The sequence below is a fragment of the Muscardinus avellanarius genome (assembly GCF_963383645.1).
Source record: "Muscardinus avellanarius genome assembly, chromosome: 1".
NCBI lineage: Eukaryota > Metazoa > Chordata > Mammalia > Rodentia > Gliridae > Muscardinus > Muscardinus avellanarius.
In genome coordinates, this window is record NC_137786.1 from 143,644,392 (window position 1) to 143,716,480 (window position 72,089).

The following is a 72,089-nucleotide window of genomic DNA, read 5'->3' on the forward strand; positions in this document are numbered from 1 at the left end:
AAAGAGAAGAAAAATGCCGAAACCAGTAAGTATATTTTATTACTTTTGATACTTCTAATAATATTTTATTAAGTAAGTAGTTTTTTTATTAAAACAAGGCAAAATATGGGAGAGATGTTGGAAGAAAACTACTCTTACTGCTATTTATATTAGTGTGGCAACAAACAAGAAGTGGTATGGGACATTGCAGTTAATATTAAAATTTATGGATTTTAGGGACAGATTATCTTAGTTTTCTGCCTTTTAATCTGGGTGGCCTTTGTTAATTTAGTTCAGGATATATCGTTCTTAATTTTCTCTTATAAAATGAGGAAATAGTTCATTTACTCAGGATTGTGATGAGATTAGAAGAATATGGCACATAGTCAATGCTCAATAAAATGATAATTGTTGAGAGAAAATACTCAGAGGTCAAGAGGAACCATGCATAATAATTTTCTCATAATTCTAGCTTTGGTGCTAGTGATACTGATGTTAAATAGTTTTAGATTTATATACCTGTTGTAAGATCATTGTAGGATATATGGTTCTTCTTGACCAAGGCTTATTCTTTTTGTCTTAGGGTAATTACTCTTTAATAGATCGCCTCCCCAAGTAATGTTTCTTTTGATCAATTATCTTTTCTTTTTTTTGGGGGGGGGTCTGGGGATGGAACCCAGGGGCATTTGACCTCCGAGCTACACCCCCCTGCCCTTTTTTTTTTTAATTCTTTATGTTAAAACAGGGTCTCACTAAGTAGCTGAGGCTGTCTGCTAACCGCGATCCTCTGGTCTCAGCCTCCCAAATACTGGGATTACAAACATGCACCACCACGCCCAGCCAGATCAATTATCTTTTCAAAGGAAATTGTTAGCTATAGTTATTAGACTTTTCTGGCATAATTATGACACATTGTAATGACTTTAAGGACTCAGTAGGTAACAAAGTACATTAAATCCTCAGTACCGCATACACACATGATAAAAAGTAAAATTTTCCATTTTCAAATGACATAATTGTTTCTGTAGATAGTCCCATAGAAGCTATAAAACAGCTGCTAGAACTAATAACTGAATTCAGCAAGATTGTCAGATACAAGGTTATATAGTTTAAAAAATCAAATTATTATTTAAAAAATATACTAGTAGTGAACCCAGGCACTGTAACGCATGTCTGTAATCCTAGTATATGAGAGGCTGAAACAGGAGGATCACAGGTTTGAGGACAGCACATGCTAAGTGAGATCCTGTTTCAAAGTAAAAATAAAAAGGGCTAAGTTAGTTCAGAGGTAGAATGTCCCGGGGTGGGGTGGGAGATTAGAAAAATGAAGTGTAGCATGAAACATTAAATACTTAGGAATAAATAGATTTTACAGAATATCTCTACTGAAAACTTGCTCAAAGAAATGAAAGATTTAGACATCGAGAAATAGACAATGTTTATAGACTTGTTTATTAAATATTAAGATGTCAGTTCTTTTGAGATGTGTTAAGATTTAACACAAATCTAATCAGTTGCATCCCAGTGGACTTTGGGTAAAACTGACTAATTGTTAAAGCTTGCTTTTTTATCCCACTTTCCTTCATCCTTTTTCCTTCCCCTTCCTCTACTTGCCTACCTGCCCTACAGACTGAATCCAGGGGCAGTAAACGCAGAAAGTAAACACAAAAAGACCCTAAATATTTTTAGTTATCAGAGAAATAAAGATTAAAACTACAGTTAAAAGTGGTAGTGGTACTACCACTACCACTTTATACTCACTAGAAAGTCAGTAACTAGGAGGAGTGTGAAAGTTGACAACTAATTTGTAAAACTCTGCTAGAATAATGGAGAATAGCCGGGCGTGGTGGCGCATGCTTGTAATCCCTGCGCTTGGGAGGCTGAGGATCAAGCCGAGGAGCGCGCAGGTTCGAAGCCAGCCGTGCTGGCTTAAGAGATCCTGTTTCAGAAAATAAAATAGGTCTGAGAGTGTAGCCCGGAGATAGAAGGGCTTCCAGGAACCCCAGTACCACCAAAAAAAAAAAAAAAAAAAATAACAAAAAAACAACTAAGATTGCTTATATTGGGGTTGCAAGTTCTGGCCCACAAGCCAATTCCTATGAGCCAACACCTATTTTTGTACTACCCATGAAGTAAAAATGATTTTTGAATTTTCAGTGGTTAAAAGAACATTTCATACATATAAAAATTATCTTAAATTCAGGCTTCAGTGTCTGCAGTTTGGTTTTATTCAAATACAGAGTGCTCATTTGTTATCTGGTTGCTTTGTTTCTATGGGTAGTGATGAGTGAATGCAACAGTGACTATGATGTGCAAAGTCAAAATATTACCGCTTGGCCCTTTACAAAAAAAGCTTGCTTATTCCTGGTTTATATAAACACGGAGATTTACAGACTCAGCTGGGCATGGTGGTGCACACCTGTAATCCCCGTACATGGGAAACTGATACAGGAGGGATCCCAGAGGCTGCCCCTCAGCAATTTAGTGAGACCTTGTTTCAAAATAAAAAATAAAATAGGACTGAGAGTGTATCTCAGAGATAGAATGCCCCTGGATTCAATCCACAAAGCTACACACACACACACCAAAAAAAATTTAAGACACATGACAATTGACTAGAGAACTAATAGCTATAATCAATATAAAATCAGTTGCATTCCAACAGAAGCAAGAACAAAGCAATTTGGGAAAATATTTAATCTGATATACAATCCTGTATTTGAAACCATTGAAGTGAAACCTCTAATGCTAGATGAGTTTCAGAATTTAGGATTTTTAGGATTTTAGAGAGGTGAATATTATTTTAGAGAGGTGAATATATATTAATGCATGTCATCATATCAGGAAACTTTTATGTTTTATATCATCACCTTAAAAAGTTAAAATCATGTGAAATGAGAAATTAATTCATCATGAGTGAGAGTCTTATTGCTTCATGTTATATTTTTGCTAAAAACTAAAATATAAGGATATTAGAAAACACTAAAGAAGTCCTAAGTCAGTGCACACACTGTGGGTAGAAAGAATCAATATTGAAAAGATGTCAATTCTCACCCACAAGAGGATGGTGAGCGTAGTTAGTTCCAGTTTTAAATCATAATGAGGTTTTTGGAAAGTTAATAATTTTGTGTAGAGCCAGGAACAAAGTAAGAGCCAAGAAGTAGCCAAAGCAATTCTAAAGGATAATTAGGGGAAACTTGTCCTACCAGATAATCAAGACTTACTTGAATTTATAATAATGTAAACAGTCTGAAATGAACAGAATAGTTAAATTGACCAATGAAACAAAGTTAGATCCATAGATAGCAGCAAAACCACTATGTAAAGTTAATGAATGAATTCTGTTGGGATTTTAAAAAAATCTCCATATTATTATCAATAATGGAGATTGAAAATGAAATTGTTTCTCTCCTTATAAACAAAAACCACTAAAGGCAAATTATGAAAAACAATTTTTTTTTGTGGATTGAACCAGGGACATTTTACTTTGGCTACACCCCCAGCCTTATTTTATTTTTAGTTTGAAATAAGGTCTTGCTAGGTTGATGAGAGTCTCACTACTTGCTGAGGCTTTCCTTGGAGCTGCGATCCTCCTGTTTCAGCTTCCCAGAGTACTGGGATTATAAGCCTGCACTATCGTGCTGAGCTGAAAAACAAGTTTTAAGATGTATCATAGAAAATGTAATAATATCTTTGCAATTCCAAAGTAAGAAAGAATGTCTTAAATATAGCAAAAAAAAGTTGATATCTGCATTTAAAAGATTGATTAATTCAGCATATAAAATTAAGAATATGAGCCGGGCATAGTGGCACATGCTTGTAATCCCAGTACTTGGGAGGCTGAGACAAGAAGATTCCAGTTCTCAGATAGCCTGAGCTACTTAGTGAGGCCCTTTGCAACTCAGTGAGACCCTGTTTCAAAATAAATAATAAAAAATTGGGCTGGGGATATAGCTCAGCTGTAGAATGCCCCTGGGTATTGTTTGCAAACAAACAAACAAATTGGATTCACTAAAGAAAGTAGAACAAAGCTGGGTGTGGTGGCACATGCTTGTAATTCCAGTACTGGGGAAGCTCAGACAGGATTCAGGTTCAAACCAGAGGCCCTCTGCAATTTAGTGAGACCTTGTTTCCAAATAAGAAATAAAATTGGGCTGAGGGTTTAGCTCAGATAGAATGCTTCTGGGTTCAATTCCCAGTGCCCCCACACACACAAAAAAAAAAAAAAAAAAAAAAAAAAGAAAAGAAAGAAGGAAAGAGAAAGTAGAACAGTAAACCACAGAATGGGAGACTTTTTGTGACACAAATAACAAAGGATTAGTATCTAGAATATATAAAGACATAAGAGTAAGAGAGAAAAAAGTAACCCAATGAGGAAAGATAGAGATGTAAATGGACTTTTTTTTTGTGTGTGTGTGTGTGTGTGGTACTGGGGGTGGAACCCAGAGGCTATCTACCTCTGGGCTATACTCCCAGACCTAATTTATATTTTATTTGGAAGCAGGGTTTCACTAAGTTGCTGAGAGCCTCATTAAGTAGCTGAGGCTGGCTTAAACATGTGTGATCCTCCTGTCTCAGCCTCCCAAACTCAGGGATTACAAACCTGTGCCACCACACCTGGCGTAAATGTACATTTTAAAAATGAGATTGAAGCCGGGTGTGGTGGTGCATGTTTGTAATTCCAGCATTTGGGAGGCTGAAACAGAAGGATTGCTGTATGCGGATAGCTTCAGCTACTTACTGAAGTTCCTTGCAATTCAGTGAGACCTTGTTTCAAAATAAAGAATAAAAATTAGGGATAGGGGTATAGCTCGGAAGTAGAATTCCCCTGGGTTCCACCCCCAGTACCACCAAAACAAAAAACAAAAAAAAAAGAAAAGAAAAGAAAGAAGTTGAGTGATTAGTAAACATATTGTATTAGCTTTCTATTATTTTGTAACAAATCACAGATTTAGTAGCTTAAAACAATAGTCATTTGTTATTTTTCAGATCTCTACCTTAGAAATCAGGATGATGTAGCTGGATTCTCTGCTCAAAATCTTAGAAGGCTGAAATCAATATGTTGTCAGCTATGTTCTTATCATAATTAGGGTTCTTTTTTCAAGCTCATTTCTGTTGGCAAAATTCATTGCCTTGTAAAATGATCCAGACTTGTTTTTGTTCTTTGTAGTACTTGGGATTGTACCCAGGGATGCTCTACCAATGAGCTGTATCACCAGCCCCTTTTAATTTTTATTTGAGACAGAAAACCTCTGGTGCTAAATTTCTCTCATATTCTGAATCTCTTACTCTGCAGCCAGTCAGAGAAAACTCCTTTTAAAAGAACTCATATGACTAGGCTCACCTAGATAATTTCTTTTCTTTTTTTTTTTTTTTTTTTTTAAGGGAGTAGGAGGGTTACTGGGGATTGAACCCAGTGCTAGGCCAGCACCCTACTACAGAGCCATATCCTCGGCCCTTTTTTCATTTTGAGACAAGCTTGCTCTAAGATACCAAGACTGGCTTCCAATTTATGATGTTCCTGCCTCAGTTTTCTGAATAGCTGGGATTACAGTTTAGCCCCACTGCAGCTAGGCAGATGATTTTTATTTTATTTTTATTTTTGGACACTGAGGATTGAGCCCAGGGCCATTCTACATTTGAGTTACAAGCCCAGCCCTATTTTATTTTTTATTTTGAAACAGGTTCTTGCGAAGTTGCTGAGGCTGGCATTGAACCTGGAATCCTCTCATCTCAACCTCTCAAGCAATAGGATTATAGATGTGTACCACTGTGCCCCTCTCAGATGATCTCTCTTAAGGTCATCTGATGAGTAACCTTAAGAATATCTGCAGAATTCTTGTTATCATGTAATGTGATATAATCGTAGGGGAAACACTAGGGAACAAAGACCATGGATATCATCTTAGAATTTTGTATACTACATTAGACAAAATATCCTCAATTTCATCAGCAATAAGAGATCCATACTTTAAGACCATTATGATAAATTATTTTGTACCTACTAGGTTGTCAGACATTAAGAAATGTGATCATGTCCACTGTTTAGTGAAAATACAGATCAACAAGAATTCTTATGCACTACTAATGGGAGTATAAGTTGATACAATCTTACTGTAAGACAGGTTCACATGGTTAAAGTAAGAGGTATGCATATTATAAAATCTGACACATGCACTCGGAGCCATGTACAAGAATATTCATGGTACATGATAAATTATTGCTTATCATGTACCATATAGAATATGGTATAGCTATGAAGATGACTTGTAACTACTTACAGAAATATCAGTGAATCTTAGATATAATTGTGAAGAATCAAAGTCAGGGCAATTTTAAAAACCTTTTTTTTTTTCCAGTACTGGGGATTGAACCTAGGGGCATTCTACTTCTGAGATACACCCCTAGCCCTATTTTTGAAACAGGGTCTCCCTTGTGGAGGGCCTCACTAAATAGCTGAGGCAGGTCGTGAACCTGTAGTCCTCCTGTCTCAGCCTCCCAAGTACTGGGATTACAAGTGTGCGCCACCATGCTCAGCTAAAAATAACTTTTTATTAAAATAGAATATGCAGATCAAAAGATAGTATTCCATTAATTTATACAACTAATATGTATTAATAATTATAACTAACAAAATATGTAGTTGATTAATTTTCATAAAGTTAATATATCCATGTAATCAATGCCCACATCAGAAAAACTTTATTAGCAAGTACTTGGAATTATATTATAGCTAAAAAGCTGATAGTTCATGCAGATTAATATTACAAATAACTGACATATTTACATTCTTTATATTACATACATTTGTGATAGAAGTATGTTTTCAAAGATGAGTACAGCAAACACAAAGTACAGGCTTGGGCTTACCTGAGGGGGAGGGGGAGGATGGGGAAGTTCACAGAGAAGAAACTGGTGACACATGCGCAGCTTGTCAGCTTAGTCATTGTGCTGGAAGGCTGACTGCGACTCTTTCCATTATGTTTCACTGTTCAGATATGTTACCTGTGATTCCTTGTATGTATCTTTTTTCTTTCTTTCTTTCTTTCTTTCTTTCTTTCTTTCTTTCTTTCTTTCTTTCTTTTTTTTTTTTTTTTTTGTGGGTCTGGGGATGGAACCCAGGGGCATTTGACCTCTGAGCTACACCCCCTACCCTATTTTTTATTCTTTATTTTGAAACAGGGTCTCACTCTAAGTTGTCGAGGGCCTCACTGAGTAGCTGAGGCTGACCGCAAACTGCGATCCTGGTTTGGTCTCAGCCTCCCAAATGCTGGGATTACAAGCGTTGGTCACCAAGCCCGGCTCAAGCAAGAGGCTATTCTGAAGAAAAGGCACTGGTAAAGCCACCAGATGTGGCAGATATAGTTGGTAGAGTGCTTAAGAAAAAGGGAAATAGTCTAATTGAGAATTCTTGGTAATGTAAATTAAAGTTATAAAAATAGATTTGGAAGCCGGGCATGGTGGCACATGGTTGTAATCCCAGCATTGGAGATTGGGATCGCGGTTTGCCAATAGCCTCAGCTACTTAGTGATCACATCATGGAGAATTTTAGGTGAAGTGTATTCTAGGGTAAACATTACTGTGGGAAGGCATGTTAAGTTTTTGAGACATCCAATTAGAATGATATTTACACAAAACTTATTTAAAATAGAGTCTAGCAAATGTAGGACTCTAGAAAAATGCCTTTACAAAGTAAAGAATACATTTGTGGTACAAATAAATCAAAATATCTGATTTTTATGTTGAAAGAAATATGGGATAGTGAATGACATTCAGAAATTTAGGAATTTGACCTCAGTTTAGATATCTGCTCTTTTGTTTGTTATTTATGTGTCCCTTGGGCAAAGCTTGAGTTTCCATAGATGTAAACATAGTACTGTTGCAAGGGCTAAGTAAGAATATAGACAGCCCATGGCCTAGTGTGCCTCAGTATATATTACATACTCAATAGATACTTTTACATGAGGACTTTAGAAGCTTTTGTTTTTCAAACTGATTTAACATTTCCTGTGATTTAAATCAGTTGGTATCACTTTAGTAAAAGTTTATAAATCACCAAGCATGGTGGTGCACACCCACACATAATCCCAGTACTCAGGAGGCTGAGACACAGATCCCAAGTATACTCAGGAGAATAGTGAAGAGGATTGCAGGTTTGAAGCCAGCTTCAGCAACTTAATGAGACCCTGTTTCCAAATAAAAAATAAAATAGGGTTGGGGTTGTTAGAGGTAGCATGCTTCTGGGTTCAATCCTTCATACAACATACACACACAGAAGTTATAAATCAGGTAAAAGGATTTTCTCATGCTTACTACTTAATAAGTATATCCTCTTTTCTAATGATTATCTGGTTTTCTTTCTTTTTTTTTTTAAACAGATCAACGTAAGAGTAACTACGATGGATGCTGAACTGGAATTTGCCATCCAGCCCAATACAACTGGCAAACAACTTTTTGACCAGGTTCATTTAACAACATGAATCATGGAACTTTCGACACCATAATGTGGATGCTATTGCATATGTCTTTTTTTTTTATGCCTTTATTGATAATACAACAATAGAGCACTTGGAATTTTTCACAGTACCTATTCTGATACTTTGAATTGCTGCAGGAATATTCTTGATTCTTGCTTTTCTTTCCCCCTCTCCCTCTTTCCCTTTCTCCCTTCTTTTTTGTAGTACTGGAGATTAAACCCAGAGGGGGGCACTCTGGCATTGCTCTATATCCCTTGGCTCCCTCCCCCTTGTTTTGAATTTTGAGACAGGGTCTCACTATGTTGCCCAAGCTGGCCTTGAATTTGCCATGCTCTGCTTTAACTTCGTGGTTTGTTGGCATTAAAGGCATGAGCCACTGTACCTGGTTCTTTATTTTCTTACATTTCTACATTTGTGGGATAGTATTTTTTAAAAATTTAAATTAAGTTTTTAAGTTCGTATATAATAAACAAAAATTCTTCATAATGGGATGTGTTAATACATATATACATTGTGTAATGTTTAAGTCAGGCTAAATATGTACCTGTTTACTCAAACGTTTATCATTTCTTCATGGTAAAAACATTTAAAATTATTTTTTTCTAGCTTTTAAAAAATGTTACAGTATAATTTGTAGCCACCTTTCTGTGCAATAGCACACCAAAAGGCCTTACTTTTATATAATTATAACTTAGTACTCGTCAGTGTTTCCTCATTCATTTCTACCCTCCCTACTCTCCCAGCTTTTAGTAACCACCATTCTCCTCTTCTATAAGTTCAGCATTTTTAGATACTATATATGTGTGAGATCATGCAGTGTCTTTCTGTGTCTAATTTCACTTAACATAATGATCTCCAGTTCTATCCATGTTGTCACAGGATGAGACTCTTCAAATTTAATTAGCAGATATTTATTGACCATTTCCTATGAAAACCATTGTAATGACGACTGAAAGGGATTCAAAGGCATTTTACATACTCCTTGAGTAGAAGAGGTGGGGATCATAGACAGTGGACAGTCGGAGCAAAGGATAGGGAATTTTATGCTGTAAGGTGACTTCTAATACAGTTTGGTGTCATAGGCTCATGATGTACTAGGCATATTAATAGGCATATCATGATGTATTAGGACATATTAAGGATTTTTGATAAGTTATCTGTAGTCATCTTTCTGTACAATAGCACAAAAGAAGCTCTTACTTCTAATTATAACTTAGCATCCATTGATCAATCTCTTTTCCTCTCTCTGATCCCCACACCTCAGTCTTTATATGTGGAGCTTTTTTTTTTAGGTGGGGGGAAAGACAATTCTTGGAAACCACTTCCAGAGATTCTGATTTAATAGCTTGGGCTTACTCTTAACTATTAGTATTCTAAAATATAAGTTCCCTAGATAATGCTATATTGTAATGTAAGTCATCAAGTTTTGCTGAGAAAACAAACAGATTGGTGCCCAAGAGGTTAAGTAAGGTGACATATCTTATGTGACGTGATACTTAGAAGAGGGTACCTTTTTTTTTTTTTAATGTGGATCATATTAAAAATGGCATACATTCAGACAGTGCTTGGTGCCTCTCCCACCCGGCTTACCCTTTGCCCACTCCCAACAATGAGTTGACCATGTTACATTCATACTTCTACACATATTTGAATGTAGCTCCGAGAAGGCTACTTTTACATGAACTTTTACACAAGAACAGGAATGCAATAGTCTGTGGGCAAATGGACTTGATCTTATAGAACGAGAGAGTATTAGCATTACAATAATTAAAAAATTGTGATTTTTATTAGATGTCATTGTTTCACATATCACACTTAAAATCTGATGACATAAAATTTAAAATCCTTGAAAGAATGTTTGATCAGCCATTAATGATCTTTAAATGACTTTTTTTGTATGCTTGTTTATGTATGAATTTATTTTTAAAGCAAAATTAAACTGGATGTGGTAGCACACACCTGTAATCCCAGTACTTGGTAGGCCGAGACAGGAGGGGTTGCAGGTTTGAGGCCAGCAGAGCACAGTGGCTTAGTGAGAGCCTGTTTCAAATTGGACTGGGAGTATAGCTCAGAGGTAAAACAATCCTGAGTTCTACCCCCAGTACCACACATAAATCATAAGCAGCTCTGTACCTTGTGAATTACTATCTGCTGTGATTTTTCTAGGCTTCTTGTTTGCAAATCAGTCTATAATTTGAATAAAAGTATTACTGGATTAGCATTTGTTGCACTTAATGGCAAATTGAAATGTTATGTATAGCAAGCAGAATATTTATGACAGTCAAAAACTAATCAACAAGTGAGTCTTTTGGTATTAGATATTTAGAACTAAAATATTTGTTAAGTAGAATTAACTTTCATTTACAAGTGGGAATAAAACCTCATTTATAATAGTACAGTAATTTGAAGACTTTAAAAATATGGCCTCTGGAGCTACACTGCCTGTAGTAGTCCCTGCTCTAGTTGGTTTACTTTGGGCAAATTAATCTCTTTGTCTTATTTTTCTAATTTGTACAATTAGGATAGATGATTACACTTTTAGAGGGTTGTGAGAATTAAATGAGATTCCAGGTATAATGTGAAGCACACTATTTTGTAGTTTTATGCACACACACACACACGCGCGCGCGTGCGCACACACACACACACACACACACACACACACAGTAAATAATGGTGTCGATGAATCTTGTTATCTATAATGGGGTCCTCTCAGCAATTCTCTAGTCAGTATTCTGTTTCTTGATAAGTTCCCTTGAGCCCAAATTCAAGAATCTAAAAGTAGGCTTTACTTTGGGTATAGGAAGTGTGTGCAATGAACTGGCAGGTAGATAGGTGCAGGGAAGACCATGAACATAGCTGCATGGGTCCACACGTAGCCAAGTCCCATTTTTTATTGTGATGCTATGTGTTGTGGTGCTTATTGAGTGTAAAAACCTTCGGTTTGCTCCTTGATGACTATTCATTTACTAGCTTCCTCATCAGGCTTCTGTTTGAGGAATTAATATTCACATGCCTTGAGGAGTACCCAAGAAAATCCATTATAGTGTGCAAGAAATGTTTGTATTTTATCTTTCCTTTTCTAAGTGCCCTTATATTTGCTTTATTCATTAATATGATAGCATATGCTTCATACCTATATGTGTATTGCAGTTATATGCCAGTGGTTTTGTTTTTGTTTTTTTTTGGTACTGGAGATTGAGCCCAGGGAAATTCTATCATTGAGCTATATACCCAGCTCTTTTTCTTTTAAATTTTGAGATAGTATTTTGCCAAATTGCCCAGGCTGGCCTTGAACTTGTGATTCTCCTGATTCAGCCTCCAGAGTCATGGGGATTACAGCTGTATACCACTGTACCCAGATGTACCCAGCATTTTTTACTTTTAAGGTGTGTGATCAAAAATTTTCCAAATAAAGTTAAAAATAGGTCTGGGAGTATAGCCCGGAGGTAGAAAAGCCTCTGGGTTCCACCCCCAGTACCACCAAAAAAAAAAAGAAAAAAAATTTCTGATTGCAACTGGGTGTGGTGGCGCACACTTGTAATCCCAGCATTTGGGAGGCTGAGACTGACCGCAGTTCATGGACAGCCTCAGTTACTTAGTGAGGCTCTTTCCAACTCAGTGAGACCCTGTTTCAAAATAAAGAATAAAAAATAGTGCTAGGCGTGCCTCTCGAAGATAGAATGCCCCTGGGTTCCATCCCCACCCCACCCCCAATTTTTTTCTTCTTCTGATTGTACCTCTAGAAGAAGTTGAGAAAGAGCCACTGAGGGAATGGGACCTATTGGGAAATTTCACCCCTAAGCTCTTTGGATCCTCCTGATGTTTGTTGTGGTAGACTTAAAGTCAAAGTACTGTGCCTTATGCCCCCGTGACATACACCTCTTTTATTTAGCCAGCATTGTGGACCTCACAAAGCATGGGGGTGAAAGCTGAGGACAGCTCTGTGGCTCTACTGAGCTTTGCTGCTTTTGGCCTGTACATTTCTGTTTCTATAGCTCTGCCGGGACGATCTCTCTTTTGCTCAAGTTAAATTATGTGAGGTCTCCTTTTGTCTGTATTGAATTTTTTATTGTTGAGCATGGGGCAGCTTTTGCATCATTAATATGAGTCTTATTCCATTTTCTCTAAAAATGTATTTCTTTATATGTAACATTTCAGTGAAATTTTTCAGGTGAGGGAAAGTAACTTGAACGATTCAATTTGTTTCTTGAAGCCAAAAGCCTGGCTTCAAGATGATTTATTTGTAATCCCTGCACTTGGGAGGCTCACACAGGTTCAAAGCCAGCCTTGCTGGCTTAAGAGAGATCCTGTTTCCAAATAAAAATATAAAATAGGTCTGGGAGTGTAGCCCAGAGGTGGTAGGGTTTCCAGGAACCCCAGTAGCACCAAAACAAAACAATAAAAAGATTATTTAACAAAAACAGGAATACTTATCATAAGAGCTGATGTTAAATTTTTTGTAAAGCTTTTAAACTGCGAATCAGCTCTCACTGCCCTTGACTCATTTTATTTGCTCCAGTATTTTTGAGTGTCTACTGCAGGCTAATTATTTGAGAAGGCATTGATGTTAGATGAAAAAGAGCTGGGTATGGCTCCACCTATAATCCCATCCTTGGGAGACTGAGACAGAAGGATCTCAGGTTTGAGGCCAGCTTCAGCGACTTAGTGAGGCTCTCAGTAACCTAGCAAAGACTGTTTCAAACAAGCAATAAAATAAAAAGAACTGTGAGGGTATATCTCAGAGGTAGAATGCCCCTTGGTTCAATCCTCAGTACCAAAAAAAAAAAAAAAAAAAAAAAAAAACTGGAAAAAATAGTAATCTCCATTGTCAGCAACAATATTCACTGTTATATACAGTAAAGGCAAGTAAATAGACCCAACTACCGGTAACATAGTTAATGATGATAGCATAGAATGAGTGTTCTAAAAGCAGAATAAAGCACGAGACCATCAAGGAACAAGTGATTAATTGAGTAAAGGAGAGCTTTATTTCCAGAAGGCATATTAGTTGAATTGGGCGTTGAAGAATAAATTCAACAGGTGATAAAAGTACAGAGGGGGAAAACATGAGCAAAGGTATAAGAAGGGTGACATTATGGTATGGTTTTCTGTGCAGTAAGGTGGGACATAGAATATATCATACTCTTTTTAACGCTCCAAATGATACTATGTGCTCTAAATACTGGGAGGATGCTTATAAGCATAAAGAAAGATAGAAATGCAGGATTATGACAACTGTATGTTTCTTCTCCAGACTTGTCATTTGTCAAGGTTGTAATGAGAGATAAGGAAAAGATATAAAAAAGTGAATTAAGATTGAAATGACACTACAAAACTGAGTATAGAAAACATGAATTAAGCCGGGTGTGGTGGCGCACACTTGTAATCCCCGTGCTTGGGAGGCTGAGACAGGAGTATTGCACAGGTTCAAAGCCAGCCTCAGCTACTTAGTGAGGCTTTCAGCAACTTAGTGAGGCTTTCAGCAACTTAGTGAGACTGTTTCCAAATAAAACATATAAAATAGGTCTGGGAGTATAGCCCAGAGGTAGAAAGCCCCTGGGTTCCACTCCTAGTACCCCCCCCCACACACACACAGAGAAAAATTAAAATTGTCAGACATGTTTCTTGAATATGTTAAGTTTTTCCTTAGGAAACAATTTTTCTGTAGCAAAGTAATATATCTGTATTTGTTCTGTATTTTAGTGTTACCTAGTTACAATACTAAGCTACATTGATTTTTTTTTTTTTTTTTTTTTTTTTTAGGTGGTGAAAACAGTTGGTTTGCGTGAGGTCTGGTTTTTTGGGCTACAGTACGTAGACAGCAAAGGTTATTCTACATGGCTTAAACTAAATAAAAAGGTAAAATATAAAATATGTATGATAAAGTCAAGATAGTAATTAAGTTAATTTGAAGTTGTCATGAATTGTGCTAGAAAAGTAAAGGATCTGATTCTGAATACCCTTTTACAGTTTTCTCTATTAATCATTACAGAGTATCATGCCTTCTAATTCAGTTAGGCATCATGAAATTTTTGTCCTATTTGAAAATTTGGTAAAGAAATATTTTAAAGCAGGTATTACATACTGTTTTACTCCTTGGATTTTGATTTGAACATCTGCAGGATAAGCTTTTCAAGAATATGAAGAAGCTCTCATGGTGGTGTATGCCTATAATCTCAGTACTTGGGAGGCTGAGACGGGAGGATCGCGGGTTTGAGGCCAGCTTCAGCAACCTAGTGAGACTCTGTTTCAAAATAAAAAAATGACTGGGGGTGTAGCTGGGAGGTAGAATGCCCCTGGGTCAATTCATATCACCATTCTTCCCCCCCAAAAAAATACATATGAAGTTTCCAATTTAGTTTTTAAATAGGATCTCTAAGTTATAAGCAGCTTTTAGAAGTGAACATAAAATCGCTTTTCTCACATACACTTGTTTTCACATTTGGAATCTTACATAGTATTACTTGTAGACTTAGGTTCTTTTATTTCACCTCCCACTTTCTTCCAAAAAGAACAAGAACTTGATGTGATTGGATTCTGTTATTGTGAACTTAAGATTTTATTGATTATACTTGAAATTACTGTTCCAGGTGACTCAGCAAGATGTTAAAAAAGAGAATCCTTTACAGTTCAAGTTTAGAGCCAAATTTTTTCCTGAAGATGTTTCTGAGGAATTAATTCAAGAAATAACCCAGAGACTTTTCTTCTTGCAAGTTAAAGAAGCCATCTTGAATGATGAGATATATTGCCCACCAGAAACTGCAGTTCTTTTGGCTTCCTATGCTGTCCAAGCCAAGTATGGAGACTATAATAAAGAGAGTCACAAACCAGGCTATCTGGCTAATGATAGACTCTTACCCCAGCGGTAAGTGAAACTTGCCTTCATGTTACATATTCTGAAATTTTTGCAGAAGTTTGTAAGTAATTTTTTTTTTGGAGATTTTTAAGTTGTTAGCTGTATTAGAGAATATACGCTTAAAAGTCATATAAGCTGAGTGTGGCAGCACATGTTTCTAATCCCAGTATTAAGACAGGAGGGTCTTAGATTCAAAATCAGCTTCAGAAACCTAGCAAGACCGTGTTTCAAAACAAAAAAGGAATAAATAGAAAGGGCTGGGCTTGTAGCTTGGAGGGAGAATGCCCCTGGGTTCCATCCTCACTACCCCTCCCCCAAAAGTCATGATTTAGCCACTGTATATATACATTTATATGCTCTATAATTGCCTAAAGTTGACTACTGCTCATTTCCATAGGATGTGCAGTAAAAGGAGCCTATGTTGGTTGGGACTTCAGGGAAAGATGTAAACTGTTATTGCTTAGTAAAAATTCCAAACACAGGCATACAGGTGTTTAATAAATGCTTTGAGGGAATGTCTTCCATAGAAGTAATTTTTTAACCTTTTGAAAAGAGAAGTGGACTTTGAGTATTCATTCTGCCCTTCCCTAGTTACATGATAGTAGGTGCATAGCCTAAAACCACTGAGTTCCAATATCTAATTTGGCAAAGTGGGAATAATAGTTTTTTCTGCCTTCCTTGCCATTTGTGCATGAACCATGTGGTTTACAGTTTAACTGTGAAGTGTAATACAAGTATTATTTGGTAGTGTTATTTATGAAATCTAGAAATAAAATGTCAGATATGTTTATAAATCTCCGTTCTTAATTTTGTTAGCACCTATGACCTCAGAATTATAAAATACATTGGGATTTTTCTTTTAGAAAAGCCTGGAGAGAAGTTTTTACCATTCTTAATCCAAGCTCTTGAATTTTAAAATTTGTTTGTACATGCAAAACAGTATATTATTATTGACTTAAGATTTTAATTTTATACCACTTCTCCAAAGTATTGAAGCTCTTGCATAATCATAGGTACTGAATATGAAGACAAAACTACTTTCTGTCTGTTTTTATTTCCTTTGATTATAGGCATTTACATTTATATTTGGCTACTGTATTATCTGTTGATATATACTTTATAAAGTATTAATAAGTATAGTAGCTTTAAAATTTGATTGGGTATTATAATGTTCTGCCTTTTTTGTGTGTGTGGTACTAGGGATTGAACCCTGGGGTTTTCTGTATCCAGGACCCCCCCCCATTATTTTTGTTTTGAAACAGGGTCTTGCTAGGTGGCTGAGAGTCTCCTTACCTGTGACCCTCCTTTCTCCATCTCTTAAGTACTGGGATTATAGGCATGCACCGCTACACCTGGCTGGACTTTTTTTATTTTGTTGTGGTACTAGACATTGAACCCAGGAACATTCTACCTCTGAGTTATACCTCCAGCCCTGTTTTTTATTCTTTATTTTGAAACAGGGTCTTACTGAGTTACAGAGGACCTCACTTAAGTAGCTGAGGATAGCTGAGTACCTGTGAGCTATTTGGAAGTTTAAGCCTATTTATGTTTGTCTTAGTGAATTTCCTGTTACTATAACAGAATACCTAAGACTGAGTAATTTATATAGATAAGAAAGAGTGTTGAGTTGGCTTAGTTCTGTAGGCTTCCAAGGTCAGATTGCCATATCTGCTTGACTTCTGATAAAGATCTCATGGCAGAAAGGAAGGTTTATGCAGAAGAGAGGAGGCACTAGAGTCTTTCCTTATAGCAGTCTTACTCTTTGAAGGACTAATCCAGTCTCCAGAGAAAGACATTAGTTCCTCTTTAAGGCCCGGATCACCTATCAACACTGTTATATTGGCAACCTGTCCTCAACATAAATTTTGGTGAAGACATCGTGTAGCAGTGTTTTTCTGGTTTTGATAGGCTCTCCAACCTAAAACCCTTTGTTTCAGATATTTTATTTCCTTTTCTTTATTTGAGGTGATCTCCATGCTCGTCTCAAAATCCTGGGCTCATGTGTTCCTGCATTGGCCTCCTAAGTAATGAGACTCTAGGAGTATACCATCACATATCATACTTGGCTGTTTCATATTTTTTTTAAGTAGTAAATTGAATAATTAATGACTAGCCGAATCTCATTTCAGATAAGGGTATGTGTGTATGTGTGAGACAGACAGGCAAACAGATCTATACACCCTGCCCTTATTTTGCTTTTTATTTTAAAACAAGGTCTAACTAATTTACCAAAAGTATTGCTTAGTTGCTGAGGCTCACTTTGAACCTGTGGTCCTCCTTTCTCAGCCTTCTAAGTACTGGGATTTACAGGAATGTACCAGCACATCTGGATGAAAGAATTAGTTTTTACTTTTTTGGTATTAAGAATTGAACTCAGGGGCTTAAAGTTAATGAATGTAGATAGTACTTAAAAGCAGTTTGCCTCTAAAAAAAATACTCTCTAGTGATAGGGAGGCACAGCTTTCTAGATTTGTTATCAAAAAAGGTTAAAAGTGATTGTTGTAATTCATTTATACATTCTGCAAATTTTGAGTCCCCCTTCAGAGCTGGCACTCCTTATATAATAGTAAACAATTGGTTGCATTAGGTTAGGCCTTCAAGGGTGATTGCTTGCTTCCTGATGAGCCCAGAAATCAGAAAATGAGAAAGAATATACAGAAAAGGAAAATGTGGAAATGTAAGTACTCTAATGAAGTCATAACTCCTCCCCCCACAAGCAAGAACTTATAATAAGTAGAGAAAGGGCAGTGTATAAGAATATAATGGTCAGATTCTATTAAGAAATTCATTCTCAGTAGTATGTAACTTGTCCAGGAAAGATTTTATCATTTAGATTTTTTTATACTGCCAGTAGATCTCTGGGTTTCATGCAAATTTTTTACATAGTAAACTGATAGCTTTTGCTATGAGTATAGAATCTAAGATCTTAGCAATAAAGAAAAGTGGATTTATATAACATAAAGAATAAAAATCATAATCCATATTGTGCATAGCAAGTAAATTTATTAGCATGTTGGCTTTGCTGATTGATATGAAAACATTAATAGTAAGAAGCTGGACGTGGTGGTACACACTTGTAATCCCAGCATTTGGGAGGCTGAGAAAGGATATCCAGGTTTGTGACCAGCCTTAGCTACTTAGTGAGGCCTTCCACAGATCATTTCAGATAAGGGGATGTGTTATGATCCCCAGTTCCAAGAAGACAAAAGAAAAAAAAAGAATAGGAGGATCACAGTTTATGGACAGCCTCAGCTACTTAGTGAGGTCCTTTGCAACTCAGTGAGACCCTGTTTCAAAGTAAGAATTTAAAAAATAGGGCTAGGGGTACAGCTTGGAGGTAGAATGCCCCCTGGGTTCCATCCCCAGTTCTGGAAAAAAAAAAAAACTCCACAAAAATAAAGAATAAAAAGCGGGGTGTGTAGCTTGGATGTAGAATGCCCTTGGTTTCAATCCCCAGCGCCACAAAAAAAGAGAAGAAAGTAGTTGGGCATGGGTCGTATATGCCTATAATCCCAGTTCTTGGGAGGCTGAATTAAGAGGATCACAGGTTTAGTAATGTAGTGAGAATTGGTATCAGAATAGAAAATAAAAAAGGATAGGGGTATCGCTCAGTGGTATAATGCCCTTGGGTTCAGTTCTCAGTGACCCCCCCCAAAGAATGCTTTACATTTGAGATAATGAAGAAAGATACAAAAGAAACCAATAAGTTATTTGAGGAGTATTGGGGTAGAGATAAGACTCTTCAGTATATCCTTTTATGGGGGGGGGTGATACTCAGGATTGAATCCATGGGGTCTACTTCTGGCTAACATCTCCAGCCTTATTTGTTTTTTTATTTTGAACTGGGGTCTTGCCAGGTTCCTGAGGCTGGCCTTGAACCTGTGACCTTCCTGTCTCAGCCCAAGTACTGGGGTTACAGGCATGCACCACCTTGCCAGGTTTCTAATAGCTACTTTTAAATTATGTAAGCTGTCTAGAAAGGTTTGTTTTGAGATCATTGGGTATTAAGCTATAGAAATAAAAAATAACAGAGATATATATCTTTCTCAGCCTTTCCTAATGGGAACATATTGTACAACTCTAGTATGTTGTAGCAAATGATATTGTCCATGACACACAACCCACCCTCTTTATTTAGATTTCTTCAGTTTTACATGCTCTCTTCTGTGGATGTATTTGGTTCTATGCAATTTTGTCATGTCTATTGAGTTGTATGACAGTCACCACAGTCAACATACTGAAAGAATGAATTTTAGACTTTTAAAAGGAAATTGATTTTGAATCATAAAAGCATTATAATAGATTCCTTTTTTCTTTTAGTGTTTTAGAACAACACAAACTGACAAAAGAACAGTGGGAAGAAAGAATACAGAACTGGCATGAAGAACACAGAGGGATGTTGAGGTATTTAAAGGACTATTTTGTATTTTTTCCAAGTTATTTTCATTTCATTTTTTAATTTTTAACATTATTATATCATGTTATCCCCCTCCAAATCATTTCACTTATTTAAATAAACACCAAGTACTAAATTTTAACCCAGGGTTTTTGCAGCTTTAGTTTGATGTTTAGATACTTCTCCTTAGATATATTACATTTAGTTTTATTTCAACAGGGAAGATTCGATGATGGAATACTTGAAGATTGCACAAGATCTAGAGATGTATGGTGTCAACTATTTCGAAATAAAAAATAAAAAGGGTACTGAACTGTGGCTAGGCGTTGATGCTTTGGGTCTGAATATTTATGAGCATGATGACAAGTAAGTGAATTAGTTGCATAGTGAGCTGGTCATTCAGTGGTGTAAATGGCTTTCCAACCATGTTCTCAGTTTAAAAGTCAGTTCTTGCATGCTCTTGCTTTCATTTTCATATGAAAAAGTTAATGACACATTGACTTTTAGATATTGTATTTTTATTTTCTTACCACCTTATAATTTTAGACTTCTGCTTCTCAGTGTATTTGTCAAACACATGAGTTACTTTTACTTTAAGTGTGCTTTTTAAAAAGTTCTTATAGCCGGGCATGGTGGTGCACTCTTGTAATCCCTGTGCTTGGAAGGCGGAGACAGGAGGATCACACAGGTTCAAAGACAGCCGCGCTGGCTTAAGAGACCCTGTTTCCAAGTAAAATATAAAATAGGTCTGGGAGTGTAGCCCGGAGGTAGAAGGTTTCTATTCCCAGTACCACCAAAAAAAAAAAAAAAAAAAAAAGTTCTTATATTATTAGACAAAATTTATATTCTCTCAAGCTGGGCACGGTAGTGCATGCTTGTAATCCCAGCATTTGGGAGGCTGAGATCAGAGGATCATGGTTCGCGGACTCAGATACTTAGTGAGTTCCTTTGCAAATTAGTGAGACCCCCCCCCTTTCAAATAAAGAATAAAAAATAGGGCAAAGGGGGTAGCTCAGAGGTCAAATGCCCCTGGGTTCTATCCCCAGACCCGCAAAAAAAGTTACGTGTGTGTGTGTGTGTGTGTGTGTGTGTGTGTGTGTGTGTATATATATATGTATATATATATATATATATTCCCTCAATAGGTTAAGAATAATTCCTTGACAAATAGGTTGAAATTGAAGTTAATATATAAAAATCAAAAACAATGAGAGAATGAAATTATCAGATGTATTTTTTTGGATTTTGAAACACTTGTTAAAAATATTTTTGAACAGTGATAGAATATTTCTGTTATTAATCACAGTGAACAGTGTGATTATATTTTGAAACTGACTAGCTTTTTATTTTTATTTAAGTAGTAATAGTATAAATAGGTAGGGACTGTTGTTATTAGAAGCCTGAATGTCTTTTGGCCAGTGAAGGTATTACAGCCAATTCTTGTTCTTATGATTAAGACAATAGTGATCCATTTGATGAAGTCTGAAACAGTAAAATATATGAAAAAGCAGAAACAAGATTATTTCAGTATGGCTCCTTATATCTTTGTGTGTGTAAAAAAGGTCAGCTGTTGTACAGTCTTAGAGAATTTGGATTTATCTAACCACATACCATTAAGGTAATCCTTTTTAGGTATACAAAATATTCAATTTTTGGTATATTCACAAAACTAAATATTTTAAAATTAAACAGGAAGGACATAACTTTAATATTCAGTAATTTATGTCTATAATCCACATAAGAAACTATCAAGGTCTTATTATTGCCCTTCCTTCTTAAACATTTAAATTGATAATTTTAGCTTGAGACCAAACACAAAGTGTAGAACTAGTACAAATTCCAAGAGGTTTAGTTCTAGACTATGGATACCAGATAGTTTTTTTCTAGGTAACTTTAGTGAAATAGCTGTAATACTTTGGGTTTGTGGTACATTTATGCACTCTTGAATGGTTAGTATGTGATTTAATTTATCAAAATTTCCTTTTAAAAGATAATGTCAACTGTATGTTATGAGTGAGTTAATATACTTTGAAAATTTGAAACTCAAGACTGATCATTAAGCTGAACGAGCCCCAAAAGTTATGAATTTTCCCCCATTATTTTCTGCTTTTGATTAAAGGGATGTTCTTACTTTTGAAGGTTAACACCTAAAATTGGCTTTCCCTGGAGTGAAATCAGAAATATTTCATTTAATGATAAAAAGTTTGTTATAAAGCCAATTGACAAAAAGGCACCTGTAAGTAATATTTATATATTTTATATGTTCTTTAAATTTCTGCTCCTTTTCTGATATGTCACTTAAAGGATGGCATTGATCTTTTATTGAATTGCTTCTGAGGAATATACTCTTTCCATAGCTTAACTTTCCTAGGGATGAAATAACAGATGATATTTTAAAACGTAAGATTTTGTTGGGCGTGGTGGCACACCCTTGTAATCTCAGTTCCTGGGAGGCTGAAACAGGAAGATCTCCATTCTCGGCCAGCTTCGGCTACTTAGTGAGACCTTGTTTCAAAATAAAGAATAAAAAATAGGGATGGAGGTGTATCTTGGAGGTATAACGCCCCTGGGTTCCATCCCCAGTGACACACACACACACACACACACAGAGGATTTTATTTTATAAAATTTTTATTTTAACTGAGATTCATTTGTGAAGTTGGTAATATTTATTAGGAAGTTATTGAAAACTATCACCATTCCTAAGAAGCAATTTAAAAAATATATTGATAGCTAGAATATAGTAGAGTTAGCCCTATTTATTTATGGAGTTTTATATTATTAACTGTATATTTTTGTAATTTGGAAGCTTGAATTTTTTTTTTGTGTGTGTGGAGTTTGGAGATTGAACCTAGAAGCATTCTATGTCCTTGGATCTTTTTATTAAATAGATTTAAAAAATTTTTAATATTAAGTATATTATAGTATTCTATCACTGTTAGTTATTGAAAAGATAAGACAGAGAACATTTCTAAGTTAAAAGAATTGCAATGAACAAAGACCTATTATGACATTAATGGCAAAAAAATGCTTCCTGAGGTGTAAGGAACAAATGTTCATAATTAATTTGGAAAAGAGAAAGAATAAATGACATTTAATATATTGAGAAGATAAGATACTAACATCTCTGCAAAACTGCAAGATATGAAGAGGCAAGGAATTAGTTACATTGAAATAATGTCATTCTAGCTTGGCATGGTGGCGCATCCTTGTAATCCCCGCGCTTGGGAGGCTGAGACAGGAGTATCCCACAGGTTTGAAGCCAGCCTCAGCTGCTTAGTGAGGCTCAGCAACTAAGTGAGACCCTGTTTCCAAATAAAATATAAACTAGGTCTGGGAGTATAGCCTGGAGGTAGAAAGCCTCTGGGTTCCACCCCCAGTACCACCAAAAAAAAAGAAATAATGTCATTCTAGTAAGAGTTAGGGATTGTAATGATTTCTGAGCTATATGTCATATGATATAAACTTAGACATTGTTGTAAAAGACACTATCCTTCAAGATTTTAAATTCAGAATGTTTTACCAACAGGATTTTGTTTTTTATGCACCTCGTCTGAGAATCAATAAGCGGATTTTGGCATTATGTATGGGAAACCATGAACTATACATGCGACGAAGGAAGCCCGATACTATTGAAGTACAACAAATGAAGGCTCAGGCAAGGGAGGAGAAACATCAGAAGCAGTTGGAAAGGTATGAATGTATACCCTTTCTCCTTTAATTGATAGGAATAGGCGATCCAAAGCTTTAGACTGCTTACTTTAATTTTAGAGTTTTGGGTTATTTTCATTTTACTAAAATTAAGAGTGTTATAACACTATTCTTTTTAATAATGAGTATGTGTAATTTTAAAGGTAGAAATCTTTGACAGATTTTCATGACTTTTATAAAGATGTGCTTTTCTTTTATTGGGCATGCTTTTCACTGACAGGCATATTTTTAAACAGAAGTTTGAAGTTTTCTAATTTGTTTTACCTGTGCTGCTTCTTAATATTTCAGAGTAAGAATGTTGAAACAATTTGAAACAATATTGGTGGTATCATGATTTTTCAGATGAAAAGTCACTGTGTAAAACAGATTAATTCCCTGCCAAATATGCTGATCTTTTATATTTCTCTTAGATTTGAAAAAGCTACCATTAAATATTTTAAAATTGAGGGCTTTTATAGTAGAATGATATTGAATGAAATATCCTTATTCACCCTGGAGCCAGATTACTGACTCAAGCAACATAATTCCCTAAACTGACTCTAGATTAAATTTTTTTTTCTTTTTTTGTGGGGGGAGGAACTGGAGATTGAACCCAGAGACATTCTACCTCTGAGCTACACCCCAGCCCTGATTTTTATTCGTTATTTTGAAACATAATTCAGTAAGTAGCTGAGGCTGACAGAGAACCTGTTATCTTCCTGTCTCAGTCTCTCAAGTACTGAAATTACAAATGTGTGCCACCATGACAGTTTAGATTAAATTAGAGACCAAGCTAAAGTTAACCTTTATTGAGCAAACCTTGGTTTTGTTTAGGGTTTTTCTTGTTATTGTTGTTTTTTTTTTTTTTTTCAGTACTGAAGGTTGATCCCAGGGGCATTCCACCTCTGAGCTACACCTCCAGCCCTATTCTTAATCCTTTATTTTGAAATAGGGTCTCACCAAATTCTGGAGTGCTTCATCAAGTAGCTGAGGTTGACCACGAGTCTGCAATTCTCCTCTCTCAGCCTCCCAAGTACTGAGATGACAAGCATGTGCCACCATGCCCAGTGAGGAAATCTTTTTTTTTTTAAATTTTTTTATTGAACATAAGTAGTATACATTTAAACTATATTTGGTGCCCTCTCCCTCCCGCCCCCGTTTTCTCTTCTCCCCTCCCACCAATGGTTGTCCAGGTTAACCATGTCTTATTCATAATTTTACACATGTTCAGATGTAGACCCTCATTAATCAGGATCAGCCTTCCCAGTGAGGAAATATTTATAAAACAACATGATCACCTAAGAATAAGAAATAGAGTTCTTAAAAAAAGCAAAACCTAAAATTGAGGCCTAAACATTTATATTCCAAACATGTTGGAAATAAAATGGTTTGTCTTTAGTAATTAAATAGCCCATTCACCAGATATCACTCTGTTATTATATGTCTAGTATTTGTACTTAGTGATTTTTTTCTTAAGTAATCTAGATTTATAACTTATTATTTACTAATTTTACTTATTAATTCAAATTGTGTGCCTTAGAGAATCTAACTTAGAGAAGTTAATTTTCTATTATTTTTTATATGGGCATGGAAATTTTTCAGTAATAACTGGTCCCACTATATAAGATACTGAGTTGGGCCGCGTATGATGGCGCACCCTTGTAATCCCAGCATTCAAGAGGCTGAGACAGGAGGATCACTGTTGGCCGCCATTCTCAGCTACTTGGTGAGGCCCTTTGAAACTCAGTGAGACCCTGTTTCAAAATAAAGAATAAAAAATAGGGCTGAGAGTATAGCTCAAAGATAGAATGCCCCTGGGTTCTATTCCCAGTACTGCAAAGAAAACAACAAAAGATATTAAGTTGGACTGTTACTGTAGCCTCTGTCCTTGCTTAATGCTCTCAAATGCCTTTAGCTTACATTGTGGTTTTAGTCTTTTTTAAAATTTTTTATATTGCTGCATTGTAGTCATACATTTTAATGGAGTACAAGATGGTAGAAGCATAGATGCACATATCATTCATATAGCCTTTCCCCAATTCCCACTCCATCCCCCCCTTCCCTCCTCCTCATGTTTGGCTTAGGATTGACTTTATTTGTGAATGTACATCATATACATTAGGGAATTTCCCTCTTCCCCTCTCCCATCCCTGTCAGGTCGCCTTATTTGCTCATGTATGGTTTCTCCTTGTCTAGAGTTCCTCCTATGACCCTTTTTCTCCCTAGTTACCACGTAATAGGGAGAATATCTGATTTTCTACTTTTTGAGACTGATTAATTAATCTCACTTAGCATAATGTTCTCCAGTTCCATTCATTTTTTTCTGCAAGTGATGTAATTTTGGTTTTTGTGGCTAAGTAAAATTCCACTGTGTAAAATTCCATTGTGTACATATCCCATATATAGTTTTGTAATCCATTCATCTGTTGATGGACATCTTAGTTGGTTTCATAGTTTGGCACTTGTGAATGTGTGGCTATGAACATAGATAGATATATGCATGCATTTGTTTGGTATTTTGGTTTCCATTCTTTTGTGTAGATACCCAGAAGTGCTATTGCTGGATGATATGGTAGGTTCATTCCCATTCTTCTTCTGAGTATCTTCCATACTGTTTTCGAAAATAGTTGCACTAATTTGCAATCTCACCAACAGTGGATTAGAATTCCCATTTTTCCACATCCTCACCAGCATTTGTTGTTTCTTGTGTTTTGAGTGATTGTCATTCTAGGTAAAGTTAGATGAAACCTCATAGTAGTTTTGATTTGCATCTCTCTTATTGCTAATGATGAGCATTTTTTCATACATTTATTGGCCATTTGAATTTCTTCTTTTGTCTATTTGGTTCACTTGAGCCCCTCTCTCCCCCCTCTCTTTTTTTTTTTTTTTTTTGGGCAGTACTCAGGATGGAACCCAGGGGCATTCTACCTCCGAGCTACACCCCCAGCCCCATTTTTTATTCTTTTTTTTGAAATGGGGTCTCACTGAGTTGCAAAGGACTTCACCAAGTAGCTGAGGCTGGCCACAAACTGTGATCCTCCTGTGTGAGCCTCCCAAATGCTGGAATTACAAGTGTGTGCCACCACGCCCGGCTCACTTGCCCATTTTTGATTGGGTTGTTTTCTTAGCACTAAGTTTCTTGAGTTCTATAGTCTAGGTATTTTCTCCCTTCTGTTGGTTCTCTTTTGAGATTCTTGATAGTTTCCTTTGCTGAACAGAAGCTTTCCAGTTAAATGCAACTTTACCAATTGATCTGCCTTTTAGGTTCTTTGTGCCTTTGGGGTCTTGTTGAGAAAGTTTTTATAAGGTCTCTGGTCTGATTCCCAAGTCTTTGATCCATCTTGAATTGACAGTTATGCAGGATGAGAAAGTGCGGTTTATTTTCATTTTTTCTGCATATGTTTAGCAGTTTTGCCAGCACCATTTGTTGAAGAAGCTATCTTTTTTCCAGTGTATATTTTTTGGGTCTCGTCAAAAAATCAATTGGCTGTTAAGTTGTGCAGATTTATTTCTGAGTGTTCTGTTCTGTTCCATTGGTCTATGTATGTTTTTGTGTCAGTACTATGCTGTTTTTATTACTATGGCTTTGTAGTATAGTTTGAAGTCAGGTATTGTGATACCACCTGCTTGGTTCTTGTTGCTGAGAACTACTTTGGCTATTCTGGGTTCTTTCTTTTTTCCCCCCAAATTAATTTATGGGATTGATTTTTCCATGTCTGTGAGGAATCACCTTGCTAATTTAATGGGTATTGTGTTGAATCTATAGATTCTTTTTGGAAGAATGGCCATTTTGATGATATTTAGAAGATTTTATTTTCTATACATTTTCATACTCTGTCTATCCAAGAATATGGGAGATCTTTTCATTTCCTAAGGTCTTAATTTTCATTTTCCTAAGGTCTTTTACCTTCTTGGTTAAGTTTATTCCTAAGTATTTTATTTTTTGTGGGATATGCTGAGTGGAAGTGTTTTCTGGGTTTGTAGTCATTTATTTATTTATTTATTTATTTATTTATTTATTTATTTATTTATTTATTTATGGGTCTGAGGATGGAACCCAGAGGCATTCTACCTCCAAGTTATACCCCCTGCCCCCCCCTTTTTTGGTGGTACTGGGGGTGGAACCCAGAGGCTTTCTACCTTCGGGCTATACTCCTAGACCCATTTTATATTTTATTTGGAAACAGGGTCTCACTAAGTTGCAGATGATCTCATTAAGTAGCTGAGGCTGGCCGTGAACTGCGATCCTCCTGTCTTATGTTGTCTTACTTTCTTTTTTTTCTTTTTTTTTTTTTTTAGGGTCTGGGGATGGAACCCAGGGGCATTTGACCTCCGAGCTACACCCCCTGCCCTATTTTTTATTCTTTATTTTTTTGAAACAGGGTCTCACTGAGTTGTAGAGGGCCTCACTAAGTAGCTGAGGCTGTCCAAGAACCGTGATCCTCCAGGTCTCAGCCTCCCGAATGCTGGAATTACAAGCGTGCGCCACCATGCCCAGCTGTTGTCTTACTTTTAAAAAACTTTTTTTGTGTGGTACTAGGAATGGAACCCTGCTCTATTTTTTTTTTTTTTTCTTATTTTGAGTTGTGAAGGGCCTCACTAAGTAGTAGCTGAGGCTGACTTTGAACTACAATTCTCCTGTCTTGCCTCCCAAATGCTGGGATTACAAGCATGCACCCCCACGGCCCAGCTTAAAAAAAATATTCTTAGAGGATTTTATTTTCTATACATTTTTGTAGTCTTCATTTTTAAAAATGGTTTCTTTAAAGCTTTCATTCTTATGACAGTGAAAAGTTATGAGTTAAGTGAAAAGTTACTTTATGTGCATTTTTTATTTCACATTCACTACTCCATATGATGTTTGTTTTTCTGTCCTGTTCTCCATAATGCTGATATATTATTTGCTTTATCTGTATGCCCTTATTTCTCAATTCATAGGAGTGCTACGTGGTTGTTCGTAGTATGTAGTATGTTTGATTAGTATCATTTGGTGATGGTGCTGTATTCTAGTTAAAGCCTAGAAGGAAATAGAAGACTTTAAATTCTTTTTTGGCATAATAACCCATGGTTCCTCTCTTGGATACATTTTATAACTTTTCATTACAAAGCATTTATTGAGTGCTTTATATACAGTAGAAATTCAGTAACTTAAATTATTCTAGTAACCTAATGATTAGCAGTCTTTCAGAAATGTCTTCATATTCTGCCAAGTCTTCATATTCATATGCTTTATAGGTCAGAGAAGTTGGGGGGGGGTGGAATGGCAGCCATGTTTGAAAACAATTTTGGTCAAGCCCACTGACAAAGTAGTCAGCCAGTATTGGGAGAATACTTGGAGGTATGCAGTCTGTGCTGATAGACTGTTAGGCAAGAGCCATAGAGGGGGAATTGCAGCAAAGAGGCTCTTGGCCTACAATACCTTGCTGTATGTGGTCATAATTTATTCCCATAATTCTTAGCGCTTAGCTTTTATTGGCAATGCAAATGACATTTTTAGTTTTTACTCTTATTTACATACAAATAGAATTTTGGCTCATTCTGTAATTCCTGAAAATAATTTTCTATGGATAAAATGGTTACCAAATTTAAGAACTGAGAGCTTCAAGTCTTTAATTTGAAATCAGATAATCAATGTGGCAATTGTAGATTAGCTCTGGGAGATGCTGTGTCACAGCTTGGCAGCCTTTATCACTAAGATATAGCTGGTTTCCTGCAAAGACAATAGGCTCTGAAACTAAATAGATCTCAGTTTGAATGCTCTTCCAACATTTGTTTAATGACTCTTTTTAGACTGTACTTCCTTGTTTTTAATGTGAAGATAATATTTTTACCTTCAAGAGTTTGTGTAAAAAATACTGACAAATCTAGACATTAGCAAAGTACTTAGTGTTTATTAAGTAGTAGGGTTTAAGCCAGGCATAGTGGCTCCCGCTTGTAATTCCGGCATTTGGGAGGCTGAGACAGTAGAATCCGGGTTCATGGACAGCCTCAGCTACTTTGCAACTCAGTGAGACCCTGTTTCAAAATAAAAAATGAGGGCTGAGAGTGTAGCTCAGGTAGAAGGCCCCTGGTCCCATCCCCAGTACCACAAAAAAAAAAGTAGGTCTTAATAGTAATTCTTAACACTTTAATACATACATAAAGTTGAATATAAGTTTAAAATTCAGGCAACCGTTATTGGACCTGTTTATATCTTTGTAAAGTATTTTAAATGTGTTTTTATTTTAATAGAGAATTTATAGTTTATTAATGTTATATTTGTCCTTGAACTAGAACTAGTCAAAATGAGTATTTCCAAGTCCAAACTAGCCACATTTGTAGTTGGAAGAAACACAAGAAACTTCATAGAGAAAGTAAGGTCTTGACCAAGGCTTGGTTCAAGGATAAGAAAGGAATGATCAGATGAGGAAGCCAGCTCAAACAAATGAGCCAACCTAATATGCATGGCAGGCCTAGGAATCACTGAGTGGACCAGATTAACTCTTCCCAGCAAGCAGTGTGCAAAGGAGAAGCACAGTCTGGCATTTATCCAAGGGAGATCGGAGACCTGAAAAAAGTAGATACCACTAAGTTATGTGGAACCCTCAGGGATCTGTGTTATTTGAAGTGTTGGCTGGTGATGGCTATAGTCAGGAGAGAGGAGAGACTTGAACCTCTCGAGGGCAGCAGAGTAAACTGCAACTGTTGTACATATTACAGTTGGGTTAAATGTCTACTGTATGCCTCTTCCATTTTTTAATAGGAAGATAATTTTTGCCCTTATCTTGCATGTTGCCACATCCAGCCCCCCCCCCATATCTTTTTTCCCCTTTCTTCTGCATCTCTAAAGAGAGCAAATAAAACACCAAGAGGGAAAAGGTAAATCAAACCAATAACAGTCCTTTTAAGGGGCCATCTATGCCACAGATGGACCTGAAAAGTTTTGAGTGAATGGACTGTGATTATAGCCTTGAAGATTGTGAAATAGGGTTTGCACTATGCATTTTCAAAAGGTGTTGGAGCCCTGGGGAAGCACCAAGGAAGGAGTTGTCTTGGAAACCTGTGACAGTACTGAGGGTGACTGTGGAGAAGCTGGGGTGGTTGGAGTGGGCAACCAGTCAACATCCTTTGGTGACAGTGTGATGTGGAAAGAGGTCTGTACTAGATTAGCAGTTACTTGAAAATGGTGTGCATTTGCTTTCATGGACAGCCTGATGTTTCAGCTGTCTGCAGAGCATGGAAGAGACAAGCAGCCCCTGAGGGGCCACCAGACCCTTCCTTTGTGCAAGGACTCTGGCAAACTCAAATATTTTCTTCAGCTTCTTTCATTCAGATCTTTTAGAGGGGTAGAAGCCCCGAGCTCCTTAAATCTCTATACTTTATAGATTGAAATGAGAAAGAGGTGAGCATGCTACCCAGTGAACCCAAGTACCAGGGTATGGTTACTGACTCTTTCTCCTAGGTGTTGAGAGTGTGCCTTATTTGCATGAATGAGCCCCAGGCCCTTAGTTCTTAGGTTGTGTGAGGATTTATTAAACAAGCAGGAGTTGTAGTGACCCTTACACTGTGTTGTCTTGTGGTAGCAGGAGGTCATCATTAGGGCCTACTCATGCTGCCTGTGACGACTCTGATTCAGAGTGAACTCTCTTTCTCTATTGAGAGCAAATGGATGTCTAGGTTCTGTAGGAATTTACTCTATAAAATGTAGGTTTATAGAGTAAGGAAAATAATTTAAATAGAAAGACCTTATCAGAGACTGGAGGTATGGTTTTGTGTCTGAAATTCAGAATTGGTGCTCAGTGGCAGTGGTGTCTTTTTGTGGAACATTAAAGATGTGTTAGAAATTAAATCAAAGTTTTTTTATTAATAAAGAAATATATTGAGGTAGTGATTTGAATATGGATTAAAGTTTTTAAGTAATGCAGTTTTCCATCTGGATTTTATTCATATAATATTATTTTGGGTTTCCAACATTGAATCTGACCCACAGTAGGCTCTTGGTAGATATATGAAGAATCAATTTGACTATATTCAAGAGAGAAACAGTTAGTTGGGCATCATGGTACACACCAATAAGCCCTTTGTTAGGAAGTTGAGACAGGAGAATTGCAGATTTGAGACCAGCCCCAGCAACTTAGCGAGGCCCTCTGCAACTTAGTGACATTGTTTTAAAAAAATAAAATAAAGTAGGGCTAGGGGTGTAGCTCAGTAGAATGCCCCTGGGTTCAACCCCCAGTACCATAAAAATAAAATATAATATAAAAATAAGAGAAACAGTCTTATCAGACCGTTGGCAGATGTAGCTAATGATGAAGGCATTCTTTCCCACCAAGCTCTGTTGATGGTTTTGTTGTTGTTGTTTTAGCAGCATTAGACATCTGCTGTCATTCTAGTTGAATTGTCAAGGAGATAAGACTAATTTATCATCTTGTACTTCTCTAGAAATTAAACTTGGGATTAATTGTGTGTGAGTGAGTATGTGTGTGGGTGAGGAGAGGGAGGCTGGAGATTGAACCCATGGGTACTCTACTTCTGAGCTATACCTAGCCTTTTTATTTGTTCTTTTGAAACAGGGTCTCCCTAGGTTGCTGAAGCTGGCCTTTGAACCTGTGATGCTCTTGTCTCAGCTTCCCCAGTACTGGGATTATAGGTGTGTGCTACCATGCCCAGCTGCATTAATTGATTTTTAATGATTGTTGCCTTCTCAGGCTGCTTTTTTTTTTTTTTTAAGGTACTTGCTTTGGTTTTATCCTCCAAGCCTCTTCTTATATCACCAATAGGGGGCTCCTGTTAATCTAAAGAAGGCATTTTCTTGGAGTATGGCAACTATGCAGCTCTTATGTTGAAATGTAATTTGTTTTCAGAGTTCATCTTTTATGCAAATGGTCAATCTGATCTTTTCCCCTACTCAAACCTGCTTTTAAAATGTGCTTTGTACACAATACTTTCCTAGCAGTTTTGTAAATTTGACCATTAATAATCTTCCTATAGTATCTAAAGCTTTTAATATTTAAAAAATAGTCATCACTGTCTTTATTGTGAATCAACAAGAAGTACATTGGAACCCAGCACATGTATATATGAAGACATAGGAGCGTATGAAACAGTATAGCCCTATATTTTTAACTTTGTCATATTTTGAATACAAGTGAATATATGAAAGATGTTAATATATGCTTTAGATTCTTCTTTGTTGAGTTAGAGTTTAGTACTTAGGTTTTACACATATTTCTGTCTATTAATTTGTAACATAGAAATTGCCATTCCTTCTAAGGGCACAATTGGAGAATGAAAAGAAGAAAAGAGAAATAGCAGAAAAGGAAAAAGAAAGAATAGAACGTGAAAAGGAAGAGCTAATGGAACGTCTAAGGCAAATTGAAGAACAGACCATGAAAGCCCAAAAAGGTAAAAGTCTCTTCTTGATAATGAATTCAGAATCATTGCTCTACTAATAGGTAGGAAAGTTAACATTTAACATTAAACTGCCAAATTAATACTTACTGAAATCACATTATATAATTTTTGTGTCGGGTGGTACTGGGGATTTAACCCAGGGCCATCACAGCCCCAGTCCTAGGGTGTTCCTAAGTTGCTGAGGGCCTCCATAAGTTATTGAGGCTTGCCTTGAACCTGTGATCTTCCTGCCTTGGCCTCCCAAGTACTGGAATTACAGGCATATACCACCACCACGCCTGGCTCATCATACACATTTTGCTAAGACACATTCAGTTTTAGAGTGTGTGCTTTCATTTCCTTAATCACACAAATATTTTCATGTGTACTCTTATTATAAATAACTATATGCATATTAATTTATACCTCTTACTGTTCAGGGTTCCCTAAATAAAACCACATATTCAGTACTTCAAACACAACATTTATGAAGTGTTTCACAACATTTAAGTACTCTAAAAGCACTTTCAGCCCTTCTGACTATGTAACCAGTTTTGGAATTCCATCCCTAAAAGTTATTTGATTTCAGGGTATATTAGAAAACACTTGAGATGTTGGGAGTATAGCTAAGTAGTAGAGTACTAGCCTAGCCCATGTGGGAGTCTCCTGGGTTTGATCCCTAGCATTGCATTTGAAAGAAAGGAAGGAAGGAAAGAAAGTGAAAGGAAAGGAAGGAAAAAAATAATCACACATAGACATGCTATGCTTTTTGTTTGGTTTTAGTAATATGTTTGGAAAAACTTAACTACCTAGGCAGCATGTGACGTAAATACTGAGTGTACTAAATACAGAACAAATACAAGAATTTTGCTTACTCACTTCTAAGGACACAGACTGAAAGTAAAGGGATATAAGATGTTTCATGCACATGGAAGCCAAAAGAAAGCAGGAGTAGCCATATTACTATCAGATAAAATAGACTAAACAAAAGCCATTAAAAAGAAATGAGGACTGGACATGGTGGTGCACGCTTGTAATCCCAATACTTGGGAGGCTAAGACAGGAGGATCACAGGTTTGCAGCTTGCTTCAGCTACTACTTAGTGAGACCCTATTTCAAAATAAAAAGATAGAATAGGGCTGGGGGTGTAGCTCAGATTGAAAAGGCCCTTGGATTCAATCCCCAGTACCACACACACACAAAAAAAAAAAAAGATGAAGAAGGTCATTATGTAATAATAAAGGTGTTAGTTCAGCAAGTGCAATTAATAACAATTCCAAATATACATATGTATTCAGTATGGAGTGCACAAATTTATAAAGTAAATATTAATAGACCTAAAGGAAGAGATAAATGCCAGTATAACAATAACTGGAGACTTTAACGATGGACGGACCATTCGGATAGAAAATCAACAAGAAAAAGCAGTTATATTGCATCCTAGACCAAAGGGACTTGTACAAAACAGACATGTACAGAACATTCTATCTAGCAGCTGCAGATTACAAAATCATAAAGAAATAGAAAACCTAAACAGACCCATAATAAATAATAAGATTGAATCAGCAGAAAAACTCCCACCAAAGAAAAGCCCAGCATCAGATGGCTTCCCTGCTGAATTATGTCACACATTAAAGAATAACTGATACCAATTCTCTTACGTTTTTCCAAAAAACATAAGAGGAAGAAATTCTTTCAAACAGTTTACAAGTACTTACTTGTCCAGTACTAACACCAGATAAGGACACAACATCAACAAAGATAAAGGTTAGTATCTTCCATAAACATAGATGCAAAAGTCATCAAGAAAATGCTAGCAAACTAAATTCAACAGCACATTAAAAAAGATGATTCAGCACAACTCAAGATTCATCCAGGTATGCAAGGATGGCTCAGTTATATGCAAGTCCATAAAAAGTAATGAACTGTATCAACAGAATGAAAAACAAAAACCAAATGGTTATCTTAATTTATTTTTAAAAACATTAGATAAAATCTAACATTGCTTCACAATAAAAACACTGTACAAATTAGGCATATAAGAAACATACCATTACATAGCAAAGGTCATTTTTAGTAAGTGGAGGGAGTGGGCAAAGTTCGATGAGTGGGTACTAAGATACAGTTATCTAGGAGCAGGAAGTTATCTAGGAGCAGGAAGCTCTGGGGATTGTATTGGGACTATAGATAACAATTAGGCATAGCACATTTTTAAAAAGCTAGAATGAAGGGGTTTGAAGGTGTTCACCACAAAGAATTGATAAATGCTTAAGGAGATAGGCATGTTAAACATGATTTAAACATTACATGGTAACCTGTTTGTACAACTTTTAGGTTTTTGTGTTTCAGTTAAAAATAAAAAAAACCTTTAAAAAATAAAATAAATAGCCAGGCGTGGTGGCGCACGCTTGTAATCCCTGTGTTTGGGAGGCTGAGACAGGAGGATCACGCAGGTTTGAAGTCAGCCTCAGCTGGCTTAAGAGACCCTGTTTCCAAATAAAATATAAAATAGGTCTGGGGTTGTAGCCCGGAGGTAGAAGGCCCCTGGGTTACATCACCAGTACCACAAAAATATATAAATAAATAAATAATAAAATGAAGAATTCTAGAATTTAGCTATACTAATATCTAGTATTATGTATTTTTCATCTTTATAACCAGATAGCCTTTAAGATTTTAATATTATTATAGTAATATTATCATACTATTATATTATTTTCCAAAGAATTCAAAACCTAACCAAAGAGTAATTTTTCTTTACCTCTCTCAACCCCCACCCTTAGTCTTAACTTTAATTACTTAAGCTAGTCCTGATTAAGAACAATTAGTAAAAGCTTATATATTGCAGTTAGCTTTAATACCTTCCTGGCATATAAATGCTTAGTTTGTCCTCTTTCTATAGCACACAGTGAAGGTCGCCCATTCTTCTTAGGACATTACACTCTCTTTGTAGGTAGCATTTTCTTCTGTCACAGAACTTACCTTTATTAAATTCTTATTTAGTAAATAAGAATTGTCAAGATAATGTCTGAACTTAGTAGTATTGAAGTCATTTTAATTTTTTGTTTTTTTGTGTTAGTAATATTTTCCTTTCCTATTCAACTCACTGGAATAACAAAAGAATTAATTTTGTGATTTGTATACTCAAGGATTAAAAATAATGCCAGGCATCTCCAAATATCTCTCATTTTCATGGTTTAAGAATATACATAACTCTGGGCGTGGTGGCGCACACTTGTAATCCTTGCATTTGGGAGGTGGAGACAGGAGGATCGAGCAGGTTTGAAGCCAACCTCTCTGGCTTAAGAGACCCTGTTTCCAAATAAAAATATAAAGAGTAGGTCTGGGAGTGTAGCCCAGAGTTAGAAGGGTTTCCAGGAACCCTAGTACCACCAAAAAGAAAAGAAAAGAAAAGAAAAGAAAAGAAAAAATAATATATGTATACCAACAACACAATTTCTAATAATATAAAGGTCTCTTATTTGAGGTAAGTCTTTTTTCAGATTTCATTTCTTGAGTTCACTTATCTAATACAGGTTACTGATCCCTACTTAAAAAATTAAACATGGAAAATGCTCCAAACTCTGAAACTTTGACACTACAGTTGGTAATAATTCTACACTTGACTTCATGCCACAGGCCTTAATCACAGTGCAGGCACACCAGAAATAGTGTGTACAGTCATCTTCAGGCTGTGTATATAAGGTGTTTATGAAACTAATGGATTTCATGTTTGGATTGAATCCTAATTTCATTCCCAGTTTTTTTCATTATCTATATGCAAATACTTCAAAATCTGAAAAAGATTCAAAACACTCTGATCCCAGATATTTCATTTAAGGGATGTTAACTGTGTACTTAGCTTTAGCTTAGATAAATACTTAGTTTAAAATTGATTAGTAGCCAGGCATGGTGGTGCACGCTTGTAATCCCAGCGCTTGGGAGGCTGAGACAGGAGGATCGCGCAGGTTTGAAGCCAGCCTCAGCTAGTGAGTCTCTCAGCAACTTAGTGAGACCCTGTTTCCAAATAAAATATAAAATGGGTCTGGGAGTGTAGCCCAGAGGTAGAAAGCCTCTGGGTTCCACCCCAGTACCACCAAAAAATAAAAAAAATTAAAATTGATTAGTGGATATGTGTGTGTGTGCGTGTGTGTATAAAAATTTTTTTTTTGGTGGTACTGGGGATGGAATCCTTCTACCTCCAGACTAGACTACCAGACCTATTTTTTACGTTTTATTTGGAAACAGGGTCTCTTAAGCCAGCAAGGCTGGCTTCAAACCTGCAGGATCCTCCTGTCTCCGCCTCCCAAGCGCTGGGATTACAAGCGTGCACCACCGCACCCGGCAGATTAGTACATTTCTAAACGTGGCAATTTGTTTACCAAGGTCAAAACCTTAAATTTTATGTATGTGGTGCTAGAGATTGAACCCAGGGCTGTGGGCCTGAGAGGCAAGTGCTCTACCATTGAACTATATACCCAAATACTCGTCCCTCCTTTTTAAAATCTGTAGGGTTCCCCCCCCCCCAGGTCTGGGGGATGGAACCCAGGGGAATTCGACCTGCCCTATTTCTTTTATTCTTTATTTTGAAACAGGTCTCACTAAGTAGTTGAGGCTGTCTGCAAACCATGATCCTCTGGTCTCAGCTTCCCTAATGCTGGGATTACAAACGTGTGCCACCACTCCTGGCTGTAGGTATTTTTTAAAACATATTTTCATTGGTTCAGTGTAATTATGCATCATACTGAGATATGAATACCCCTTTTAAGATTTGTTTAACCAGGAGCAGTGTTGATGCCTGTAATCTCAGTACTTGGGAGGCTGAGACAGAAGGAATGCAGGTTTGAGGCCAGCCTTAGTAACTTACCCTGTTTCAGAATGAAAAATAAATAAAATAGGGCTGGGGATATAGCTTGGAGGTAAATATTCCTGGGTTCAGTTGTTAGACACACACACAAACACACACACACACTCTCTCTCTCTCTCTCTCTCTCTCTCTCTCTCTCTCACTCTCACTCTCACTCTCACTCTCACTCACTCACTCTCACTCTCTCTTCCCTGAGGCTAAAACTTTAAGTGAAGATTATTTTTTAAAAAATTGAGGTATGTGCTTCTAGCCTTATGACATGAATTACAAAAAAATTTCATGTCTTTTTATTTTGTAATTACATAATTTCTTTCTCTCTTTCTCTTCTTTTCTCTTCTTTTCTTTTCTCTTCTTTCTTTACGGAACCCAGGGGCATTCTACCTCCGAGACACACCCCAGTCCTATTTTTTTTATTCTTTATTTTGAAACAGGGTCTCACTGACTTGCAAAGGGCCTCACTAAGTAGCCGAGGCTGTTTGCGAGCCATGATTCTCCTGTTTCAGCCTCCCGAATGCTGGGATTACAAGTGTGTGCCACCATGCCTGGCTACATAATAGATTTCTAAAAAGTATTAGTCTTTACCAAGTGTTTCAGTCAACACTCTCACTGCTTTGACCCGAAGTGCCTGATGACCAACTTAGAGGAAGGAAGACTGATTTCCTCACAGTTCTGGAAGTTTAGAGGTTTCAGTCCATGTTAGATTGGGTCATGACTGTGGAGCTCAGGGCCTGGTGGCAGGAAGCAGAGCGGGAATGTAGGGTGAAGGTGAGAGACATACACAGTCCCCATGGCCACAGCCCCCATGACCTCTCTTCTCTAGCCACACCCTACCTGCCTCCCAGGAAACCCATTAATCCACCAGTAAGTAGATTTATTCATGGGCGAAATTTGAATACCCAGGATTGAGTCATTTCATCTCTGAACATTTGGCATTGTCAATACATGAGCTCTTCCAGATGGGATTTCTTATCCAAACCATATTGCTAAGTTAAAAATAAGTGTATATGTATTTACATATATACTAACTTTTAGTATATATATTTATATATTTACATGTATACTAATTTTTAGAAACTATAAAGTCTAGATTTCTTATTACAATCTTGACTTCTTTCAGTAATAATAAGAATAATAAGAATAAATCATTTTTCGTGGGGGGGTGCATGTTTTTGACAGAACTAGAAGAACAGACTCGAAAAGCTCTAGAACTCGATCAGGAACGGAAGCGAGCAAAAGAAGAAGCAGAACGGCTAGAAAAGGAGCGTCGAGCTGCCGAAGAGGCCAAGTCTGCTATAGCAAAACAAGCTGCAGACCAGATGAAGAATCAGGAACAGCTAGTAAGGAGTTGTCTTAGGTCTCTTGGAGAAAAAGAAAAATTTAAATATATGCATAGTATGAACCTTCTAAAACTTAGGCATATTTTATCTTCTGGAATACAAACCAAAGGTATATAAGTAACTAATAACAAAGCATGACAGTAAATCCAAAATATCTATTTCTGCCTTAAAGAATATCTAAAAACAGAATAAAAGGTATTTTTCTATGATTTATTAATGGAGCCTGTTTGCCAATAAAAGATTCCCATTTACTTAGACTTTGGACAGATTCTGTAATAAGCCACCTGGCATCTTTTGTTTTAGATAAATTGACACAATATGTTCTGGCCCCTACATGATAACTATATGCCACAATTATTGGATTTCTTGTTGTTTAGAATAGACATCCAAATATTGAGGAGACATAGCACTTAGAAGATCTTAGATCTACACATTAACTCAGGCAATTACTTGCTATATTTCTTTGGGTCTTTTTTTATCTTAGTGTTTGTCTTTTGAAAAGAGGAATGATACTTATTGAGGAATCAGATGACATTATTTAACAAAGTGGTCTCTATAAAACGTTAGATAACTTTTTTCTTGTAGAATTTAGTGAATAGTTTACTAACAAAAGTTTTTAAAATAGATGTTATACACTGTAAGTCCTTACTACTGAAAACAGGATTTATTACTTGTCTATAGAATAAAAATGTTTGTTTGTTTGTTTCAGTTTTGTAGGACCGGGGGTGACCCTAGAGGAACTCTAACACATTTTTACATCCCCAGTCCTTTTAGAAAAATTTTCATTTTGAAATAGGATCTTCCTGAGCTGCCTAGGCTGGCCGCAAACCTGCGATTCTCCTGTCTCCCAAGCACTGGGATTACAGCAGTGTGTCACCACAAATGGCTAGCATAAAAATCTTTTTGCTTTGTCTCCTTATTATCTCATTATTCAAAAACATACTACAATTGAGCTATTTAAGATTTTCATGCCGGGCGTGGTGGCGCACGCTTGTAATCCCCGCGCTTGGGAGGCAGAGACAGGAGGATCGCGCAGGTTCGAAGCCAGCCGCGCGCGCTGGCTTAGGAGACCCTGTTTCCAAATGAAAATGTAAAAATAGGTCTGGGAGTGTAGCCCGGAGGTAGAAGGGCTTCCAGGACCCCCAGTACCACCAAAAAAAAAAAAAAAAGATTTTCAGTAAATACTGCTTCTTAAATATGTTTTTTTAATCTGGGAAAAAGATACAAAATAGCTCAACCATGTAGATGGAACTTTTTTGACTTAGTATATAAGATTATTTAAAATACATTATTTTAGTGTTGGTAATTATATTGTTTATTTTAGGCAGCAGAACTTGCTGAATTCACTGCCAAGATTGCCCTTCTAGAAGAAGCCAAGAAGAAAAAGGAAGAGGAAGCTACTGAGTGGCAACACAAAGTAATCATCTGTTCCTTTACTAGCATTTACTGAATAGTTGGTCTGTACCATTAGGAAAGCCAAGAATAGGCTGACTTTATACAGATGAATATAAGATTAATGTGCTTCAGTGCTTTGGAAACACAGAAGAGAAGATTAACTTGGTGGGGGGGGTGAGATAGGTATTAGGGAAACCCATATACACTTAAGTTAGTTCTTGAGTAATAAATTAGATTTGGGGTAGAAAAGATTGGGAAGGATCAAGGACTAAAGAGGTACTCATTTCAGATAAAAGGGAATTGAATGAGTAAGGGAAATGTGAATGTACATGATTTGAGGGCAATCAGTAAACCACCAAAACTCAGAGTAGATGTTCAAAAGTATTAGGAAATGTGGCTTGCAAGTTGGATAATAGGGGATTGGGTTGTGGCACCCTTTAAATGAATGCCATGCTAAGTCAACATGGGGGAAACCTGTATCTGTATATGCGCTCTCAAGATTTCAAAACAGGATTATAGAATGATCAAACGTGGTTTTATAAAATAAACAACCTAGCAATCAGTATGAAGGATACATTGGGATATTGGATACTGAAGAGATAAGTCTTGAAGGGTATGTCTCAATGAAAATAAAGGACAGGGTTAAGAGGCATTTTGAGGTGAACTGAAGGAACAAGGCCACAAAACTTTTGGATATGAAATTGAATTAGAGAGTTGCAGTGATGCTGCTGAGATTTCTAAGGAGAATTTCTCATAGGTGAAACCACTATTGTTATAAGCTTTAGATGGAGGGGGCATAAGAATTAAATGATATTAGCCCTTATATGTAACTGTTAATAATTTTTTAGCCCCAATAATAAATAGTTAGACCAGGGTGTGGTGGTATACATCTATAATCCCAGTACTTGGGATACTGAGACAGGAAGATTGCAGGTTTGAGGCCAACCTCAACAACTTAATGAGATACTGTTTCAAAATAAAAGAACTACAAAAAGAGCTGGGGCTGTAGCTTAGAGGTAGAATGCCCCTAGGTTCAATCTCTAATACCCTCCTACACTGTTACATATGATATTTCTATAATAAAATGTATTTATTACTGAAAATGGTATTTTTCCATTCTTAAATTTTTATGATGCCAATTTAAGTTTCTTTGGAACCTGGATGTGGTGGTGCATACTTGTAATCCCAGCATTTGGGAGGCTGAGAAAAGAGGATCTGTGTTCGCAGACAACCTCGTCTACTTAGTGAGGCCCTTTGCAACTCAGTGAGAGCCTGTTTCAAAATAAGGAATAAAAAATAGGCCTGGGAGTATAGGTTGGAGGTAGAATGCCCCTGGGTTCCATCCCCAGTGTGTCCCTCTGTGCATATGTCCCTGTGTATTATACATACAATGCTACAAAAATAAAACTACTTTCCTTAGCTCTTACTGAAAGGCGATTTATAAACTTCAGAGACACGAGCTTTTAAAATTAATACATTATAAGTCCTGTGAACTACAGAAAATGCACACAAAATTACATTTCACAAACTAATATAATACTGTAAAACTTAAGTGCATGTTTGTGTGTGTGTTTTATTTTTATTTTTATTTATTTATTTTTTTGGTGGTACTGAGGTTTCTGGAAGCCCTTCTACCTCTGGGCTACACTCCCAGACCTATTTTTACATTTTTATTTGGAAACAGGGTCTCCTAAGCCAACGCGCGCAGCTGGCTTCGAACCTGCGTGATCCTCCTGTCTCTGCCTCCCAAGCGCGGGGATTACAAGCGTGCACCACCACGCCCGGCTGTGTGTGTGTTTGTTTTATACACACACACACACACACACACATACACACACACACACACACATTTATGTATCTGAAATGATATTGTACTCTATATACAATGCTGTTTTAGTGAATTTTCATTTCCTTTAAACAGACTTTCCCAATCTATCGAAAAAGTCTTTCAGAAATAATTTACTATGTTAGTATTCAAAGTAGAACTTTGCATTATCTGTCTGTTATTTTTGTTACTCTAAATTTTTTTTTTTTTTGTGTGTGTGTGTGTGTGTGTGTGTGTGTGTGTGTGTGTGTGTGTGTGTGGTGGTTGGGGTTCTGAGGTTGAATTCAGGGGCATTCTACTTCATAGTTATGTCTTCATGCCAATTTTCTGTTTTAAAACAGGGTCTCACTAAGTAACTGAGTCTGACCTCAAAACTGTGATCTGCCTGTCCCAGCCTTTCAAGCACTAGGATTACAGGCATATCATACCATGCCCGTCTGTCTTTTTTTTTTTTTTTTTTTGCGGGTCTGGGGATGGAACCCAGGGGCATTTGACCTCCGAGTTACACCCCCTTTTCCTATTTTTTTTTATTCTTTATTTTGAAACCGGGTCTCACTGAGTTGCAGAGGGCCTCACTAAGTAGCTGAGGCTGTCCGCGAACTGTGATCCTCCAGGTTTCAGCCTCCCGAATGCTGGGATTACAAGCGTGCGCCACCACGCCCGGCTTGTCTTTTATAAATGTAGGACAGACCCTCTTCTTATGCTACTAATTTAGTGAAGGGACCTGCAGAATGTCCCTCCTCCTATGTTTGTATAATTGCTTGTTCATGATGTCATTCACTTATCATTTTATCTCTAATATTTCCTATAAACTGAAAGATCCAGAAGCTTGAAGAATTAAAAGTTTTTTTTAATATAAAGGCATTTTAGGTGGAACTTTCATATAACTTAGTATCCAGAAGGGAACACTTGTGAGAGTAAAAGGAGTGTTATAATACGAGACAGCAGTGGAAAAGAAGACTTTGCCAGGCAAACCATGAAAATATAATCATTCAAATGATTGGTAATGTTGGATATTTTATGCAAGAGGCATGTAATATCTAGAGTAATGACAGTTTGACTTCTCCACTGTCTATTTACATTTTACCACATGTGACTTAAGAGTGTGTGTGTGTGTGTGTGTGTGTGTGTGTGTGTGTGTGTGTGTGTGTGTGTGTGTGTGTTTTACCAGGGATGGAACACAGGGGAATTTTACTTCCAAGCTGTATTCTCAGCCCCATTTTATTCTTAATCTTAAAATGATCTCACTAAGTTACAGAGGGCCTCACAAGTAGCTGAGGCTGGTCATGAACCTACAATTCTGTTGTCTCAGCCTTCTAAATATTGGTATTACAAGCTTGTGCCACCATACCCAGCTAAATATAATCTGTTAATAGGATATAACATTCTGCAGAATTGTACAAAAAAACCATTTTCCATTAAGCGTTCATAACAATTTCAGCAACAATGGCTAATCCTTGCCAGAATTAATAATTTTATTTGGATTTTCAAAGTGCTTTTAAATTTTTCTCTTGGGAGGCCGAGACAAGAGAATTGTGGTTCATGGACATCCTCAGTTACTTAATGAGGCCCTCCACAGCTTAGTGAGACCCTATTTCAAAATAAAGAATAAAAGATAGGGCAGGGGTGTAGCTTAGAGGTTGAATTCCCCTGGGTTCCATTCCCAGACCCGGAAAAAAAAAAAAACCAAATTCTCTCTCCTTGCTGTATCCTTCTATAAAAACAGCTTTATTCTATTTTGTGTGTGTGTGTAGTTTTGATGGGCAGGATAACTAGGACCCCACCCCCACCCCCCCTTTTGGTACTACGGATGAACCCAGGAGCATTCTACCTCCAAGCCCTATTTTGTTTTTTATTTTGAAACAGGGTCTTGTTGAGAGTCTTGAGTTATTGAGGGTGTTCTTGTACCTGCGATCCCCCTGTCTCAAACTCCCACATACTGAGATTATAGGTGTGTGCCACTATGCCCAGTCATAACTTGATTCTTATAATTACCACTTTTCAAAATAAGTTGCTCATAAATTTATTTTTAATGTCAAGGCTTTTGCAGCCCAGGAAGACTTGGAAAAGACCAAAGAAGAGTTAAAAACTGTGATGTCTGCCCCCCCTCCACCTCCACCACCACCAGTTGTTCCTCCAACAGAAAATGAACACGATGAGCATGATGAGAACAATGCTGAGGCCAGTGCTGAGCTCTCCAGTGAAGGGGTGGCAAACCATCGGAGTGAGGAGGAGCGTGTAACAGAGACACAGAAAAATGAGCGTGTGAAGAAGCAGCTTCAGGTATTTAAGATGTGCAGTTGCATGCACTTTTAAAGTACAGTTTACATTCTTCCCATCTTAGATAAACTTATTTAAGAAGAATTTAAGATTTTTAGAAGCTTCTAATACTGGCCAGCCTTGTAAATCGGTTTGCAAGTATCAAGCCTATAGCCATGTTACTTAATTTCTTCCATTATGTGACCCTGTTAGCTTATTAGTTAGTTATTGATTATTGCTTGATCCATTTTAAGAGCTAGAAAGTATTCTAATGCTGTTGAAAACAGAAAATATACGTTAATTTAAAGTTACCTATACAGTTTTGCTTAATCTAAATTATTTGTTCAGATTTTTATATTGGCAAAGGTCATTTTATTAAATGTATGTTGATTAAAATAAGCCATTTTAAATATGAGAGATTTCTTTTTCTATATGAATTCTAATTTTTTAATTGGTGAAATCTTTAAATATTAATAAAAGTGATAGTTGCAATAAATATATTAAGATTTTTGGAGAAAGTTTTTCTCACAGTTTAGATTATAGTAGCAGTACTCTGAAATGACTACCTTGAATTTTTTGTGAGTTATTTCAAATATTGGATAAGAAAATTTAGAATATGCAAAATATCTTGGTTTATGAGTATAGAAATGAAAGGCCATGCGTATTCCTCCTAATACACTACCATCACCATTACTAAAAGTAAGCTTTCACATATTAAAGAAAATTATTTTACAGTGGAAATTTTAATGTAAGTTTTTTAAATTTAAGGAAAATTAGCCATGTTTAACCTTCAATATCCCCACATTCTCTCACTTGCATTTTGATAATAAGTTTTTTAAATTTAAGGAAAAATTAATAGCCATATTTTTTATTTTTTAAATGTAGGCATTGAGTTCAGAATTAGCCCAAGCCAGAGATGAAACCAAGAAAACACAAAATGATGTCCTTCATGCTGAGAATGTTAAGGCAGGCCGTGATAAGTACAAGACTCTTCGACAGATTCGACAAGGCAATACAAAGCAGCGTATTGATGAGTTTGAAGCAATGTGAGAGCTGTTATTTTGCATACATGTTCTTCATAAGCTGAACCACCAACAGAGAAAAGCAGGCCTGCAGACGTGGTGGAATGCATCCCACCTTGCCAAAGCTCTTATACCAATCTGACTGTGGGAGGCTGAGACAAAGGGTGCTCTGTGGCACTAAGGCAGTGTGATGTCATGCTTGCTTTTCTTTTTCTTTTTGGCCAGGGAATGGAGAACTGTGTTCCATCACCTTTCACAATTTTTATTTTTTTTCTGTTGAAGATTAACACTAATTATCATGTCTGACAAATGTGTATGTGTGGTTTGAGCACTTTGTACATTTTGAAGGATAAAGGTGAACATTTCAGTGAGTGTTTAGATAGAACACTCGATTTTCCCTTGCCCTTTCCATGTTTAAACTACAACATCCCCACATTCTCTCACTTGCATCTTCTCAGTGTGCCCTTCTGAGTCCTGCCGTCCCCATATCCATAGCTGCTGTCGTACAGATCACTGGCAGTATTTAAAGTTATGGTAGACAGCAGAGTAGACAAAAGTCTTTGATCATTGTGTACAAGATGACTGTGAATCATGAAAAGAATTAGAAATTTCATGGTATAGTGTGCAGCTGGTGTTTCCTTAAATCCCACTTATTTGTTATTTGCTTACAATCATCTTTGAAAGTTTATATTCATTGTTGTCTCCATCTTCTGTAATTGTTTGGTGGTTTTCTTTGCCTGCCATACAGGCAGCAGGTAAACTCTTCTAGTAGAGTTTATTGATGAAACACTACCTGCAAATAAATTGTCTCAAATGTTTGAAAAGTTTTGTTCTTTCATAGATCAGTTTAGGAAAAAGAATGTACATTAACTGTACATTAAAAGGAAATATACAGTTTTTGATAATTGATTTTAATCATTTAAGAAAAAAAACAAATTAGATCTTTCTGGAAGGGCAGCATTTGAAAACATCAGTCCCAAGAAGGGGACAGCAATACTACCTCACTACTATACCTGCAATGACTGGTTGTCCAAACACAGTGGGCTGTGTGAGCTGTGTGTTACTATTCATAAAGTCTCAATCCTGAAGGAACACTTTTGAGATTTCATTTTCCTTCAGAATATCTGAGTGCTAATTTTTTTTTAACTGTCTTTATATTGAGTTGAATTGTGAGGCTCAGATTGTGTTAAAATTGTAAGTTCTCACTGGTATACTAGATTTCTGGAGGGGGTGTTATGTCGGAGGATGTGTGTGTGTTGGAGTGTGTGTGGGTGTGTGTGGGTGTAAGAGAGGAAGAGTGTCTGTACTTTCATTTTGTGATATGATAGTTATGTGATCATTTTTTGGTTTCTAAATCACTGTGCTTATTTTTCTTTTCAATCTTTACCTTAAAAACTTAAATTTGGTCTGTTAATCTATTTTAGAAATTGATTTTAAGTTACATTAATTTCAATTATGTCTTATGGAAAAAAATCTTTCCAATTAGAAAGATATTCTAATATTTTCTTAATTGTAAACACATGGGTTTGAAGATACAGAAAGCCTTGTTTTCTCTGTGTGGTTCAGCTACTTTCCATTTAGTATTATGCAAATTTACATTTATCTATTAAAATTGCCATTTTATTAAACATTTTTTCATGCACAGTATCTTGAAGTTGTCTGAAAATATCTCTTGTGCTTTTTGATTTTACTCATTTTAAAAGGATTAATCTGGGCAGACATTATGAAAAGGAAAGGTTTTGCTTAATATATATTTTGGATTTTGTAGGACAAAAGATAACTGGTTAACCTTCAAGTGACTGCTGTACAGTGGTTGTGCATACATGCTTCAGAATCCTTTGGGAGAGTGTTTCTACTCATAGTACATTAGAGGGATAGATGATAGACCTTAATGTTCATGCTCTGAAGCATAAATGTTCACTTTTTCCAAAGTATTAAATCAATTGCCGTAATAGCTAAAAACGTGGACTTCCATTGGATTTTCATTAATTTTCCTCACTTTGAATTGTGTGCACAACCACTGCTACATTGGCCTGTTATAGTGTTGACAGATTACCAGTTATATTTGCTGTTTATGATCTATTTGTAGATTAGGATTGAAATGGGTTTAAACCATTTTTAAAGCTGTGTGCATTTTTCTAATCAGGAACAGCCATTTGGAATATGGGTTTTCATAGTAGTTAAACCAATTATAACTTATCATTAGCATTTGAGAGCATATGTTCATATAGCAATGTAAAAATACACTAATGAGTATTTGGTAAATTCCAATAGGCTTTTACCATTAGTATATTTTTGTGTTGTACAACTAAGTTACATCTCTAATTTTGGATAATATTCATTGGTTAACAATAAAGTAACAAAAGCTCATGCCTTCAAGGTCCACTGTTGTTATTTAACATCGATTTCTTATACATTTCCTAAAAACTATAATCTGTATCAGAGCCACATATCATCACATCTTAAAAATGAGAAGTAAACAAGGAAAGTTTAAAAATACTCATAGATTTACTCTTTCCCCTGAATTATATCTCTTTGAGTAAGGAAATAATAGTGGTTAATTCTATGGAAAATTTAAATCATTAAATTGACTTTCTTGACAACAAAAGGTAATTTAGGATTTCCTGTCATTGATTTTATTGTACAGGGTTTAAGATTCTTTTTCATGAGGAAGACAGTACCATTATTGTTGATTCACCTATAAAAATTTGATATTCTTTAAAGAACTATGCTAAGTGTATTTAAAACTATATTACAAAGCCAGGTGTGGTGGTGCATTCCTGTAATCCCAATACTTGGGAGAGTGAGACAGGAGGATTGCAGGTTTGAGGGCAGCCTCACCAAGTAGTGAGACTCTCAGCAATCTAGCAAGACCCTGTTTCAAAATAAAAAAATAGGGGGGATGATTGTAGCTTGGAGGTACCACAAAATAAATAAATGAATTAAGCAGTATTACAGAACAGTTACTATATGTTTAAATTTTTTGCCTTTTAAAAACTAACACTGATTTTTTAACAAGATTTTTAAATAAGTGATAAATCTATTCTAAAAATAGTAAAAGTCAGGTGTTTTCTTAGTTTATACTAAGATTTTTCACTTTATCGTTCTGTTCTCAAGGGCAGGTAGTTGGGTTTTTTTTTCTTTTACTCAGATCTTGTAAGGGAATTTTTAAAAATATGTTTTGCTTTATATCTAGATTTTTTTAAACTAGAATCACTATCCACAAAATTATCTTTATTGGTATTTACTCTTTCTTGATTATCATTAGCAAGGTGCCTTGATGTTAGTGTTATGACTTAAAAAATTTTCTTACCATGCTGTTTGAATTTTGATCACTTTATACATTGAAATATTGTGGAAGCCGGGCATGGTGGCGCAGGCTTGTAAACCCAGCATTTGGGAGGCTGAGACCAGAGGATTGCATTTCATGGACAGCCTCAGTAATTTAGTGAGGCCCTCTGCAACTTAGACCATGTTTCAAAATAAAAAATTAAAAAATAAAATAGGGCAGTGGGTGTAGCTCGGAGGTCAAATGCCCCTGGGTTCCATCCCCAGACCCGCAAAAAAGAAAAATAATAATAATTAAAAAATTGTAGAAATAAAAACAAGATAAACTTAAAATTCAAAGCATTTCATGGTGTGTATGCACAATGGAAGGAATTCTTCTTTAAAAATTAAAGCCTTGAGCCAGGCATGGTGGTACATGCCTATAAAAGGGATGTACCATATGGGAGGCTGAGGCAGGAGGATTATAGGTTTGAGGCTAGCCTCAGCAACTTAGACCCTGGTCCAAATTTAAAAAAGGGCTAGGGGTTGTAGCTCGGAGGTAAAATGCCTCTAGATTCAATCCTCAGGACCCAAAATAATAATTAAAAAAGGATAAAACTAAAATTTAGGGAATTACTAACTAGCAGTAATTTATTAAATAATTAGAACTGTAAAGCTTAGGTACCACTAATAAGAATAAGGGAAAACAGTTATATGTGGAGATTATATTTGTAAGCAGGTCCCTCTCGAATTTGTTCTAAATGAATAAAACTGGCATATTTTCTGTCTTCTTTATCCTATTTAACTAAAGATAATCTACCTGTCAAATATCCTAACATGCTTTAACATACAGAAAGTTCACTAGATCCTGCAGGTGTCTTGGTTATTTTATTAAAATGTCTAGGCAACCTGACTCCTTGCATTGTATACTGGTAGATTAAAAAAAGTGGCTTATAGTAGTGTTCTATGTAAAATCTGTTAATTCTTATCCTTGGCTTTTTCAAATAAATAGTTTTAACTCCCATTTTTTTCTAAGTGGACCTATTTCTTTGTAATATATCCATTTTTCAAGAATCTAAGAGCTGCCATTTTCCTTTGTAAAAGTCCCTGCTTCGGAGTTCATGCTCAGCTTTGATCATTCACAGTTATATTTACAGTGGCAATACCAGCTAGGCACAGTGACTAGTACTTGGGAGGCTGAAACAGGAGGATCGCAGGGTTAAAGCCAGCATGTGGTAATAGCAGACCTTGTTTCAAAATAAAAAATAAAACAGGCTGGGGTTATATAGCTCAGGGGTAGAACACCCCTAGGTTGAATCTATTAACATACACAAAAAGGCAATACCACGTCATTTATTCATGTTTGTATGCCCAGATTCCTCCATGCTTATAGCTAGTCAGAGGCTTCCATCTGTGAAATGCATTATTTTTATTATTTTAAGTGTTTTTCAATTTTATTTAATCATTTTTAATTTTTGAGTTCATTTTGATATTCATGCATGTCATCAAATTTGCTCTTAAAACTAATGATAGTAGTTTTTCATCTAGTATAAATGAATATAGACTATCTTCCTAGTGGTAACATGGCATCAGACTTAATTATTTGTTACTGTCTTTGGGAAAATTTCTTGTGAAAAGACATGGGTTATGTGAAATTTTTCTTGCACTGTGTTATAATGTATATCATGAAATCTTAGTTGTTTTCAACTTAAAGGTTTTATCTTGTATTAGATCTAGAAATGCATGTATTAGAATTATAAGGCAGTATCTCCTTTGCCCCTTTTATAATGAAAAGGCAATGAAATTCAAGTCTAACATTTGAATCATATTCCATGGTTCCATATAAATAACCATTTTCTTTTAAATTCTAGCTGCGTTGGCTAAAAGATAAAATTGTATAATTAAGGAAATGACAACAAGGGAGATCAGTTGCAGGAAAATTTATGATTGATAGAGACAGAATATTCAGTTTGAAAGTCAATTGAATATGAAATTCAATTCATGTATGCTTGTCCTCTGACAAATTGCTATATTTTTATTTCAGAGGTTAAATTTTACTTATTTTTTTTTTTATTTTTTAGTGGTACTGGGGTTCCTGGAAGCCCTTCTACCTCCGGGCTACACTCCCAGACCTATTTTTTATATTTTTATTTATTTATTTATCTATTTATTTTGGCACTAGGGATGGAACCCAGAGGCTTTCTACCTCCGGGCTATACTCCCAGACCTTTTTATATATTTTATTTGGAAACAGGGTCTCACTAAGTTGCTGAAAGCCTCACTAAGTAGCTGAGGCTGGCTTCGAATCCGTGCGATCCTCCTGTCTCAGCCTCCCAAGCGCGGGGATTACAAGCGTGTGCCACCACGCCCAGCTTTTTTATAATTTTATTTGGAAACAGGGTCTCTTAAGCCAACTCGGCTGGCTTCGAACGTGCGCAATCCTCCTGTCTCCGCCTCCCGAACACAGGGATTATAAACAGTGTGCCACCACACCCGGCAGAGGTTAAATTTTAAACATTGGTTAATAAAGATATTCTTAAAGTTCCTAATTTAAAAAATTTTTCTAACTTTATAGAAAGGTTTAAACCAACTGACAAACCAGTCAAGTATAGTAATTGGCAATATCTGTACTAAATATTGAGATGTTTCATGGTCAGTTTTTAGTTTTTTTATGTTTTTTTTTGTGGTAAAATATAGCTAACAAAGTTTACCATTTTAACCATTTTCAAGTGGCACTCAGCGCGTTCATAGTACATTATGCAATCATTACCCTTACCCATCTTTGGAACCTTTCATCCTCCATCCCCAAGTACCTATTTAACAACCCCCATTCTTTCCTCCTCTCTGGTTCCTGGTAACTACTGTTAGAATTTCTGTCTGTATGAATTTGAGGTTTTTAGGTACCTTATACAAGTGTACTTACATAATGCTTTTGTCTCACTTATTTCACTTATAATATTTAAGTTGTAGAATATCTTAGAATTATATTCCTGTATGTGTGTGTGTACTTTTTTTTTTTTTTTTTTTTTTTGGTGTGTGTGTGGTACTGGGAGTGGAACCCAGGGGCTTTTTCTACCTCTGGGCTATACTTCCAGACCTATTTTATACTTTATTTGGAAACAGGGTCTCATTAAGTTGCTGAGACTCATTCAGTAGGTGAGGCTGGTTTCGAACCTGTGCGATCCTCCTGTCTCAGCTTCCCAAGTGCTGGGATTACAAAATGTGTTCCTTTTTGAGCCTGAATAATATTCCATTGTATGTATTGTATGTGTGTACCACATTTTGCCTATCAGTTCATTTGTGGACATTTGTGTTGTTTCCATGTTTTAACTATTATGACTAGTGCTGCTGTGTGCATTGCTGTACACATATTAGATTCCCTGCTCTTTTGTTATATAACCAGAAATAGAATTGTGGGAATATATGGTAATTCTGTGTCATTCCTATCTGTAATGTGCACGGGTTCTACTTTTCATATCCTCATCAATAACCTATTACTTCTGGATGTTTGCTTGCTTGATTTTGATAATAGCAAACCTGATGGTAAAGTGTTACTGCGTGATTTTGATTTTGATTTCTGTAAGATATATTTCCCAAATCAAAAATGCTAGGCATCTCTTCATGTATATAAGGGCCATTGTGTATCTTTTTTGAAGAAATGTCCATTCAAGCTTTGTTCATTTTTATTTTTATTGTCATTGAATTGCAGGTGTTTTTTATATTCAGTATTTTAGATATTAATTCCTTGTCCAAGGATTTTGAATATTACTACTTTGTCAACTATGAGTTGTAAATAATTTATCCCATTCTGTGGGTATCCTTTTCACACCTTTTTGTGTGTGGGGGGGTCTGGGGATGGAACCCAGGGGCATTCTACCTCCGAACTACACCCCCTGCCCTATTTTTTATTCTTTATTTTGGAACTGGGTCTTATTAAGTTGCGGAGGACCTCACTAAGTAGCTGAGGCTGTCCGCAAACCGTGATCCTCCGGTCTCAGCCTCCCAAATGCTGGGATTACAAGTGTGCGGCACCACACCCGGCTTTTTACTCTTAATAGTATCTTTTAATGCACAAGTTTTTGATTTTGATAAAGTCTGATTAGTGTAGTTTTTCTTTTATTGTCTTCTATGTTTTTCGTTTCTGTTTTCATGTTTTGACATGGGGGTCTCACTATGTTTTCCAAGCTGGCCTCATACCCCTGGGCTCAAGTGATCCTCCTGCCTTAGCTTTCTGAGTAGTTGGGATTTCAGGTACGTACCACCACGACTTTATGTCATGTCATGTATTTTGTGTGTGTGAGGAAAAACAGTTTCTAGATATTATAAGAGCTCGGGCAGAAGAGGTATAATGTGGTTGGTCTATAGAAACAAAAGTAAAGAGAACAAAATGTCAGTCACTATATGCTGACTGTAGGATGGTAAAACTAGAGTGCATTGGACTAGGAATTTATGGAGACTTGAATCATGTACTGAGGTCCTTTAGCTTAAGGCCAACTGGTGGCTTTGGGAAAAAAGGACCAATAACTGAATCTTAGTCAAAAAGAAAAGATGTTTGCTATATAAGGTATACTAGAAAATGCAGAGGACAGAGAAAGCCCAATACAACTGCCCATGCTATAGTTAGCTTGAAAGGATGTGGCCGTGGAAGGAGTATCACTAACTTCTGAGAATTTACAAAGGAAGTTCCTAGGTGTCTTGTGCACTGTTTGCTATATGTAGTTATACCTTTTCTTTTGTTTATTTTCCAAATGACCCTTTTGGGTCACTTAAGACTTCCTTTATCCATGACCTTTTGGGGTGGTTCTTCAATGAGCTAGAAATTGAAGACATCCAGGAACAAGTAGATTTATTCTCAGCTCTAATTCTGAGTCTCAGACTCTGGCATTCTAGATTCAGTGACTGATTTCCTAGTTCTGAATCTGATTGTTTCAGAGCATTCCTCTGAAATCAGATATGGACACTTTGATTCTAGATGTGTTGTCTTTCCAAAAATGTCATTAGGAAGGTGTTATAATCAGCAGACACAACTCGGTGAAGATTATCTCAGAACATACCCTCAGAGTTATTTACTGGCTGCAGTGCCTGAGCAACTCTGAGTTTCTCTAAGAGTTTTTACACGTTGAGAATCGTATTTAATTATACATCAATTTAGCTTTTCCTAGAGGTATGATTTTGATCTGCTTATGTGCAGATGATGCCTCAAATCTTATTTTTGCTTGTTTCCCCCAATTTCTAGTACAGTCGGGTTCTCAGTTTTTTTAGAGAAGGTTATTGGTATGAAAAATTTGTCAGTTTACTCAAGTATTAGGAAGATTGCATACTAGAGTGTCTTCTAGATTACTGGTGTGGTATCAAGTAGAAAAATGGTTTTTTAAATTTTTATTGGTGCATTGTAGTCATACATCTTAATGGAGTACAAGATGGTGGAGGCATACATGCACACATCACTCACTTAGCCCTTCCCCAATTCCCACTTCATTCCTTCTCCTCTCCCTCCTTCTCATGTTTGGCTTAGTGATTGACTTTGATAATGTTTGTGAATGTACATCATGTACATTAGGGAAGTTCCCTCCTCCCATCACCCTCAGTTAGGTTGCCTTATTTGCTCATCTATGGTTTTTTCTTTTTCTTTTTTCTTTTTTTTTTTTTTGGTACTGGGGTTCCTGGAAGCCCTTCTATCTTCGGGCTACACTCCCAGACCTATTTTATATTTTTGAAACAGGGTCTCTTACGCCAGCCCGGCTGGCTTCGAACCTGCGTGATCCTCCTGTCTCCGCCTCCCAAGCGCGGGGATTACAAGCGTGCGCCACCACGCCCGGCTTGGTTTTTGCTTTTTCCTCTCGAGTTTCATCCGATGACCCTTTTTCTCTCTAGCTTCCACATATTAGGGAGAACATCCAATTTTTTACTTTTTTTTTTTTTTTTTTTTGGTGGTACTCGGGGTGGAAACCCAGAGGCTTTCTACCTCCGGGCTATACTCCCAGACCTTTCTTTTATATTTTATTTGGAAACAGGGTCTCACTAAGTTGCTGAAAGCCTCACTAAGTAGCTGAGGCTGGCTTCAAACCCGTTCATTCCTCCTGTCTCAGCCTCCCAAGCGCGGGGATTACAAGCGTGTACCACCACGCCCGGCTCAATTTTTTACTTTTTGTGACTACTCTCACTTAGCATAATCTCCAGTTCCATTCATTTTCTTGCAAATGATGTCATTTTGTGCCATTAATTTTTGAGTCATGCTTTCATTCTTAGACATTTGATCTTTTTTCAGCTTAATAGTGCTGTGAAGTAACTCTTGAAAGATGAGAAGGCATGGATGGTTTTATTTCCTTTCCTATAAAATAAGACAATATATATAGATACACACACACACACACACACACACACACACACACGTACTCATAGTCATTCTTTCAATGACATACAGAGCAATTGCTATTTATGAAAATCATATTAGCTGGATATTATGGCACACACTTGTAATTGCAGTACTTGGGGGGCTAAGACAAGAGGATCACAGGTTTGTGGCTAGCCTTAGCAACTTAGTGAGACCCTGTTTCTAAATAAAAGGAAATAGTACTGGGAATGTACCTCTGAGGTAGAATGACCCTGGGTTTTATCCCCAGTACCACCTCCCCCCCCCAAAAAAAAAAAATACTACAGTTGTGGGAGCTAGTTGAGGCCCTGTAACTGTGTCAAGAAAATTATAGGCCAGTCAGGGAGTTGAGGCATGGTCTCCAACTAAGGTTTGGAAAATAAAGTTGTAAATTCTAGAAGAATTTTGAGATAAAAAGTATAGGAGTTAGAGAAGTGACAAGCCCCTTAGTTTAGCATTAATTCGACCAACCTCCAAGTTAAAAAAAAACGTTCTTTGATTTTAGAGTTCAGGTTTTAGATCACTGTATTGCTCTGTGCCTATACACTTTGGCTTTAGTTTAAGTTATTGTTGGGCCACAGATATTTCAGGGGGTGCAGCCTATATATATCTAGAAAGTGCTCATGACTTCGTGTTAATCAGAAGAAACATCAGTCTTGGTGGTGGTTCTCTCTCACCTTCTTTCCCGAATGTCCTACCGCATTCTGGTTTGTGTACCAAGTAGGCTCAGAGAGCTTGGCCTGTGATGATCACCATCTTTTCACGCCTCTTTCAGCTAACTCAATGTTTCTGAGTTTGCATCCCTGCCAGCTGTCTCCACATAGTTTTCCTGAGCATTCTCAGAAACTGTCAGTCAAATTAGACTTAACCCAGATTAGTCCCCAGTCCAGAGGCACAGTAATCCTGAGATCATCTCTTTTCAGCAAATGGTATACTTTTTTTTTTTTTTAATGGTCCTGGGGGTTGAACAGGGGTGTTCTATGCTGAACTGCATCCCCAGCCCTATATTATTTATTTGTTTATTTATTTATTTTGTGTTACTGGAATTGAACCCAGGGGCATTTTACAAAAATCTAGCTATACGCCCAGCTCTATTTTTTATTTTATTTGGAAACAGGGTCTCACTGAGTTGCAGAGGACCTCACTAAACAGCTGAGGCTGTCTGCAAACCGCAATCCTTGTGTCTCGGCCTCCCAAATGCTGGGACTACGAGCATGCGCCACCACGCCCGCCTTCTATTTTATCTTTTTATTTGGAAACAGAACCTAAGTTGTGGAGGGCCTAATTTTCTGAGGCTGGCTGTGAACCTGCGATCCTCCTGTCTTAGCCTCCAGGCACGCACCACCAGGCCTGGCTGTTCCAGTTTTTTTTAATTTTTTTTACAGATTTTATCAGTTAAGAGCACATTAGATAGGTGGCCAGTCTGACTGGGATAGATGTGAAGCTGCATAAGACAGAGGTCATCTAAGGGTTTGGGTTCCCACATGGTGTTTGAATTCCTGAGCGGCTTCTTTGTGACCTGGAGAATCTGCTCAGCTGTGTCTTTTCCTCATGTTAGATGGGAGTAATACTCTTATTAATTATGTGAATGTAATAATAAACATGGAATATTATGTTTGCAAGCCTGGCATTTTGAAGGTGTTAACAGTAATCTCTGTCATTCTGTTTTTTGTGTTTGCTCAACTGTCAGTGTTGTGGGTGTTGGTATTTGTATCCAAGGCCTTTGGATTTCATTTTTAATGTCTTGTTTACCTTTTAAGGATTATACTTGTGATTCTCTTAGAAAATATGCCTCAGTGCATGTTTACTGAGTGTGTGCCAGGCTCTCTGCCAGTTTATAGAGAAAAAAAAGACATCGTCTGTCCTAAGTAGTAAAGAGCTTACAGCTCACTCCCAGCAGATAAAGTAATTTGTAGTATGAATACAGAAGGCTCCTTCTTCAACCTCAGTATCAGTATTCCAAAGCTCGATACTTCTCCATCTACTTTGGACACTCTTGTGACTTTATCCAGTGTCACTGTTTTAAATGCCATCTGAAAATATCCAGTCACAACTTGTTCCTGAGCTTCAAATAGAGCCAACTTTACAAGACATTTCCACGTTGATATTTACCAGGCACCTCAAACCAAAGAGACCGCCCCTTAGACTCGCTCCTCTTTTCAGTTGATGAGAGACAAGTTCATTATCCTAATTATGTCAAACTGCACTATGTCTGTGTCTTTTCTTTTACTTCCATAACTGACATCTACTCTGAGCACAAATCTGTTGGCCTAGCACTCACGATACACCCAGAACACGGCCACTTTGTACATCCTCCACAGCCATCACCCTGCTCTGCCCAGGGATTGTTTGGATTATCACAGGGCCTTCTCATCCATTTTCTTTGTTTCTTCCTCTTTTAAATAGTATTAAAACAATAGCTCTAAACAGGAAAGTCAGATCAAGTAACTTCTTAAAATCCTCCAGAGATTTCTCATCACAGAAATAAAACATGTGCTTAATGGCTGTTCACAGCCCAGTTTGGTTCCCTGTTGTAGCTTTTGGATCTTATGTGATGTCTCCTCTTGTCAAACAGAAGTTACACTAGCTTCTTTGTTAGGCTTTAAAGCGGCCAGCCCAGCTCCTGTCTCCTCAGTGTGGAATTCTCTTTCTAAAATATTTTGGTGGCTCCTTGTCACCTTCAGGATTTTATCTAAATGCACATGCAGCCTTCCCTTCCTACCTGATTTAAAATTACAATTTCCTTTTGTTCCCTAGCCATTTCTTTATCTTTTAGCCATAGCAATCACCTTCTAGCATAGTGCACATTTTACCTACTTGTGGTGTTTGCATGTGTCCTCCCATTAGAATGTAAGCTCCCCCAAGGCAGGCGCCAGTAAAGTGCCTTATACGCTTATGTATGTTCAGCACCTCATACCATAGCCCTCACTGTATGTTACATGCATGATGAGCTCTGGGAGCGCTAAAAGAAGGCGGAGACTTCCTGGAGGAATCCAGGGGAGGCCTGCAGGAGGATGTCCCTAAGCCAAGGCTTAAAGATGAATTCGGGTTTGTGTGTGTGTGTGTGGGGGGGGGGGTACTGGGGATTGAACTCAGGAGCATTCGACATCTGAGCTATACTCTCGGCCCTATTTTTTATTCTTTCTTTTCTTTCTTTCTTTCTTTCTTTCTTTCTTTCTTTCTTTCTTTCTTTCTTTCTTTCTTTCTTTCGTGGGTCTGGGGATGGAACCCAGGGGCATTCAACCATTTAGCTACACCCCCTGCTTTATTTAGCCTCCCAAATTCTGGGATTATAAGCATGCGCCACCACACCCAGCTTTTTTCTTTTATTTTGAAACAGGTCTCACTGAGTTGCAGAAGGCCTCACTAAGTAGCTGAGGCTTGCCACGAACCACAATCCTCCCGTCTCAGCTTCCCAAATGCTGGGATTACGAGCGTGCACCATCATGCCCAGCTGAATTATTCCTAATCAGAGGGTTAAAGATATAAAAGCTGTGCAGACAGAACTACATAGGCAACTACATCGAGGCACAAAAAAGACTCAGAGTATCCTGGGACTACCTACCCATTTGTGTCAAAAATGTCAAGTTTGAGATTCAGAAAATAGTGCCCATGCCCATGGCATACTAGAAAATCAGGAGTGAGCAGATTTGGGTGTTCCTGTGATGTTTCTTTCTGGATAATTTGAGTTTGAACACGGATGGAATGTCAGATGAAATCCCAGGGGAAGATTAAGGAGAGAAACAGTGGGGTCTGCCCAGAACCAGGCCAAGCATCAGCACAGAGGTACTGCCAGAGCAGAAGACATACGGGACAGCACAGGCTGCAGGACAGTGTACTCACATGGACCACTGGAGCCAAGGAAGGAGCTCTGGTGTGATCATTTATTTGGCAGTATTGGAGATTAAATCCAGAGGCATTCTACCTCTGAGCTATACCCCAGCAACTTGTTTTGTTTTGAAACAGGGTCTCACTAGATTACCAAGAATCTCATTAAGTTGTTGAGACTGCCTTTGAACCTGTGATCCTCCTACCTGGGTCTCCTAAGTACTCAGATAATAGGCATGCATTACCAAACCTGGCTTCAGGCATTTTTTTTTTTTTCCAGTACTAAGGATAGAACCCAGGGGCATTGCACCTCCGAGCTAAGCCCTCAATCCTATTTTTTAGTCTTTTTTATTTTTTTGAAACAGGGTCTCACTGAGTTGCGAAAGGTATCGCTAAGTAGCGGAGGCTTTTTGCGTACCTTGACCCTGCAGTTTGTGCCTCCCAAATGCTGGGATTACAAGCGTGCACCACCACGCCTGGCCTTCTGGCATATTTTAATGCACAATAGTTTATAAAACAATAAATTCACTGGAAAGAACAATTTTTTAAATAGTTACCACTTAGCTTTACAGTGTTTTCTGGAAAGTATTTCCCATAAACCTGAACATAATTGTTACATTCCCTCAGTATAGGAAAGTGCTCTTTCTGGTAGAGTCCTGTCAACTCCAGATGCCTGAGGCTGATACTCTTGCACAAACCCCACTCTACACCCCTGCCAAGTCCAAAGGACTATATCTAATAAGGTGTAAGTCTGTCCCTATGTTTACCTCCTAGGGTAAATATGCCCCATGTGGCATGTGAATGATTTCATCTCTTCAAATAATTTCATTCATTAGAGTTTATTAGATGCCTGCGGTTAGGCCTTGTGAACCCACAGGTAAGTTAAAATATCTTTGGTCTAAAGGAAGAAATAGAAGAGTAAAGAAATAATTGTGACAACAAGCTGAGTAAACGTGTGTAAGGAGTGAGGGAGCAGCTGACTTCTGACCACACGGGTAGGGCTGCAGGGTTAGTGTGATGGTCAGTGGCCACCTGCACTCCGGTTTCCCTTTGGGGCCGGGGAAACATCTCACTGGATCCAGGGCAATCCCACTGCTGGCTCACACGGGCAGTCCAGAGCACTGGCACCTCAGGAGTAATGTCCTGCGCTAGAACCCAGGCCTCTGCTATGGGAGCGGAGATGGCGTGTAATAACTGCAGGCAGCTTCGGCCAGTATTTGTCTAGCATGTACCAGGCCCTATGTTAAAAACCTAGAACTGCAAGGGGGAAGCACAGATATATTTAAGAAGAAATGTAATTGTGTGTGAAATCTACCACATTTTACATGTTGGTTATTTCAAAATATTTAGAAAAAGCTTTTGAAGCCAAATAAGACCTGTTTGCCAAAAGAGGCCCACGAGGCCCCAATGTACAATCCTTGTAAAGTCTTCCAGGCAGAGTGGACAGCACAAGCAAAGACCGTGAAGCCAGGAAGGGCTGGACATGTCCAGGTTGGCATGTTCAGAGCCCAGGGAGCCCAGGGGAGAGGCAATGTAAGATGAGGTTGGAAAGAGCCAGGCCATGGGATTGTGAGTGTGTGTGTGGGGGGGTCCCAAGCCTGGGCAGAAGCCTGTAGGGATTAGGCCAAATGTTCCAAATAGTTTATTTTTTTTTTAAGATTTCAAGAAGTTTATTAGAAAGATAGAAATACAGAAAATAGAAATACAGCCCCATGCCAAAATGGCATGGGGGGGGTGGCTCAAAATGAATATACCCCCAAGTAGTTTAATAATAGAAGAAAAAAATATTACTGTCAGAGCTAAGTTTAAAAAGTAAATGCAAAAAAGATTGAGGAACAGAAGTTGCAGATGTGTAAGGACAGCAGTACAAATTTAGGTGGCCCAGCCCTGTTTTCCACAAGCCGTGACCCTGGAGCCACAGACTGCAGATGTCCTCGAAGGTAGATGTATCCTTCCACCAGTTTGGTAACCTATCCAGCAATACCATAGTGGCAAAATCTGCATCTAAATTTTGTTTTTGTTTTGAAGTGAGTCACATGTATATATATTTTATATATATATATATGTATATATATATACATATTATATATGTACTCATATGTATGAATATGTATGTATATGTGTGTGTGTTTTGTATACAAAGCACATTTCTAATTCAAAACCAACTGAGATGCTTCTGTGTTCTTTGTAGGTTTTCATCTTTGCAGAGTTCAAAGTGAATGCACCCAATAATTTAGAGGTCTAGATGACTATGCGACATCTTGTTTTTTTTTTTTTTTTTTTTGCGGGTCTGGGAATGGAACCCAGGGGCATTCGACCTCTGAGCTGTACCCCCTGCCCTATTTTATTTTTTATTTTGAAACGGGATCTCACTTTGCAGAGGACCTCACTAAGTAGCTGAGGCTGTCTGCGAACCGCGATCCTCCAGTCTCATCTTGGGTTTTAATCACTTATAGAACGTCAGGGACCTGGAGGTCAAGTCCATGCCATGAGGGAGCAGGCTTACGTGGCTGCTTTTGGTGTGAGCTGTCAACTCCAACCAGTTCAGAGCTCCCTCCCTCTGTGCTCTGTTCTTCAAGATAGATGGGTACAGCCTGGAGTCAAAGTGGCAATTGTGACATAGTCTTGTAGGAGAGAGACAGCATCCTTCTACTGTTAAGTCCCCCCAGATCAAAAGAAGGGTCAGTGCTCAAGAGATCTTAGAAATCTAGAGGAAAATGGAACTGGAGAAGGCAAGATAAATGTAGATTGACCAGGCTCTTTTGGACACCCAGTTGGGGAAGAAATTATTTCAGGAACTCAGCAAGTGAGCAAGAACTCAGTTTGGAGAGTCTGCGGGGTTGAAGGTCAGAGAAAAGAAGACCCTGTCTGGCAAGTGTCAGCAGGAAGAGAGCCAGGGATAACCTGGAGGGTTTCTTACACACAGATCACAGAATAAATTTCTCCTTCAACAGATGTTGGTGGGGCCTAGAAATTTGCATTTCAGACAGGTGAGGCATGGCTGATTGGGACCATATTTTGAGAATCACTGGTTTAGAGAGTGCCCTTTGCTGTGGGAATATCATAGCTATTCTTTTTACTCAGTGTCCTTGAAACAATTATTGACTGTTCTACATAGAGCTTGGAATTTGAATGGTTCAAAGACCAAAGCTCATTGGAACCAAATTCACAACCTCCATAGTATCTCCTCCCCCATTCCCAATCACTTTCTGTTTCAAACAGTTAAAAACTAGAAGCCAGGCATGGTGGCACAGATTAGTAATCCCAGTACTCGGGAGGCTGAGACAGGAGGATTGGAGGTTCAAAGCCAGTATTAGCAATTTAGTAAGGTTCTCAGCAACCTAATGGGACTCTGTTTCCAAACATAAATCAGGCTGGGGGTGTTGGTGGTAGAATACCTCTGGGTTCAATCCCCAGTACCCAAACCAAAACCAACCCCCCCAAATTATAAATTGCTTTAGCAGAGTGTTGGGGAAAGAAATATATGTAGGAGAAATATAAAGGAATACATATTCCTTTATACATTGATACATATATACATATATATATGTACATATACATATATATAGTACATATATGAAAGGTTGAAAATAGAGTTAGGGAGTTTAGGAGGGAGGTAAAAACACCAACCGGGTTATCAGAGACCGCTGCTTTATTTGGACCCGGCACTCTCCTGGGTGTCAGCCAGCCATGGGGGAAGGGACCAACGCACCACACATCTGGAGAGTTGCACATAGTCCTGATCGGCTGGCTGAGTCACATGGTGGATCTGAGGCACTGATGTTTTATAGGCATGCCGATTGTCTCGTGACATCTGTAGTCTCGCGATATCTCCACTTCTGCGAGATCACATGGCAGAGGGGAGGGACCCGACTTATCAATATATATAAGTAATATATATGTAGCCAGGCGTGGTGGTGCACACTTGTAATCCCAGCATTCGGGAGGCTGAGACTGGAGGATTGCGGTTTGTGGACAGCCTCAGCTACTTAGTGAGGCCCTCTGCAACTCAGTGAGACCCGGTTTCAAAATAAAGAATAAAAAATAGGGCAGGGGGTGAAGCCTGGAGGTCGAATGCTCCTGGGTTCCATCCCCAGACCCCCCAAAAAAGAAAAAGTAATATATATGTAAAACTAATGTCTCAGTTTAAAAAGTAGTCCATTGCCAGTAACAGTGACATTCCTTATTCCTCCTCAGTCACATCATGCTTTTCTGTGTTTATACCCATAAACAATATACTTTCTAGTCTCACACAGTATGAACCTTCCATAATTTCGTGATGTACATGCACATGCATTTTGATGACTACAGTGACTATGGTTAATTTGCTCATTTGCTTTTGCTGCTGTGAGTGTATTTGCTTATGTACTACCATTTATCCATCCCCTTATGGACATTCGGATTGTTTTCAGTATCCTAAACATTTTTATAAACAATATAGCTATAAATATCCTTGTCTTTCATTCATAATTTCTAACGAATACAAGCAATGGCATTTACATGACAGAGACCTAGGGCGGGGAAAATTGCCAAGTGATTGCCATGCATGTATTTCATCTTTATTACCAAAGCAAAGAACATCCCTGTGTTCCATCCTCAGTACTGAAAACAGTGGTGGTACTGGGGGTGGAACCCAGAGGCTTTCTACCTCTGGGCTATACTCCCAGACCTATTTTATAATTTAGTTGGAAACAGGGTCTCACTAAGTTGCTGAGATAAGTAGCTGAGGCTGGCTTCAAACCTGCGTAATCCTCCTGTCTCAGCCTCCCAAGTGCGGGGATTACAAGCATGCGCCACCACACCCGGCTCAAAAATGTTTTATATGTATCTCTTTCTGCATCTTTTCACCTTTTATGCTTTTATGGATAAAAAATTTAAAATTTTATTGTAGCTTAATTTATAACTATCTTATGAGATTTTGATCCCCTGTGTTTTAAGAAGTTCTCCCTCAGGAATTCATAAAGATATTCTCTCATATTTTTATCTAAAAGGTTTTTTAAAGTCTTTTACATAAATATTTTTAATCTAACTAGAAAAATTATTTCTATTGGATCTAATTTTAATTTTTGGTATATGACTAGTTGTCTTAGCATTTTAACATCTTGTTGGCCCTATTGGTTGTATTGCCTTTTTTGGGCTCAATACCATTCTGTCCTTGATTTTTTTTTTTTTTTTTTTTTTTTTTGGTTTTTGGTTTTTTTTTTTTGTCCTCAGGATTGAACCCAGAGGCATTCTACCTCTGAGCTACACCCCCAGGCCTTTTCATTTTCGTTTTGTTTTGTTTTGAAACAAGGTCTCACAAGGTTGCTGAGAGTGTTAAGTTGTTGAGGCTGGTCTTGAACCTGTGACCCTCCTGTCTCAGCCTGGCATCACATTGGCTTTTTAACAAGTCAATATTTAGTTGAACTTTCTTTCTTTCTTTCTTTTTTTTTCCTTGTGGTACTAAGGATGGAACCCAGGGGCAGTCTACCTCTGAGGTGCACCCTCAGCTCTATTTTTTATTCTTTTTATTTTTTGAAACAGGGTCCCACTGAGTTGCGAAGGGCCTAGCTAAGTAGCTGAGACTGTCCGCAAACCAGGATCCTCCAGTCTCTGCCTCTGGAATGTTGGGATTAAACACATTCCGCCACCACGCCCAGCCTTAAATTTCTTTAGAAGTTTCTCCACTTTCTTTTTATAATAAAATCTTACATAGTTTTGGCTCTTTTGTTCTTCTACATAAATTATAGAATTAGTATAATTTTTACAGAAAAAAAACTTTGGAGATTTTTGTATGAGCAGATTCATCTGAGAAGAAATATTATCTATATAATTATTAGGAATTCCTAATCATGATTTGTTATTTTCTCCATTTATTGAACCTTCCTCAATGTGTTTTCAGTAAAGTTGTTTAAATTTTTGCACTAGGACCATGTATTTAAATTTTTGCACTAAGATTTCTTTTGTTCGATTAATTAAGAGAAAATTTAAAAGATTTTTTTTGTGTGTGTGGTACCAGGGATGGAACCCAGGGGCATTGTACCTCCGAGGTACACTCCCAGCCCTGTTTTTTAGTTCTTTTATTTTTTTGAAACAGGCCTCACTGAGCTGCGAAGTGCCTCACTACTTAGCTGAGGCTGTCCACGAACGGTCTCAGCCTCCCGCATACTGGGATTACAAGCATGCACCACCACGCCTAGCTAGATTTATTATTAAGATATATATATATATATATATATATATATATATATATATATATATATATATATATATATATATAGGATGGAACCCTTCTACCTCTGGGCGACACTCTCAGATCTATTTTATATTTTATTTGGAAACAGGGTCTCTTAAGTCAGAGAGGCTGTCTTCGAATCTGTGCTATCTTCCTGTCTCCGCCTCCGAAGCGTGGGGATTACAAGCGTGCGCCACCACGCCCGGCATATTTTGCTATTTTATAGAGTTTTATTTGAAAACTATTTGTGGCTTGTATAGAGAAAGTCAATTGGTTTTTGTTTGCTGACCTTAAATTAAGGAATTTTGCCGAATTTTTGTTTCCAATAATTTGCAAAGTCTTTGGGGCTTTATTATTTATCATAATAATTTTCTAGAAATGAGTGTCCAACCTTTCTCTCTAATAACTTATAATTAGTTAATATTCCTCTGAGTTGCCTGATTGGAGCTTTCAGTTCAATGTTGAGTACAGGCGATAGCTCACTTTTGATTTAATAGGACTTCTAACATCTATAACGTTAATGCTTGAAATATATTTGTTCCAGGTTTTTGGTACATGACCTTTAGGTTAATGAAATTTGTTTTTGCATGTATATATCTATTTTGCCAAGAAGATTTTTTTTTTAATTAAAGAAGGGTTTAAATTTATTAAATGCAATTCCTAAGATAATTTGGTATTTGTGTTTTAATTTTTTGTTAACATTCTGAACTAAGTAAGTAGATTTTCTGACGTTAAACCAAGAGTATGTCCTAACATATGGCTCAATTACACACAAGTCTTGCCACCTGTATGGTGAATACTCAGCACAAGATTGGTGTTTATCTTCCCCTTAAGCCTTTTCAGATGGTACTGACTTCAAAATTGTTTGATCTTATAGCACCACCTGGTGGTAATTATTGGAATTTCTTATTTTTCTCCATCTTGTTTCCCTATTAGGGAAATAAATACATGCTCTTTCCTTTCTTGACACTAATTCATTCATTTCTTTCTTTCTTTCTTTCTTTCTTTCTTTCTTTCTTTCTTTCTATTTTTCTTTTTTTGCGGGTCTGGGGATGGAACCCAGGGACATTTGACTTCCGAGCCACACCCCCTGCCCTATTTTTATTCTTTATTTTGAAACAGAGTCTCACTAAGTTTCGGAGGGCCTCACTAAGTAGCTGAGGCTCTCTGAGAAGCAAGATCCTCCCGTTTCAGCCTCCCGAATGCTGGGATTACAAGTGTGCACCACCACGCCTGGCTCTTGGCATTAATTTCTTTAATTCTTATTTATTTCTTGTGATTAACATCTATCCACTTTACCCCCTTATTCTATTCATCCTCCTTTTTCTTATTCTTCTAAATTGCTTTAGTGTGTGTGTGTGTGTGTGTGTGTGTGTGTGTGTGTAGAGGCATTCTACCTCCAAGCTACACTTCCAGCCCTTTTGCATTTTTGTTTTGTTTTGTTTTGAAACAGGGTCTCACTAGGTTGTTGAGAGTCTCACTGAGTTGTTGAGGTTGGTCTTGAACCTGTGATCCTCCTGTCTCAGTCTCCGAAGTACTGGGATTACAGGCATGTGCCACCACGCCTGATTGTCTTCTCTTGCTCTGTCCCTCTCCCTTTATTTCTTTAAAAGTTTAAGTTTACTTCAATTGTGGTTAATCATAGTGAGAGTAGAACTGGGAACTTAAAAAATACAACTATGTATTTTGAAATGACATTTGATAGAATAAAGTACTGGCTCTGCTAACCCTCAAAGTCCTTGAAAATACTTAAAGTTCCCTGAAGATGTTCTTAAATGTCAAATACTAATCGTCTTCCTATTCTGCCCACTTTAATATCAAGCTCAAGTATGAAAGAATAATTGTAAAACTATTAATATGCCTCATTGTTTCTTTATTACCAGCTTCGACAAATTTTATGGCCAAGACTCAGTTTTTCATTATAGGTTAGACTTCGTGGAAACAAAGCCACCATCCGTAAGCGTTTTCAGGGTAAACAATCCACCACAGGACCTCTGTCAGCTCATAACCGATTGAGGAGACAGGGACTGCCAGCAACTGTGTTCTAATTGTTTAAGCCAACAGTATAGAAAACATGGTAAGCTGCATCTCCCCAGCCCAGGCACTGTCACATGAATAAGCCTGGCTGACTTAGCCATTTCTCCAGTTGAGTTTCTCCTGACTTTATTTTTGATATCTCCAAGGGCTGTATCTGAGAACAGAAGACCAGGAAGGCTGGCCTGATACCGGTCTCTCCACCCCAGCGTGGCTGCAGGGAGAGAGTGCATTGTTGGTTTGTCGTGACCCACCCCGAGTTTTTAGTAGGAAGGAATGGGCATTGAGAATTTGTCTAATCAAAGAAAGCCACTATTGATTTCAGAGTAGCCACTACAAAGTATTTGGGGGTCTGGTAACCTGGTTGTTACTTGGAATTTTAATAGTGACTAATCAAGAAATAATGAAATGATATATAAAATCTACTAGTCCACAGTACTTGGACACTGATGAACTCCTGATATTTATGGCTCTGAGACTCATTATTCTTGTGAAACTAGTAGTTTGTGTAGAATTGCTGAAGTTCAGAGAATTCTAGCATCTATTTCAAAGGGAGGTTTAATTATTTTTATTTCCACATCCCAGTGGTGGAATGTCAAAAGTTAATTTAAAAGAAAAAGAAGATAAAGATCTGGAAGGACGACAGTTTGGCAGTTGAGTTGCCCAACTGTCCCAGGGAAATCCAGAGCAACAAAGGTTTTCTCGGCAAGACCAGCTGCCCAGCAGGCAGCCCACCCCCTTTCTGTCCCTTCTGTGTTTTTCCCCCACTGCTTTCTAACCTCTTGACATCTCTTTTGAAAGGTGGGGACCCAAACTGTACGCCTTGTTCCAGATGCGTTCTTGCCAAAGCAGCATCAAGCAAATGTAACAGTAAGGATGAAGGCCCCTCACCAGGTAAGTGCATCCCAGCTGCGGCCAGGGCTCGCCCACCCTCTAGTGGGCCTGCCAGGTGCTAGTGACACCTTATGACACCTGCATGTGCTCACCCACAGGCCAGGGCCTTCAGGAGCTGACCAAGAGCACTAGCATTAGAGCCGCTGATCCCATCAGTGACAAATTCTTTCTTGGTAATTTGCCACTCTTAAGCTCTTCATCAATTAGAACATCTTCGTCCAGTTTAGTTTATTTTTAAGATCAGCTAGAGTTTATTATAATTATGTTGTAAACTGGGTGTGTTGGTACACACCTGTAATCTCAGTAAGTGGGGGCTGAGCCAGGAGGATTACAGGTTCAAGGCCAGACTTAGCAACTTAGTGAGACCCTCAGCAACCTAGTGAGACCCAGCTTCAAAATAAGTAAAAAATGGCTGAGAGTATGGCTTGGGGGTAGAATACCTTTGTGTACAATCCCCAGTATCACCCCCCCCAATTTTTTTTTTTTTTGTATTAGTATTCTACCTCCAAGCCACTTCACATCCCAATTTTGTGCAGTCTCCCAGTGACACCAGAGTTCTGCTGGGAAGCTTTTCTTAAAAGGAAAAAGAAAACAAAACTAGATAATCCTAACACTGGAGTTGCTGTATGTACTGTGGAGTGTACGTAAAGGACCTACTCAAAGCCAGGTTCAAAAGGTACTATGCAAAGCCGGGCGTGGGGCGCACAGCAGTCCCAGCCTTCAGGAGGCTGAGACAGGAGGATCGTGGTTTGCAAAAAGCCTCGGCTACTCTGCAACTCAGTGAGGCCCTGTTTCAGAATAAGAAATAAAAAATAGGGCTGGGGGTGTAGCTCAGAGGTAGAATGCCCCTGGGTTTCACCCCCAGTACCACGCATGCACATATGCGCACGTGCACGCGTGCACACACACACACACACACACACGCATGCACGCACACAAAAGGTACTATGCAATTACTCACCTCCCTTGTTAATATTTAAAAACCATTTTTCAACATGGTCATCATAACAGTTTGTTTCAAAACTATTTCTCTGGCAGAGACCATCTTGACTCCAATTCTAAATAAAACCTTAGCAATGCAGTTTCTCTTGAAGGTCATGCCTGGTTATGTTTGAATTTCTCCCAATTCGCTCATCAAGCTCCTACATTTCTAGAAGCCTAACTCTAGCTAAATGTAGACATGCTGAAGAAGATACTTTAATATTTGGAATAAGTATCCATTACACTAATATTAGGTTTTAGATGTTTTTATGTGACCAAAAAAAAAAAAAAATTGGCCAAATGTGTTCACATAAGGTGGGGAATTTTTAAAAAGGATTTGCTTCTTTGACCTTGAGTTTTGGATTGCTCTGAAATGAGGTCGAGGTCATGTTAGAATCTGTGACATCTCTCGACACCACTGAAATGCTTCTGCTGTTTCAAACTGTGCTTCGAGGATGAGACATCCATCAGCATGTGCTCCCACTGGGCTTGAAAGGGGTGGAGCTGACTGAATTCACAGATCAGGGGCTTCCCATTGGGGGCATTTGAACTACACTCCTAGGTTGAAACATTCTCATTGTTCCACAGATTGCTACATATTCTTAGCTATTCATCTTTAAACCATTTCTTTCAATGCAGAAATTCATTTAGGTAACACCTTCCATTCTGTTTGTTGGCTAGTAAAATGTCCCGAATTAAAATCGGCCAGATGTTTTAAAAACTTTTCCTCATGGGTTTACATCTACGAATGCTTCTGTCCCTTAGACTGAGTCCTTCCAGGCAATCTGACTCTGAGCGCTTGTCCTCAGAAGTAGGAAGAGACAGTTTCTGCCTGACTCACCAGAGGAAGTCAAGCTCAAAGGACAGGAAGATTTTGAATTACTCAGAGATGAATTCATGAAGGGAGCAAGTGGGCTGGCAATCACCGCGTCCTTCAGACTGAAATGTCACATAGTTCTGGACCTTGCAAGAGCCGTGGGGCCCTCCTTCCACAGTGATTGTGTTCCTGATCCCAGGAAGAAGACAGGGACTTCTGAGGGCTCTCCTTGTCGGTCTCCTCCATCTTCCGCTTTCCCCACAGCACTGTGGCCCCGTGTGCCTCACTCTGGGGGCCTGTGAGCTGCAGGGGTGAGGAATTAGAGGTGACATCTGAAGCCACAGTCAGGATGTAGCCGGCTGCCTTCTTCAAGGCCAGAACCTCCCACCCCCAGTTCCAGGGCCAGATGGCATCCACATTATTAATCAGCCCCAAGGCTTCTTGCTTTCTGCCATGGGGCCTCGTCATCTCTCTGAGGCTTCAGCTGATTTTAGCTTACCAGGCCAGCTTAGACCCGACCTGTGTGTCCTCTCTCCTGGCTGCCTGAAATATGAAGTGGCCTGGGGCAGGTCAGTGGGGTAAAGAAGGGGAATGCTTTGGGCACACATGTCTCACAGCTGGTCAACTAACCACGGCTCTCAGGACTCTTGTCAGGAAGGTTTGTGACTGTGAAGTAAATGGAGGTGCTTCTGCCACAACCTCATAACTGCTTCTTCTTTTTTTATTTTTATTTTTTGTAGCACCAAGGTTTGAACCCAGAGGCATTTACCTCTGAGATAACCCCCCAGCCCGATTTTATTTCTTATTTGGAAATAGGGTCTCACTCAGTTGCAGAGGGCCTTGCTAAATTGTCAAAGGCTGGCTTCAAACCTTCTGACTTAGCCTCCCAAATAATGGGATTACAAGCGTATGCCACCATGCCTGGATTAAAACTGCTTCTGGATCAGAACTCTGCAAAGTCTACCTTGCTAGCCTCTCTCTCTCTCTCTCTCTCTCTCTCTCTCTCTCTCTCTCTCTCTCTCTCTCATGGTACTGGGGATTGAGCCCAGGGGGCATTCTACCTCTGAGCTACACCGCCATCCTGTTTTAGTATTTGTTTTGAAACAGGGACTTGGCTTGCTTGCTAGGTTAAGGAGAATTGCTATATTGCCAAGAGTCTTGCTAAGTTGCTGAGGCTGGCCTTGAACCTGCAATCCTCTGGTCTCAGCATCCCAAGTACTGGGATTAGAGGCATGTGCCACTATGCTTGGCTTGTTAGACTCCTTTTGAAGAAAAATAATAATTGGAGTCAGAGAACAGGGTTCGAGGGCACTGTAGCGTCTCCTCAGCAGTTTGTGGTTCCCCTTCACGATTCACTAATAAACTCCAGCCTATCTCAATGATAACTTAAAGGGTGTAGCTAAGGTGTACAGAGTCTGGCCTTTTGCGATTCCATTCTGGTAATGCTTCAGTCCAGTTTTTTCCTTTCTTGCCCAACTCTCCTGCTGACTTGCTACGTCTCTTTGCAGGTCTCCAGCAGCAGATGCACGGCGAGCTTTAGGATGAGGACAAACCCGAACGGCCCGGTGCTCCGAGTGCGCAGGCGTCCCAAGCCTGCGGACTCAGCTGGAAGCCGGTGGGCCCTTGCTGATGGTTCTACGCATCCCTGTTGCTATTGGTTCCCTTTCTTGCTATTTTCTTTCCAAACCTCTCCCAACTGCCCTTACCATGGACAGGCCTCAGGAAGACGGGCCAGGACCTGGGACTTGGCATTGCACCCTGCAGTCCCCAGCCAGCATCACGGCCCCCGGTCTTCAAGGCAGTGTCCCCAAACAGATGCCCGAAGGCACTGGCTTCTGAGAACCCGCCTGTTTCTGCATGACCAGCTTGTTAAGAAGGACTCTATGGAGAGAATCTAGGAATTTTCCACGTCTCAAAAAAAAAAAAAAATGTGCGTGACTTATTTTTGGCTTTGATCTGAGAGCAAACTCAGTGGTGTCCACCTCTGTTTCCACGTGTATTTCTATGGAATCCAAAGAAACAGATGCAGCATTCCCTGTCCTGTCTGGGCTGTTTGTATATTGTATATAAATGTAGCAATAAATATATTCTAACATCTGCCAGAGCCCTACTTCTACCTGATTCTCAGTCTTTGCTGTAGGCAGTGACTGTCAACAATCAGGAAGGCTGTCCTGGTGACCTGAGGGGCCCGCCTGCCCAATC

At 37.8% G+C, this 72,089-nt stretch overlaps 1 protein-coding gene across 1 annotated transcript; it reads left to right on the top strand.

Annotated features, from left to right (window-relative positions):
* Nucleotides 1–8,383: 8,383 nt before the first annotated feature.
* RDX (radixin) lies at nucleotides 8,384–45,507 on the top strand (the record flags this gene model as incomplete). The annotated part of the gene is made up of 10 exons (XM_080703181.1): nucleotides 8,384–8,442; nucleotides 19,637–19,720; nucleotides 19,932–20,078; nucleotides 21,852–21,948; nucleotides 23,242–23,405; nucleotides 32,656–32,786; nucleotides 38,818–38,978; nucleotides 40,303–40,395; nucleotides 44,239–44,481; nucleotides 45,343–45,507. 10 exons carry the CDS (start codon nucleotides 8,384–8,386, stop codon nucleotides 45,505–45,507), a joined length of 1,344 nt encoding a protein of 447 aa, XP_080559307.1.
* Between the last annotated feature and the right edge of the window lie 26,582 nt (nucleotides 45,508–72,089).